General features: G+C 37.6%; 1 protein-coding gene and 1 pseudogene across 1 annotated transcript; both read right to left on the minus strand.

The window, feature by feature from the left end:
• Positions 1-22,649: 22,649 nt before the first annotated feature.
• On the minus strand, positions 22,650-54,114 carry LOC110655187 (wall-associated receptor kinase-like 22; annotated as a pseudogene).
• A 2,521-nt stretch (positions 54,115-56,635) lies between these two features.
• Positions 56,636-60,713, minus strand: LOC110655124 (wall-associated receptor kinase-like 8). The gene is made up of 3 exons (XM_021811347.2): positions 59,734-60,713; positions 58,825-58,935; positions 56,636-57,795 (listed from the first exon to the last, which is right to left on the minus strand). The coding sequence occupies exons 1-3, from the start codon at positions 60,569-60,571 to the stop codon at positions 56,636-56,638; spliced, it is 2,109 nt and encodes a 702-aa protein (XP_021667039.2). The 5' UTR covers positions 60,572-60,713.
• Between the last annotated feature and the right edge of the window lie 2,887 nt (positions 60,714-63,600).

Genomic DNA, 63,600 nt, shown 5'->3' on the forward strand with positions numbered 1-63,600 from the left:
TTTTGGAAATAAAAATCTTGTTTCTCAATTATTATCTTATTTGATTATTTTCTGATCTCCGATATATTTGTCCGATCTGGATTCTAACAAAATGACTCTTAACTGATCCTTTATTCAAAATATTCAACTTATTATGCCGACCTCTACTTAACCGATCTCCTTGGGATGTTCGAGAGACGTGTCAGAACAGCTGGCAGCTCACGTTAACCGATGCACTGCCTGGAATCTCGTGAGCATTAAATGCTCGGACTAGTATAAATAGGGGTGAGGGACTAGCCAGTTGTTCTCTCATTCCATTTTCAGTCTCTTGCTCACAACTTCGAAGTTCTCTCATTTTCTCCAGTTCTTCCGACGCCGATCAGACTCCGGTAAGGGCTTTGATCCTCTTTTTAGTTTAAATTCTTTGTTTCTTTTGAAAATGAGCGGTGCCGAAGGTCAGAGAGCGGCGAGCCCTCCTTCCATTCAGTTCTCGTGGTCATCGTCTGATGAAGGAGAAGCGATCGAATAGCGTTCAACAAGAACCTCCCGGGGCCTCGCTCCAACTCGGGGCGGTCATACCATCAAGGCTCGCACCTTCTTGGGGAGAGAGACTCTCCTATAGGCGAGCTACCGTCGGTTCTTGAGAATCCGATGCGCAATCGTTTAGCCAAGAATATAACATTCGGCTGATTAAATGCGAGCTAATCAAGTGCCACGGCGATCTTCGTGTCGATCACTCCTTTGAAGAGAATGACATGGTTATGGTGTCTGAGGAGCAGTTAAAGGCGGTCTGAGGTTCCCTCTAGGCGATTTCTATAAGGAGGTCCTAAAACTTCACGAGCATGCATTGTTCAAATTCACCCCAACTCGTGGCGGATCTTGGTAGCCTTAGAGGTCTATGCCGAGCTAAGGGAATCGGACCTACGGCTAAGGTGTTCGCCGAGCTGCACGGACTAACTCGTAGAAAGGATGGCGAACCTTGGTTCTTTCGGTGAAGCCTCATTGCGAGCTCTTTTCCGATCTGCCCTCATCCCTTAAGAATTGGAAGAACCGTTTCTTCATTACGAGGAGCAAAGATCAGAAATGCTTTGAGGACTTCCGTGTTGGTGGTACGGGGCCCTTGCTTAGAAGCACATTACCACGAGTCGGGAGGAAAGCTTAATAGTGATGGATCTGAAGAGTCGGGCCGCCACTCAAAAGTATTCTTGTTTGGATGCGGTGGCTAGAAATTTGCACCATTGGACCATTGGACTATTCAATTGCTCACCGGCCAAGACCGCGAACTTCCTCTCGACCTCGGCATTGGTATTTTCTATATCTCGGTTCTCACGACCTTAGCGATCTCACTAACCTTTTCTTTGTGCGGTATGGCGGGTGGTGAGGGTTCTAGGAAGCGGAAGAAGGAAGAGAGATCTCGGAAAGTAAAGGAGATGAAGCGTTCGAATGCTTGAACACCGGTCATGAGCACAGGAGATACAAAGAGACCCGCCTCAACCTTGGTCCGCGACCTCGAAGGCTGTCCGATCTCCTCCTAGAGCGGAAGAGCGACCTCCACCTCTCCCAATTGTTCCAAGCACGAGAAAGGGGGCCTACTCAAGCACGGGAGGACCTCTTCTCGTGGCGCTCAAATCTTGATCGACTCCTTGAAGAATAGCAGGATTTGTTAGGAGAACCTCGATTTTGCCAAAGTCACGGGGTCTACCATCTTCTTTCGGGAGGATCGGGACGGGCTATCCGGAATGGTCTCGATGATATCTTGACTCGATCCATGAGCACGAGCGTGGAGTGTGCAGTGAACCGGACCATGGTTCGGGAAAAGATTCGTCTGCAGGTAAGGAGATAGGGAAGAAGAATGATGAAGTGGCTTCCCTCCGATCCCAACTCTCATCCGCTCGGTAATATATATCTAAAGTCGAGGGACGGGCAAAGTTCCATGAAGACATGCTGGCCGAACAGAATCATATTTTGGCTGAGAGGGACCGTGCTCTTGGGAAGTCCGGGCACTTCACGCCAACGAAGCGCTCAGTCGCTCAACTTATAGAGGAACTCAAGGCGAAGGATGAGGAGCTTAAGGAGAAAGGCGAGGAGCTGAAGGAGAGAGACGGAGAGATGGTGGCGGGAATAGCCGGAGCCTATGTGAATGCTCACAAGGACCTCTTGGTTGAACTCCAGACGCGCTACCCTGAAGAGGACTTCTCCTGGATGGCCGACCTGGCTCCTGAGGCGAAGATGAGGACAGTGAGGAGGAAGCCGAGGGTGAGAGAGAGAGTGAGCAAAATGTAAATCAGTGGGGTGATCCCCGGTAGAATAACTGTACCAAAAAATGAAATGAAATGGAATGTCTCTTTTGTTCAATGAATGGATGTGATCGGAAAATCTCTGAATTGCCTAAGTATCTAAATGCAATTATTAATCTAAGTATAAGAGATCGGAAAGCACAATAAGCATGAGATCGGTGGGAAGAAATCTTGAGCAGGACTTGATTAAAATTGGAAATTTAAATTGAAAACTTAAGAACGGAACCCTCGTTAAACCGACCAAAACCTTAGCTCTTAATCTTAGAAAAGGAGATCGGCAATAAAGCTGGTAAGAAAAGATCTAATGCTAGTTCACTTCATTTATCAACAGAGATCGAGGATATACCCGGGTCGGAAATTCGACAGTGAGTTTGAGAGATCGGTAAATGATTTGAGAGAGATCGCGGGCTTTAACGAATGTTAGGACTTAGCATTGATTCAATTCCTTTTAAGGAGAGTTCGGAAATATGGTCATCTGGTAAAGAAAAATAAAGAGAAATCGGAAATGTCATTGGCTGGCCCAGGGAGACCTAGTGCTGGGGATCGGTTTCAAAGTCTTGTTGATTTTGGGGATCGGCCAAAATATGGTGTCGACACTAGTCATAGGACAACTAGCCCAATCTGAATCACAATAAACATTCAAGCTTAAATCATTGTTACTCAGCAAAAAAAATCCCTTTACCTGGAATTCCCTTCAAGTATCGAACTATCCTCATAGCTGCTTCCCAATGACTTTGTCTTGGCTTATGCATAAATTGACTAAGGATATGCACTGCATAAGTTAAGTCAAGTCTAGTAATAGTCAAGTATATGAGCTTTCCAACCAATCTTCTATACTTTGAAACATCAGATAACTTTTCTCCAGAATCCATACTAAGTCGATGCTATTGCTCCATAGGGAATGGACTTGACTTACATCCAAGCATCCCACATTCAGTTAGAATATCAAGTGCATATTTGGGTTAACAAAGAACTAAGCCATCAGGTGAATGAGCAACTTCAATTCCTAGAAAGTATTTGAGTTTTCCAAGATCCTTGATGTGAAAACATCTATCAAGGTATTTTTTGAATTCTTCACTTTGTCTTAAGTCATTCCTAGCAAGCACCAGGTCATCTACATAAACAAGCAACGCAAGAAGCAATTGGTTTTTATTATAAATGAAAAGTGAGTGTTCTGTAGGTGATTGCTCAAAACCATATTTTTTTAGTGCAGTGGACAACTTTGCAAACCAATTTCTTGATGCTTGTCTAAGGCCATAAAGTGACTTTCGTAAAAAACAAACCTTATTTGGTTGAGATGTGTGAAAACCGGGTGGTAGCTCCATTTACACCTCTTCATTTAAATCATTGTGTAAAAAAGCGTTGTTGACACCCGTTTGATGAATGCCCCATCATTTGGCTATCGCTATTGCAAGAAGACATCGAACAGTTGTCATTTTTGCCACTGGTGCAAATGTTTCAATAAAATCCTCCCCTTCAATCTGAGTGTAGCCCTTTGCTACCAAATGAGCTTTGTATCGCTCAATGTTCCCATCTGTCTTGTATTTAATTTTATACACCCACTTGCACCCCCCCCGCTTTCTTTTCGAGAGGCATAGTCTCAATAGTCCATGTATTATTCGATTCAAGAGCTGCAATCTCCTTCGCCATTGCATTTTTCCAATGAGGATCTCTTATAGCTTGTGAGTAAGTACTTGGCTCATCATTATGAGTGATGGCCGCCAAATATGCTCGATGTGAGTTAGAAAATCTACTGTAAGAGATATATTGTGATAAAGTGTGAGGATTACCTAAAGAAGTCAATTGAAACGAGGAATTTGGTGTTGGAGCATTTACTGATATAGCATGGCACACATAATCCTTAAGCTTCTCTAGCATTTTTCTTGCTCGTTTTGGCCTTGCATCCATCACAACTTGCTCTTGCAATTCATCTTCTTTCTCTTCATTTTCATTTGTCACTCCATGCTCTCCATGAGGTGCTATTTCTAATTCATGATCAATGACCCTATCTGATGTCATTGCCTCAGTCTCACCATGTTTCATTGTATTTTTCTCCAAATCAACCTCACTACGTGGTTCATTCATCTCAGATGTATGTTGCATGCTTTCCACTCTCGATGTACTCATCCTCTCTCTTGATTCCACGTGAGGAGTCTCATCAGTTATTATTGTGTCAAAAAAATATGGTGGTACTGAAGAACCAACAGCAACAGAGTCAATAGAGTCTGATGTTCCTTCCCTTTGCTATTGAGACTAACAAAAAGGACTGGTAATCTAAGATGGGGCAAAAGGAAAGATACCTTCACAAAAAGAAATATCACGAGCAACAAATTTTCGATGACTATGAAGATCATAAACTGTCCAGCCCTTCTGTCCAAAAGGATAACCCAAAAAAATGCATTTGGTGGCACGCTCATCAAACTTTTCTATAATCTTGGAATGATTGTGCACATAACATAATGAACCAAAAATTTGCAGGTTATCATATGACGGTGCCTTTCCAAATAACACTTCATAAGGACTCTTGCCACCATGAATCAATGTGGGCATTCTATTAATGAGATATCCAGCTGCTAAGACACATTCCCCCCAAAAATAAAGAGGTAGATGAGCATCAAAACGAAGAGCTCTTGCAATATTAAGAATGTGGCGATTCTTGCGTTCCACTTGCCCATTTTGTTGTGGCGTATTAACACAGTAAGTCTCATGAATAATACCATGATCAAGAAAATAAGACAACAAAGGTTTGAATTCAGTGCCTTGGTCAGTGCGAACATGTTGAATTCTAGCCCTAAACTGATTTTTAACCATAGCACAGAAATAGAAGAACAAACTTGAGGTTTCACTTTTTTCTTTCATAAGGAAAATCCAAATACTTTGACTGTAATCATCAATAATACTAAGAAAATAATGTGCCCCAGACAATGAAGGAACATGGTAACGTCCCCATAAATCACAATGAAGTAAAGCAAAAGGTTGTGCAGCTTTATTTTGACTAATGGAAAAAGGATTCCTTGATTGTTTTGCTCTATGGCAAATGTCACAACAATTAATATTATTTATCTGAGAATTATGAAAACTTGGTAAAAACTTCATACTGCTTAGTAGCCTTCTATGCCAAAGCATAGCATCACTTCCTGAAGATGTAATAAGAGCAGTGCCTGATTTGTGTGCCATGCCTTTCAGGTAGTACACTCCACTCTTTAATTCACCCGTGCCAATCAGCCTCTTCAAAATATGGTCCTGAATAAGACAAAAATGAGAGCTATAAGTCACCATACAATGCAAATCCTCTGTTAATTGACAAACATAAATAAGGTTGCAGGTAAATGTGGGTGCATAAAGCACATTATGTAAGATAAAATTAAGTGCCAAATGCACTGTTTCTGCTTGTTGAACTAGAATAATGTCTCCATTAGGCACTCTGATTTGTAGAGGAATCTTCAAGTGATCTAAATTTTCAATAACAGATGAATCAGAAGTCATGTGATGACTTGCTCCACTATCTAATATCCATGAGAGTTTTGTTCATGTAGAATATTACCAATCATTACATCCTGGGCCTGCTTTTCTTTAAACAAATCAAATAACTGATTGACAACTTCTTTTGTGAGAAGACTATTTCCCAAACTCTCCTTGCTTTTGTGAACATATTGATCAGTTGCAGAAAATGTTGTACCTTGAAACTCTTCTTCAGCCTTACCAACATTATCGGTAGGTGAAATAAGGTTTAGCTGAGCTGTATTTACCATGGCAGATCGCAAAGTCGATCCATGTCTGCCTCTGTTGCCTCTACTGGATCGCCTCCCTTGATGATCAATTGGGTATCCAATAATCTCCCAACAAGAAGTTTATCGTGACCTAGTTTACTGTAGTGAGAACAACTAGGCTTATTGACATAGCATGATCCACCAGCATGGAAAGCTGCTGCTTCAAATGGCTTTGCTTCAAGTGAAGCAATAATGGTGTTGTGCCTTTCTTCCCTTACTGCTTGTGCATAGATTCGATCAATATCTGTCATTGATTTTGAATTTAAAATCTGAGATCTCATTGTACCAAAACGATGATTGTCTAATCCCATAAGGAATTAATGTATCCTTTCTTCATTTAGCTGTTTGGAGAACTCATCAGCAGCCCCGCAAGTGCATTTGGGAATAGGGTTGTAGGAAGCAAGTTCATCCCACAACTCTTGCAATTTATTGAAGTAATCCGTCACACTAAGATTTCCTTGTTGCAACAAGCTAATCTCCCTTCTCAGTTGGTGAACATGAGGAGCATTAACCTGAGAATACCTTTGCTTAAGGATTTCCCACATATTCTTTGCTGTCTTAGTGTACATGATCGTCCCTTGAATTCTCTTTTCTAAGGGTGCCACAATCCATGCCATAACCATAGAATTGCATCTGTCCCAAGCATTAGCATCTGGGGAGGTCTTATCAGGTTTGGAGAGGCTTCCATCGATAAAAAACAAGTTTGTTTTTGGCTCTCAATGCAGTAATCATTGCACGAGACCAATTTTTGTAATTGAGGTCTCCTGTTAGGAGGAATGGGACAATAGGTATTCTAGGATTATAAGATGTGCTAAGGTTGTAGTGAGAAGTAGGATCGACAGTGGAGATAGTGGCCTTTGTTTCTGTCATCATTTTTCTTGAATTTGAGTGTGTGTTTGAGGTTTGGGTGTTTTTAGTAAACAGGCTCTGATACCATGTAATTTTGGTGAAGAACTTGATATATTTCATTAAATATGAGACATAATATATACAATACATTCAGGTATTTAATGGAAACAAATCAAGTATACAGCTATTTACACAAATCACTCCTAAAAACTTCACATAAATTACTCCTAAAATTACTTTTACTAATCTGAATGTATACAATAGCTGTACAAGGAAAGTATCAATGTAATGCATTCATGACACTAATAAAAATAATTTCCATAAAAGTGACAAAACTAGTACATCTAGTTGTAGTGAGATGATTTTGAAATAATAAAGTAAAAATAATTATTTTAAATTTTTAGTTTTAAATTTATCAGGAATACACGAGATTTGGATCAGATTCAAATTCATTTGTAATATCCCAACAATGTATTTAGTTTAAATCCAAATCTATATGGTCAAATCCCCAAATCCAAATATAGCATAAATGAATTGCAAATATTTGCATAGCTAATATAATTATAATTATAAGATGTTATTTAATTTACATTTGCCAAAAATATTTTATATCTCTAATTGAATTATGTACAAAATTATACACTTTTTATTCTCCAATAGGTATGGCAAATGTTTTCAAATCCAACCTGTCTCGAACTTGATCAATTTTCTCCGATCTCACACCGACCTCAAATTGTGTGGGGCAGGGACGACAATACCTTCTCCCTGCCCTAAATTTCCGTAACCTGTCTCGCATAGTAATATATTATTATTTTATTAAAAATAATTTATTTTTATATATTTATGCATTTAAATATTATAATTTTAATAAAAAAATATAAATATATTATTAAAATAATATATAAAACTTGTACTTTTAATTGTATTTTATTTTTTAATAAATAAATTTATATTATATACTAATAAATTAAAAAAAAAAAAGAAAATTTCCTGCTGGAAAACCCACATTGCTTCCCACGCTAGCAAGGAAGTCCCCACCCAACCTCTCGCAGTCTTATAGGGTAGGGACGAAAGGAGCAATCCCCGCCTTCGATCCGCCCCATTGCCATTCCTATTCTCCAATTGAATTTTATATAAGATATGTTTCAATTTATAAATGTCATATACTATCTAATTTCTAATTGAATTATAATGAGTAATTTTATATAGAATTAACATATATTATAGCACAATTTACTAATTATATGAAGTAAATATATGCATAACTAATATAATTATAAAATATGTTTCGATTAATAAATGTTGAGCCATATACTATCTAGTTGAATTAAATATAATTTATAATTCATTATTGCAATATATGCTTCAATTCATAAATGTCACATACTATTTAATTTGTAATTGAATTATAAGGACCAAATTTATAAAGAATTACCATATATCATAGTGTAATGTACTAATTATAAGAAGCAAATGCATACATAGCTAATATAATTATAATTAAGTATAATCTATAAGTCATTATTGCAATACATGCTTCTATTTGTAAATACTATAATATTTAATCTATAAATTATAAATATCAAATTTATATAGAATTAGCAATGCAATGTAGTAATTATATGAAATAAATATACATAACTAATATAATTATAAAATATTGTTGAATTCATATGTGCCAAAAAGATTTTTTATATATGCACTTACTATATGATTAACTATTTTATATCTCCAAATGAATTTTAAGAGGACTAAGAAGCAAAATTTAATTTTTATTAAAATTCTATTAATAAATTTATTCTCGATTTATATTAATTATAGACTTAATAATTTTAACTCTTAATATTATTGTTAATAAAATTTAATATATATTAGAATTCTAATAATAACTTTATTATTAAAAGTAAAATGTTATCAACTTATTCTAATTAGTAGTTATAATCTTAATAATAATTTGCATTAATTTTTAAAATTAATATTTTATTTTAGTAGCACTTCCTTGATTGTTCACTCTTTCATTGGGCTTATCCTAGTTCAGTGGCACATTCTTCCGTTTTCTTGGGCTTAGGCTTTGTGTTTCCTACCCAAAAAAGCTAGTATTAATTAATTAATTAATTAACATTACCATTTCTTTCTTTATCTTAATGTAAAAGAGAATAAGATATTAATTCAACACTAATAACCTTGGCGTTTAATAAAATTGTAAAACAATTATTGGATTAAACGTTGCTCTATAATCAAAATAAAATTTGAATATTGCCCCTCTTCACATTAAAGGGTATTTATGTCATTAAACAATACTTCTCCGTTCTATTTTAATAACTTTTAAAGTTTTTACGTAAAAGTTAAGGAAATAATTGAATAGCGTTATGAGCAGTGCTAAATAGCTCAAATTAAGCCAACTCAAATGCATTAATTATACTCTTAATTAATGAGGAGCAATGAGAAGAAATATTTTTATGACTAGTGTATCCTTATAGAAAAGCTTGATGGCTTGAAGATAGTTTTTGGTGCCATATGTTATGCATGCATTGATTACTAAATTGGTCTAATTGGTCAAATTAATTTACTTGAAAATTAAACCAATAATTCATTCGATTTGAGTGTTAAATTTAAATTTCACAGAATCTGATTAAATCAATACAAACCAATAAAAAAAATTTTAATTTCACATAATTGAATTAAATCAATGTGAATCAATTAAATAACTAACGAACTAAAAATTTAGCTGATTTAAAACAAATATTGCAATCGAACTAGTACACCTTAACAGAAAAAAAAAAATACAAAGAGGAGGCACCGGGATTCAATTTTGGCACCTCAAAAGATATTTTATAACTAATTATAGATTCGATACATACACACACATATATATATATTATTTACTTATTTTATAAATTATTTTTTTTATTAAATTATATTATATTAATATATAATAATTAATAATTATTAACCTTAAAAAAAATTTAGCTTCTCCCACTTATAATTTAAATAATTAATAATATCAGTAGTTTATTTTACTAATATGTTAAATTAAATTATTAAATTATTGTTCTATTTTATTGTTTTTTAAATAGCAAAAAGTATATAAATTTTTCTAATTATTGTGTTATATAATTTTAATATTTTTATTTTATTAATACGAATAAATTTTATTATTATAAATTTTTTTTACAAAATTAAATAATATTATTTTAAATTTTATTTATTTTCTAAAAAATATTTAAAACTTAACTAAATTTATTTTAATAATTATTTATAAAATGTATAAAATTATTAATTATAATATAAACATTATTATTAATCATATAATATTTATTTATTAATATAACTTGATTGAATTTTAAACTTTTAACTCTTTATCTTTATCAGTTTAATGATTGGATCGAGTTTAAAAACCTTTTTCAACACATGCTACAAATTAGTTTATAAATCATATCACCTTTACAATATATACCATTTAAATATATATAATATTAATATATAAGGGTATAATAATATTTATTATTTAAGTATAATTTTAATATAAAACTTTGAAATTATAAATCATATTCACAAACACAATTAGATTATGCTTAATGCTACGCCATATGTAATTGTATTGCTATTGCTCTTAATCTATTTCTTCATTCGTAATTCTTATATATCAATTAAGGCATCTTATCTCTCTCCTCTTAGACTTTATAGTATAAATTTCAAATTAAATTCTATTTATTTAAAATATAATATATAAAAATTTATAAATATTATTATAAAAAAATATATTTTATATTTAATTAGTTATTTATATAAACTAATTTAAGTAACGTATATCTAACATACAAAACTTAAACTTATTTTGAACACTCAATATACTAAGCATTATTGGTGGAGGAAGAGGAAGAGAAATAGGATTCTGCAAATAAGGAAATGAAAGATATGGTCAAATGAGTTCAATATGAGTTAATATTAAGATTTTCAAATCTGATTCAATCATTGAATCAATAAAAAAGAGAGTTAAGGGTTTACAATTCAACTACTGTAACACCCCTGATTTTTTATATATTATTATTGGGCTTCGTGTAGGTATCCTCAATTCGCGGAAATTCGACAGTTGTCCGGATCTGTGAATTTCCGGCCAGACAGATCAGCTACCGGAAAAGTCTCCGAATTGGATCGAGGTTTTGGCTACCCCACCATTGTCAGGCATCCCGAGCGCATTCCCGAAGTCGGAATCGGCAAAGGTAAACCCGAACCTTGCTTTTTCGTAATTTTCTAGTGCTTAAATAGGATTAAAAATCCATAAAATATTCGTGGTAGCTTAGAAAATTACGATTCTTTTTGCAATAGCTTAGTAATATTTCTAAGGACCACGGGGCAGAGTTTTATAATTTTTAGAGCTTATTTGAGCAGTTTTTGCAAAAATGATCAATTATAAGGACTAAATTGAAATTTTACATATTGTGATGAATGATTGATTTGATGGGCCCAGGAGGGGCTGTGTGATGTGATTGAGTTGTGGATATATAGATTGTGGATATAGAAGTGTGTTTTGAGCCCTTTGCAAAGTTGGGTAGGTCCTAGGTATAGGGAGACTGCCGGATTTTCGCACGACTTAGGACTTATTTGTTTTTTTCTTGATTTGTATTGGGTAATTTGTATTAAATAATTGTAATATAATTGTCGTGTGAGCGAGATGCCTTCTTCCTCCGCCCGCCACAGTGATTGCCACAAGTCCGTGAGTAGAATATTAATTTTAATCGTAATTCGATATTATTATATGTTCAAGCATGCCCATGCATCACTTATATGCATATATTTATGTAGTTAAACTCTAGGCACGATTTATGTTGCATTCATAACTGTTGATGTGCCATGGATGTTGTTGTGGTAATTTGGAGCAATGTGCGTGCGTTGGCGTGCGTGTGATGTGGTGTGGACTATGGATAGGACGGGGTAGTCACGGCTTGAGTAATTCGCTGGGACCCTCGATTTGGTTATTAAGTGGAAGTCCGAGCTTGAGTAATTCGCTGGCATCAGGTTGGATATAAGAGAGCTGTATAGGGATCACCCCATATGTTATGATTGATACTACAGGGTGTGTGAGTGCTCCAAATTACCTTTTTGATGTTATGATGTGAAAATGTTGTTGATGTTGCATTTCACTATACAGGGTGCATTAGTTTTAGATAGTTATAGAGATTATGGTTAAAATTGATATTTTACTCTCTGAGTCGAACGCTCACTCCTGTTCAAAAATTTTTACAGGCCACAGGAGGATATTTTATTCTGGGTTAACCTGCTTTTCTACTTCGCAGGTTGTTTATCAATATTTGTGTAATTTTATTTACTCCTAGAATTTCCGCATGTGTTAGAAGTATTTATTGATTATGGTCTGTAATATTATTATCATGTTGGACCTGTAAATGTATAATGATATGCATGTTTGATGGATTGGATGAGGGAGCTGAGCTCCCATTTATTATTATGAGGATATGAGTATGTGGAGGGTGAGTTGAGCTCTCCAATTGAGTATTTATTGTGTTTACAGGTCGGATGAGTCGAAAACTCCCCGTTGGAAAGTCCATTTTATGGCCGGACTCTGTCCATTTGTTTTCTTGATACTGGGCCCAAATGGGCCTTAGAGTTGGGTTAATGAACAGTTAGGCTTACTACGGGCCTCAGGGGCTTTAGGCTGGCCCAGGTCCTAGTGCCGGTCCGGCCCATAGGTTGGGTCGTGACAAATGTGGTATCAGAGCTTAGGCTCCAGATTCATAGGGAAAAATTATCTAAGTGTTGGGAAGAGTCTACTAGGAGTCACATGCGGAGTATAGGATTCTGTTTCGTCTTTTTCTGTAATTCTTTGTTTCTAGATTCTACGTTATACCTCGGGAAATATAAGATTACCTCAGTTAGTGTCTTGATTTTCGTGGAGTACACGGAAATGTGAAATAGAGTTAGTAGACATGTGAGATCTATCATGAGGATACGTACTCCAAGAAATGTTATATTTTTGTCAGTATGGGTTTAAATGGTGTGCCCATTTCGTGTAAGGCACGAGTACATAAAAGTGAGTCTTAAAAGTACAGTTGCCCTAGATAAGGATGAGGATACCACTACTGGCAGTCATCAGTAGATGACCCAGTCAGAATAAGTTTGTGATAATAGAAGATTCAGGAGAGATAAGAAATTAGGAGACCTAGTCTGTCAGGACGTATCGTAGTAACTATACAATGTTCTCGATGTCTGCTCTGTAAGCTGCAGATTACAGTACCGACATGAGATTATTGTGTAGAGTTGCGTACTTCCCTGTAGTGCTTATGATGAGGATGTTTGCAGTACTGCTTTGGTATAGTAATACCATAACGGAGTTCTATATCTGCAGAGGAGTTGGGAACTCCTAGTTAGGGGTCTAGAGTTAGAATATTGAGAGGTCACAGTGGGGTGATAACTAGAGTCAATGACTCAGTTACCCTAGCATGAGCTAGAGTTACAATAAGAATTGCCATCAGACCAGAGGTTTCGGATTAGTTGCAAAGTAAATGTGACACCTATAGAGTGAGATTATCTAGTATTCAGTATGGAATTTTGGATGGTTTTTGCAGTATGACAAACATTTGGTTAGAACTTAGTGAGAATAGTATACCTTGTGTGTATCAGTATGAAATAAAGTACAACCCTACTACCTAGGGAAAGTCGGAACTATGAATTGATGATTCACAGAGCTATAATATGATAGGAGAGTCATTAATTTGACATGGTTTTGGGCAAGGTGGTAAATGTAGTATTTTGTTGCAAGTTAGTTAGGGTATAGTCCTATCTTTTCAGAAGGGATCGAAAGTTATTACTAATAATGGTGACCAACAAAATAGTGCCCCAGATGGGACTGTAGAGTGTGGTAGAGAGAAGTTGGCTCAGGTATCCTGCGGAGGATGCAAGTTCTATTATAGGAATCATATATAATCAGATCACGATGGATGTAAATCCTTTGAATTGGATGACGGGTTTGGGTGCCCGGAACCTTAAGTTTTGGCTAATTGAGTAAACATGGATAATAATAATAATAACAAATAAATAAAATTACTACAGAATCAGTTCTCGAGGTGGTAAGGGTATTATGTAAGCTAAAGGATAAGAATAGAGATCATACAATAAAAGTATGACTGTAATTTGCTGAGTTCCTTTCTAATTTCAAATTATTCAAAACAATAGTATAATCTAATTATAATAGTGTTAAGAGTAATAAATTAGCGAAGATAAATCACAGAAGGCCAATGGATAAAGAAAGTGCAGAATGAAAGTTTGGGCAATTGATTGCAGATGCAATATAATCTAAATGCTAGTGGAAGTACTAGCTAGAGTGGTCAAAGGACCAAATCTGAGTAGCACAGACATATGATAACGCGATAGAGACTCTGAAAGATATAGTTAGCAAGTACAGCTATTATGTTAGGAAGAAGAATGGAACCAGGGATAGAATAGTCAAGTTCTATTTTGGGTAAGACAAAGGAAATAAATGAAAGGACAACCTAAAGAGCGCATAATAAAAGGAACAAAGTTAAGATATAGGATAGGCTAAGTGTTATTCTTGGCAAGGAGAATGACAAGGATGGAAAACCCAAAATGGGACCACATTAGTGAGAAAAGTGATGGAGGTATGGAATACAATAATAATGAGTAAATGTTAGAAGGTGTGTGATGGTATTGCGGACTACCTAAATAGGTAGAGAAAGAGAAGTTAGTAAGCAGTAAGTTGAATAAAAGTCAGTCTAAGGGATCAAATAGGTATGATGAGAGGAAAAGAATGATAGATAATGACACATAGGTTTTAGGTTAGACTTTTGAGATAGTGAGAAGGTAGTTAGAGGTTCATTATGAATGTCAGGCAAACATTTTTAGTGTGATCAAGTAATCACTTTGTAGTGAAGCAATAACGCAGGACAATAGTAGAGGTAGAACGAAAAGTGACAAGTCTGGATGGTTATAAATCACTAGAAAGTTCAAGGATCAAATTAATGACCCTAGATAAGGGTGGAATTAGTGTTGGAAGAATTTATTAGTGAGAGAAATCTTTCAGGAATCAACAAAAGTTAAGGGCACAATAAAAACGATGATAGATATGAATCATAGGTTGAGTATAAGTAAAGTTAATAAATTATAAAATATTATGTTAGGAAGGAAAATGGTACCAGAAAGGGTTCATACAGATTATACCTTATAGGTAGAGCATAATTGTGGTAGGAGATGATGAAATTTGGAGAGAAAGACCAAGAAACTTAGGTGAAACGTTATAATATGACAATCGGGTGTAGTTGAATATAAGAGGATATTTTCTTTCTTTTCAAGTTTAGCTTGTGCTTTTGGTTCTAGAAGGTTATATAAGGAACAGAACCGAGTCAAGGAGACCTAGTTATTGAGAGTTTAGTAGGCACAAATTCATACATAATTTCTCGATATGAGAATGATAGTAAGTGCATACCTAGTATTAAGTATGAAAGGACGAATGAGTAATGACAGGAGTTAAATTGAGTTAGCTACTAAGGCTTGCAAATGCTTTTAAACTATGAGTGGAGGAAGTACTATTTATGGTTGAGATTCAATAGATGAAATTGTTCTGATGGGTAATTTGAGGTTGAAGTTTAGAAAGCTATAGGCAGATATATGATTATATTAAGGAGAATGAACACGTGAAGTATCTTGTTTGGAATTAAGGCATGACACATATTTCCTACAGTAGTGTTAGTTCAGATGGAACTTATAGTTTATGGGGCTCATATTCATCCAGATAAGCAATTTCCTACTAAGGTAGGGAATGATAATGTTTTGATAGTTAAGTTGGAAAAAGGGTACAAAAAAAAATTCTCTATGGGTAATTATAAGTGTTACATAAGGTGAAGAATGTGGTAGGAGTAAATCATAGGGTTAGAATTCTCAAGTAATGAAACTAGTAATCAAGATAAGACTAAGAAATAAAAAGAAAGTTAAAGTTGATGATGGGATAGACATCTTTGAAGGAAAAGGTGTAAGGATGAGATAGGACTAAAATTAAGGAATAAGTACAAAGAGTTGAAAAGATACCAACAATACCAAAAATAGGAAAAGGGAAGTTGATAAGATCCAAAGGATGTGAAGAGAGCTCGATAGAGTCGCTTATAATGATGAGGATAAGGAGTGTCTAACCATCGCCTCGTGTTAACACTACCTATGAGCGGTGAAGGATACACCGTGTCGTGGACGCCTTGAGTTGGCCTAGCGTGTGTTTTGAAGCGGAATGGAAAAGTAGTGGCTTATGCTTCAATGCAGCTGAAGAGGCAAGAGCAGACCTATCCCACCAATGATTTGGAAATGGCTACCGTAGTCTTTGCACTAAAAACTGGAGACACTACTGTATGGTGAAGTGTGCGAGATATACACCGACTATAAGAGTTTAAAGTACATCTTCCAACAGAGGGATTCAAACTTGAGACAGAGGAGATGGATGGAGCTTCTGGAAGACTATGATTGCCCCATCCAGTACCACCCTGGGAAGGCTAATATAGTAGCAGATGCTTTAAGCAGAAAATCTTCCGCGCTTGGCATTTCAGCAGAGAAGAGACTGTTGATTCAGGAGGTACATGAGTTGATGGATCAAGGTTTAATCCTAGATCTTTCAGATGAGGGGGTATTGTTGGCTCATTTTTCAGTGAGGCCAGATTTGCGGGACAGAGTTAGAGTTTCCCAGCACAGAGACCAACAATTGATGAAGATCATAGAAAGAGTACAGCAAGGTGAAGGTGGTGAGTTCGGATTTGCCAATGATGGCGCCCTAGTGCAAGGTTCTAGGATATGTGTGCCCGATGTGGACAACCTCAGGAATGAAATCATGCGAGAGGCACACTACACACTGTACAGTGTCCACCCAGATTCCACCAAGATGTACCATGATGTGAAAGATAGCTATTGGTGGAATGGCATGAAGAGAGACATAGCAGACTTTGTGTCCAAGTGCTTGACTTGTCAGAAGGTGAAGTTTGAACACCAGAGACCGTCAGGGAAGCTGCAAGAGTTCCCTATCCCAGAATGGAAGTGGGAAATGATCACTATGGATTTTGTGACTGGGTTGCCTCGTACCATGCGAGGATATGATTTGATATGGGTAATTGTAGACCGCTTGACCAAATCAGCTCACTTCTTGCCTGTGAAGACTACATATTCTGTGGCACAGTACGCCCGACTCTACATTCAAGAAATAGTCAGATTGCATGGAGTTCCAGCTTCCATAATATCTGACAGAGGGCCCCAGTTCACTTCTCGGTTTTGGAGAAAGTTGCAGGAGGCACTTGGCACCCAGTTGACCTTTAGTACGGCTTTCCACCCTCGCATGCAGACGGATGCTGAAGGACAATCCAAACATCGGAAGACATGCTTCGCATGAGTGTCTTGGATTTTGGAGGTCAATGGGATGAGCAATTAGCTTTGGTGGAGTTTGCCTACAACAACAAGCATTACTCCAAAGATAGGGATGGCACCCTATGAGGCATTATATGGAAGAAAGTGTAGGTCTCCTCTGTGTTGGACGGAAATGGGGGAAGCGAAGGTGCATGATGTAGACCTAGTGCAGTACACTTCAGAGATAGTTCCTTTAATCAGGGAAGGACTGAAAACAGCTTTCAGTAGGCAGAAGAGTTATGCAGACCCCAGACGGAGGGATGTGGAGTTTGCAGTGGGCGACTATGTATTCCTGAAGATTTCTCCAATGAAGGGAGTCATGAGATTTGGAAAGAAGGGCAAGTTGGCACCTCGGTATATTGGACCTTTTGAGGTTACTGATAGAGTTGGAGCAGTTGCCTACCGGTTGGAGCTACCACCCAACCTTTCTCACGTTCATCCCGTGTTTCACATCTCTATGCTCAGGAAATACATTCCCGATTCTTCTCATGTACTACAGTCAGATGTAATAGAACTAAAGGAGAACTTGACATTTGAGGAGCAACCTGTAGCCATAGTGGACTACCAAGTGAGACAGCTAAGATCAAAACAGATCCCTATGGTTAAGGTTTTGTGGAGCAGCCAGTCAGTGGAAGAGTGCACCTGGGAGTCAGAACGGGACATGCGTAGCAAGTACCCTTATCTGTTCAATGTGTAATCATGTACTTTATTCTGCATTGTGTAAAATTCGAGGACGAATTTTCTGTAAGGGGGGAAGAATGTAACACCCCTGATTTTTTATATATTATTATTGGGCTTCGTGTAGGTATCCTCAATTCGCGGAAATTCGACAGTTGTCCTGGATCGTGAATTTTCGCCGCATGCACCAGCTACCGGAAAAGTCTCCGAATTGGATCTAGGTTTTGGCTACCCCACCATTGTTAGGCATCCCGAGCGCGTTCCCGAAGTCAGAATAGGCAAAGGTAAACCCGAACCTTGCTTTTTCGTAATTTTCTAGTGCTTAAATAGGATTAAAAATCCATAAAATATTCGTGGTAGCTTAGAAAATTACGATTCTTTATCCAATAACTTAGTAATATTTCTAAGGATCACAAGGTAGTTTTATAATTTTTAGAGCTTATTTGAGCGCTTTTTGCAAAAATGATCAATGATAATGACAAAATTAAAATAATACATATTGTGATGGATGATTGATTTGATGGGCGGGAGGGGCTGTGTGATGTGATTGAGTTGTGGATATATGGATTGTGGATATAGAAGTGTGTTTTGAGCCCTTTGCAGGTTGGGTAGGTCCTAGGTATAGGGAGACTCACGGATTTTCGGCACGACTTAGGACGTATTGGGTTTTTTCTTGATTTGTATTGGGTCATTTGTATTAAATAATTGTAATATAATTGTCAGGTGAGCCGGGACAGCCTTCTTCCTCCGCCCAGCCGCCACAGTGATTGCCGTCAAGTCTGTGAGTAGAATATTAATTTTAATCGTAATTTCGATATTATTATATGTTCAAGCATGCCCATGCATCACTTATATGCATATATTTATGTAGTTAAACTTTAGGCACGATTTATGTTGCATTCATAACTGTTGATGTGCCATGGATGTTGTTGTGGTAATTTGGAGCAATGTGCGTGCGTTGGCGTGCGTGTGATGTGGTGTGGACTATGGATAGGACGGGGTAGTCACGGCTTGAGTAATTCGCTGGGACCCGATCCTTCGAGGGGTAGTCACGGCTTGAGTAATTCGCTGGGACCCTCGATTTGGTTATTAAGTGGAAGTCCGAGCTTGAGTAATTACCGGCATCAGTTGGATATAAGAGAGTCAGATAGGGGATCACTCCCATATGTTATGATTGATACTACAGGGTGTGTGAGTGCTCCAAATTACCTTTTTGATGTTATGATGTGAAAATGTTGTTGATGTTGCATTTCACTCTACAGGGTGCATTAGTTTTAGATAGTTATAGAGATTATGGTTAAAATTGATATTTTACTCTCTGAGTCGAACGCTCACTCCTGTTCAAAAATTTTTACAGGCCACAGGAGGATATTTTATTCTGGGTTAACCTGCTTTTCTACTTCGCAGGTTGTTTATCAATATTTGTGTAATTTTATTTACTTCTAGAATTTCCGCATGTGTTAGAAGTATTTATTGATTATGGTCTGTAATATTATTATCATGTTGGACCTGTAAATGTATAATGATATGCATGTTTGATGGATTGGATGAGGGAGCTGAGCTCCCATTTATTATTATGAGGATATGAGTATGTGGAGGGTGAGCTGAGCTCCCCAATTGAGTATTTATTGTGTTTACAGGTCGGGTGAGTCGAAAACTCCCCGTTAGAAAGTCCATTTTATGGCCGGACTCTGTCCGTTTGTTTTCTTGATACTGGGCCCAAATGGGCCTTAGAGTTGGGTTAATGAACAGTTAGGCTTACTACGGGCCTCGGGGGCTTTAGGCTGGCCCAGGTCCTAGTGCCGGTCCGGCCCATAGGTTGAGTCGTGACAACTACGGTCAAATCAGAATTTAATCAATATACTATTAAATAAATATTCATATATAAATTAATAATATTTTAAAAACAATAATAATATATTATTATAATTGATAGATTGGTATATTTTACAAATAATTATTATCTTTTAATAAAAAAAATATTTAGAGTAAAAATTAAAATAATCACTTTAATATCAATGAATATAAATTTTAATATATTAAATTTTTATACATTAAAAAATTGAATCAGAAACTAATTAAATAATTTAAAATAGCATTAAAATAAATTATCTATACCATAAATATCAAAAGACACATATTGACTAAGTGAAAATGTTCTTTTATTTTCCCCCATAAGTCAAGGGTTCTGACACCTACTTAAAAAAAAGCTTTTTTTTTTTTCAAAATTAAAAAGACTCATTATTTTTAATCAGACCAAATCGACTAGTGGTCCAAATTTTGATTAATCTAGCTCAACTAGTCTGTTTTGTGGATATTGAAATTAATCAAGATTTTCAAACCCAACCTAATAATTAAAACGATGAAAGTAAAGGGTTAAAAATTTAAGAATTAACCAGAGTTGAATCAGAGTTTAATTGGTACATTAGTAAATAAATATTATAAAATTAATAATAATATGAAAAATTAATAATTCAAGTTAATGTATTAATATATCATATTATTAACATTATTAATTATTTAAATAATAAATGGATAAAATTAAGAATTTTCAATTTTCTTTGTAATAGTTATAGGTTAATATTTTTAATTATTTTAAATTAATATAAATAATTTAAATAATGAAAAAATTTTTATCTTATAAATAAAATGAAACTAAAATATTAAAAACGAGCATAAAATGCATTTACTATATATTAGTAATTGGTTGGTAATGCAAACATTTTTAGAAAACAACATTAATATTAATATTAGAGAAGAAATAAAATAAAATAAAGAAAATATAAAAAGTCTAAATCATAAAAATTAAAATACAATTAAAAAATAATTTATTAAATTTGAAAGTTAGTATGATATATGCATATATGTATATGTAAAAGATTAACTAAATGTTATGGTAGTTTAGGTGATTCCTTCCCACGGTAGAGGTGGCAGGATCAAACCCACTAAATTCCTCCCATTTTGCAAAGAGTTTTCACTTATTAATTAAATTAAATCGAATTAAATTTTAATTTTTAATTAAATCGGTTTGATTGACTGGTTCAATTTTATTTTAAAATAATAAAATTAATTATTTGTTAAAATTAAATGGAAAAAGATGATGAAAGTTAAATTTCAAAAAGTAAATAGTTAAATGATTTATAAAGTTCAAAAGAAGGTTTAAATCGCTCACAAATCATTTAAATAGTTAATAAGGTTAAAAGTGTAAAAGAATGTAGAGTATTTAATATACTTTTTATTAAAATTATTTTTTTAACCCATTTGAGTTAGCTTAATTTGAGCTGAAGATCATTATTGTAGTTTTATTTTTATAAAAAAAAATATTGATTAAAGCACTCTTACAGTCTCATTAGAATGTAGAAAGGTATTCAGAAGAGATAAAAATAATAATAGATAAGAGTAGAGTTAAAAAAAAATAATTAATATTTTCTTAATTTTTTAAAATAATAAACAAAGTGGATAATTTTTTTTTAAATTATCTATTACATGGGACGGAAGGTGCAGTATTTATTATTAATTTTTTATTAATATGATTAAAACCTCCCTATTGATTGGATTAACTTGACCCGATAAGCATTTTTGTTTTTTTTTCTAAATAGTTGTGTTTAAAATAATTGCGAATGAATTTTTAAAATAACTAGAATAATTAGCATATATTGATGTGCACAAATTTCCAAGTAAATATTTATTTTGATCGAAAAAATGAGCAACTCCTTTTTACATGGGAATTAATTGAATAGCTGCACATAAAAAAAATAATTTTTTTATTGAGAATTTTTAGTAAATATTTATTTTTGTTATTCAACAGTTTTAATTACTTAATAAAAAATTAAAAAATTATTCTTCTTTAATGTTGAGTTTTCATTTTTTTTCTGCTAATTTGTGGACAATATTAATATTCCAAAATTTTTAAAAGTTACTATTATTTTTATTTCAAAATTAATTACAGTGTCCTTTTCTATTATGGGAATTTTTAAAATTATTTTTAAAAAATTTTTGACACTGTAGTTATTTGTGTATCAAATCAATTTATAAAAAATTTTTAGACTTTTACAATTATTATTGTAATTTTAATTTTCATATTTAATTTTTCACTAATTTATAAAATAGATAAAAAATATTTTTTAGCATATTCTCATTAATAAAATAATTATAAATATTCATAACAGTGAAATTAAAAATGAATTTTTATTATTATTTTAATTTTCAATAAAAATAAATATATCTATACAAAAATGTTACTAATAAAATTTAATAAAATAATTATAGGAGTATTGTTTTATTAGATTTTTTAATTGTTTGTCAAAATTTTTAACTTTTTTAAAATTATTGCTAAACTATAAACATCTCTTTTACCTAAGAGAAAGCCATCCAACGGCTGAAAGTGAAAAAGAGTTGAGAATAGAGAGGAGAAAGTGAAACAGAGATGTTTGTAAATATGTCAGAAGGTTAGGAAATTATCCACACGTTTACAAGGCTAATAGGTATGTGTTGATATGTCTGTTAAAAAATATGGCCTTTGTGGGATCACGCAAGCTCACTCATTTGATCCAAATTGCTGCAATTAATCAAGAGTTGGACCACTGGATTAGTCTCAGTTTCATTCTTGAAGGCTCAATCTTTAGTTTCATCCTTGAGGACAAGATGTTCTCTTACAAAGCGGTAATTGTTATGACACCCTTGTCGAATACTCGTCCGAAGGACTATGAGAACTTGACATTGTCGAAGTAGATGAAGCATCCGAAGGGTTCTGTTCAATTTCATTAGCAGTATTTTGATGAATACTCATCGTGTTTTTTTGAGGTAATCGAATCCCTTCCAACTCTATCGACACTTCTTTCATAGTGGGTCGTAGCTTGCCTTTCAAGTTCAAGCATCTTTTTGCAAGGTTAGCAACTGCAGTAACTTCTTCTGTGTCACATTGGTCCACAATTCGTGGATCAAGTATATCAAAGAGTTTGTCGTCTTCCATTGAAAGAATGAAATGTGCAGCTAATCCAACACCTTCTTCGACTCTTTCTGATGAAATTGGTTTTTGTCCAGTCAAGAGCTCAACGAGGACTACTCCAAAGCTATAGACATCACTCTTTTCAGTAAGCAAGCTTGATTGAAAGTACTCTGGATCTACATATCCAAAAGTGCCCTTACATGGATGGTTAGGTGAGATTTATCGATCTGGATGGACCTTGAAACTCCAGAATCTGATACTTTTGCTCTATACTTCTCATCCAACAGCATGTTTGTGGACTTAATATCTCGGTGATAAATTGGTATGGATGCAACTGAGTGCAAGTAGTAAAGTGCTCCTGCAACTTCTATAGCAATTTGTAAGCGTATTTCCCACATTAACTGAAGCTCCGCATTTTGGTGATGGAGATATTGATAAAGCGTGCCATTAGGGATGAATTCATAGATAAGAATAGGAACCTCTGTCTCGGAGCAACACCCAAGTAGTTTTACCACATTCCTATGATTAATTTGAGACAGAATAACTATCTCATTAATGAATTCTTGGAGTTTTGCTTCATCTACTTTCATAGACTTTTTAACGGCAACAATTCTTCCACCTGCCAACATTCCTTTATAAATAGTTCCTTGGCCACCTTGACCAAGAATTCTAGTCACATTAAAGTGATCAGTTGCCTTTTCCAATTCCTTAGAACTGAATATTTTGGTCTTTCCAACATTGGCTTGACGTGAACAACGTTGTTGGCTCAACAATAAACCACCGTTCTGCTTGAAAATTTTTCTTTTACGCCTGATCTTTTTCCTCATAATAAATTTATATAACCACCGTCAACCAATTAGGAGAATCAATGCTCCAAAGCCCACACTAATGCATGTTTAACAAAAGAGGACCTTTAACATATATAGTTGTCATAGGATGCTTGTTAGATAATTATTTGTGGGCCAAATACATATTTAAACCCCTATATTATTTAGTATTAACCAACTGAACATCAGAATTAAAATCATAATTTACTGAACACCTAAACTTAAAAAATCATAACAATTTAGGCATGTCATCAATAACTGATAAAAAAAAAAAAAGTAAAAAATGGTCCAACTTATTGTTGACTACACTCTAAATTTTATTGATTGTGCTCTAAATCTTCATTGATAACAATCATTTTATTGAGAGTAAATTTGTCATTTTATGAAAACTTATAGTCTGCAAAATTTAGAGTACAGTCAGCAATAAGTGAGACTAGTTCTACCTTTTTTTGACGAGTCATCAATAACATGACTAATTTATGTTTAATTTTATGATTTTTATATGTTAGGTGTTCAATAGGTTATAGTTTTAGTTCAGGTTGATAAGAGACAAAATCCCTTGACTCGGCTGATAATAATTTCTCAAATTCGGAGCTAATGGTGGCAAATACAATCCATAATTTTGGAAAAACCAGTCCCCCTAGTTTTGACAAGTCGATCACCAACAGCTAAAAATGACAGCAAATGACGGCTCCACTAACATAAAAGATAGCAGCTCCTAATTATAGTTTTTGTATTAACAGTCATTAGATATTCACTCTTGTGTGTGTGTGTATATATATATATATATATATATATATATATATAAATATAATCCTCTTCTTCAAAAATATACAAGTCAATTGCATTTTATCAAAAATAATCATTATCGGTGGCTCTTCTATGTGGATAGGAATTTCTAGAATTGGGAAAGATGTTAGGGAGAACGTTATGTGGACCATTGGTAATGGGAGAGTAGCTAAATTCTGAACTGATAAATGGCTTCTCCAAGGTGTTGTGCTGTATGATTTGGCAGTTAGCGAAATGCCTATCCATTTGCTTGAAGGTAAAGTCTGTGAGTATGTGAAAAAGGTGGGTTAGTGGAATATGTGAACGAGGTGGGTTAGTGGAATTGGCCTGCTTTTGAAAGCTTCCTTTCGGAGGAAGTGTTAAATATGTTAGCAATCATGCTCCCTCCCTCAGATTTGGAAGAAAATGATTCTGTGTTTTGGAGTTTGACTAGGAATGGTAGGTTTACTGTTAAGAGTGCTTATGAAATGAATTCAGGGGATGGGATCAATTCGAATTTGGATTGGAGAATGGTTTGAGAGAGGAAAGGGCCCCAAAGAATTCATGCTTTTTTGTGGTTGGCTTTGCACAGTTGTCTTCTCACAAATGCTGAACGTCACAGAAGGCATTTAGTTGACTCTTCTTGGTGTTCTATTTGTAAGTGTGGAGAAAAGTCTTTGTTGCATGCTCTCTATGATTGAATTGTTGCAAAGGGTGTGTGGGTGGACTTAATTAAAGGGGCGGGAGGTAGGTTGAATTTCTTTAATATCAGTAATTCTGTTGATTGACTGTGTGAAAACCTTAAGGATTATTTTGTTAATTGTTATGGTATGTCTTGGTGTTTTATTTTTGGAGTTGCTTGTTGGTCCATCTGGAAGATTAGGAATGCGTCTGTTTTTTGTGATTCTTTTTACAGTGGCCATAGCTTGGCTAGTCAAGTGCTTGCTTCGGTAAAATCTTATAAGGAGGCTTTTGAGTGTTTGCCGCGAAGTGATATTTATTTGTCTAAGAGAAGAATTAGTTGGGTTAGGTGTGAGGCTGCCAAACTAGGATGGGTTTCTTTGAATACTGATGGTGTTGTGTCTGGAGTGGATGGATTGGCTAGTGATGGGGGAGTTATTCGAGACTTAAATGGTCAGTGGATTGCTGGTTTTGTTGCGAATTTTAGGAAAGCTTCTGTGGAAGTAGCAGAATTTAAGGCTTTGTTGGAAGGCCTGAGATTGGCAAGATCATTGGGCTTGAAAAATGTGTTTTTGCAAAGTGATAATTGTTCAGTGGTTAAGAGTATTAATCGGGTGCATGTTGACTCTAGTGTTTCTCTTTCAATGTTATTGGCTGTGAAGAAGCTTATCAGTTTTGATTGAGAAATTATTGTGAAAAGTATTTTTCAGAGAGGCTAATCAGGTTGCAGATCAACTTGCTCATTTTGCTGGATCTTTCCAATTGGGAGTGCATGTTATGCATGATCGTCCTGAATCTTTTGCTCTTTGGCTGATGCATGATTCTATCGGGGTTGCTTACCCTAGATTAGGTGCTGGGTAGTTTGTCAGATTGTTGGTTTAGTCTTTCCTTTTTTTTTCTTTTTTGTTAATCTCAAATGTATTTAGCCATTATTTGTGTGTTGTAAAGCTCACTCTATAATCCATTATCTAGTTTTGAAGGATAATATACATCAAATATCAGCTTTTATAAAGCAACACATTTGAAAGAAAAAGGCTTACCTAAAATAAGAATCGAAGTCGAAGATCTATCAGCCACACACTTATAAGAGCCGCATGTATTTATAGATCCTTCGGACTTCAGAATCCTCGCATTCATTTATATCTGGCCAAAAACCAATAAAGAAAAAGAAAGTATGTCACAAACGAATTGTAATAAATTTTTAAAAGGGGAATTTCTTGAACACAGAATTTTCTCTTTTTAAAATAGAGGGAAAAAAAGAAGTCCAAAACTTTTTACTGACAATGGAAGATGTAATTTTACCCTGGCATCCGTCTGGTAGATAAGGGCTGCCGATGAAGCCTTTACGGCACAACAAGATTGTGATATTCGTGTACGGGAAATCCCATTTTTGAAAGTCTACGATAGCATCATGGTAGGTGGATTCCTCATCAATTACAAGCGTTCCCAAGGCTGTTGCATTGATTTTCCAATCCAAATGCACTGGAACATATTCGAATTCATAAAAAGTGTTAGAAGAAAGAATACAAGTAATGAAGGAAAGGATTGTGTATTTAACTATGTCTTATTTACAGAGATATTACATCTATTTATACATGAGAATATGAGCTAATTTAGACAAGAATAATAATTGCTGTAATTATGCTACACAAATCTCCTATAATCATGCTAATTGCTGTAATTATGCTAACACCCCCCCCCCCCCTCAAACTCAAGGTGGTAGCACAGGTGCCAACTTGAGTTTGCTTAAGAGATCCTGAAAGCGAGCGGGAGGATGCGTTTTGGTGAATATATCAGCGATTTGGCTGACAGAGGAGACAGGAATCAAACATATGGTGCCATGAGCAACATGATGACGTACAAAATTGTCGTAAGGTATTTTGCGGTCGCCTGGACGAACACTCACCGAAGTGGGAAAGAGTGAGGAGTCGCCACTTTAATTTTGAGAGAAATTAAAGGAAACCATTTGTAAGAAAGGGATAAATTAATAGAAACCACTTCGAAAATAGAGATTCTAGGTTCGGGGTCCATATACGGGCGGGGAAGGTGTTAGGCACCCCGCCTCGTCCCTCTATGAGGGTAAACAGATTTAACATTATGCTCTTCATAAATTAAAATCGAAAGTTAGGGGGGTTAGAATGAAGATGTTAATCCCTTTGATAAAAGGGAATATTTAATTTTTCACTGTTTCGGGTTACCCAAATACATAAGTACATGAGACGACCCTTAGTGAGTTGGTGTTGAGCAGCGGTTTTGGTTTAGGGGATTACTTTGCATATGGTGTTATTTTAGTTTGGATTTGAGAGAATTCGGGTAAAAACCTCTCCCGATCTCTAGGGGTAATCTGTTTAAAGTTTGAGTAAGGAATCTCGGATAAGAACTCTCCTCCGATCTCCACATATTTATTAAAATTTTGATTGAGAATCAGATAAGATCTCTCCTCCGATCTCTTTAAGTTTGTAATTCTAGAGTTTTAATGAAGGATCTCGGATAAGAACTCTCCTCCGATCTCCACGTGTTTATTAAAATTTTGATTGAGAATCGGATAAGAACTCTCCTCCGATCTCTTTAAATTTGTAATTTCAGAGTTTTAATGAAGGCTCTCAGATAAGAACTCTCCTCCGATCTCCACATATTTATTAAAATTTTGATTGAGAATCAGATAAGAACTCTCCTCCGATCTCTTTAAGCATTTATTAAGATTTTTTATTGAGAATCGGACTCCTGTTTTTGTTTGAATGAGGATCAAGTAAGAACTCTCCCCCGATCTCTTAAAATTTAATTACAATTACATATCATAAGAACCTTAGACTAAGGGTTCTGGCATCCGAAGATGCCAGGGACCCGAACGAGGCTTTCTCTTAGCCCATTGGTACCTTATAACTAAGGAAGGGATGCCAGACTGAATCTTTTCCGATCTCCTTTGTGATCGCCTTACCAGTACTTTTGGCAGGCGATGTCCGATCTCTTTCGTCTACTGGTCTGGGATCCGATCTTACCTCGATCCCCCACCATGCCAGGCTATCTCCTGAGCTTGTTTAGTGGTTCGACTCCATAACTTTTCCTCCGATTTATTATCCAACTTTTATTATTTTAAAGAAACTCTCGTATTAAGATACGGCTATCAACCTTAATTAAACTACCTATACGTTACCAGTAACCAGAACACCTATATTTGAAAGATAATAAGGCTAAGAACAAATAAATAACATGAACTGATGAAATAAAGGTAAACTCAAGAGAATAACTATCTACGAGGGGCTCTTTAACATAACATAAATTTAACGAGAATTACGAGCACGAAAACAAGGAAAATAAAAAGTGAGCACTTGATGAAGCAACGGTCTAAACACATACCTGTAGGGGATTGAATCTGTTGAGCTAACTATGGAGTCACAAATATTATAGAGCTGTGAGCTAATAGTCTGGGGACTAATGCTTGCCTTGAAATAACAAATACCAAGTTGGAATGCAGTCAAGCCAAAGTGACAGTGACCGGGTTGGAATGAGATTGAGTTTGGAAAATGAAAGGTTGATATTAAGATAGTGAAGACAAAACAGAAAATGAAAAATGGTATTACAGAGTAATGAACTAACTGAAAATGAAGAGTTTTAGTATCCAACACTCCTTCAATGGAAATACTTTAGAAAACTGGTTTATGAAGTTTTTCTATTTTGAAAGCTTAAAAATAGCAGAGTAGCAAGACTGAATCAAGTTTCAGAGCCTTTCCACTATAATCACCACTTTTTTTTCGTTCTCCTTTTGAACAGTTTTCATGCAGGCATTTATAGGGAACGGGTGCTCCCAATGAAGGGTCAGGATTTCCCTTGAGGGAGATGGAAGGTTTGGATTTTAAAGGACATGATCTAATGCCTGAGAATTGAAGAGAATCAAAATGAATGGCTGAGATCCTATTCAAAATATTTGTCCTTTCTCTTTTCTAATCCAACGACTCAAAATCTTCTTATCAAGGGAGATCTGAGGGCCGGGAATAAAAGGCGCCGATCTTGTCGTCTTCTCTTTGATCCAAGGGCTCTGGGCTTGTCCTTACAAGTAAGATCAACGGTGGAGATCGAGATGTACAGGACTGTCATGACATATCCCGCACTGCCAATGTGGGCGTTACGCAAATGAGGCGTGCGGTGGAGATTTGATCTCGTCTGCAACGCTTTAACTACCTCGGCTCTGATTATGACAACAGTTATTGGAAGTTGTCTTATCCTCTCTTTGCTTTCCGATCTCCCATTCCTTTCGATCTTTGTAACACGATCCTTTTCCGATCTCTCATGCCGGGCCCCTCTCCCGATCTCTCCCATTCCTGATCTCTCCCATTCTAGAGCCTTCTCCTCTATCCGGGTTGATTCAGTCAAAGCATTTATTCCTTCGGTTACCGAGGCATCCGCTTCGATTTCCGCTAGTAATAAATGCTCAGACCCTCTCTATATATATGCCTTTCAACGGGGCCTCCTTCCGCATTTCATTTTCTCCTCTTTTCGCTTCTCACTTCTCCTGTTCTAGCTGCTCCGGCAACAATCCCGGCCATGGCGGCTGCTTTTAATCTTTTTCCGGCTGTTCACTTTGTTCAACGACTGAAAATTTACGACCCCGGTGATCAGAAAATCACGATAATCACCTCTGATGATAGTGAGAGAACCGGACTAATTTACCGATCCAGATCGAAAATATCGATCATGTCGATCTCGAGCCGGTCCACCGATATAATCAGCGAACCGATTTCGGGCGAGAAGACTTCTAATTTCCCCTTCAAGATCGGTGACCGCCCTTTAAAGTTCATTTGGCTCCTCACCATATCGGGCGTCCCGACTGCAGCTCGGTTCCAATCGATAACATTGACGATGACCTCTCCTATCACCATGAGAGTCATAGTCACCCCATCTGAGCTGTACATCTATCCGATGTCGATGGCTGGTTTCCCGATCAAACACATCTTTTGATTCAGCCACGAGACTAGGCTTTGACATAGGTCTTTACTAGGTAGGATGTACTGCCAATCTCTAGAGATCGCCCAAATGATGTAATCTGACCTTTAAAGTTCTTAATGATGTAATCCAATCTCTTGAGATAGCCCAAATGATGTAATCTAACCTTTAAAGTTCTTAATGATGTAATCCGATCTCTTGAGATCGCCCAAATGATGTAATCTGACCTTTTGGAAATTAAATGAAATTTTATTTTAACAATTATCATTTTATTATTTCATTAATTATTTTCGATCTCTAATGTGCATATCCGATCTGATTTCTAACTGAATAGCCCTTAGCCGATTTGTAATTTGGAACATCTACCTTAATCCGTCGATCTCTAACTAGCCGATCTCCCCTTATTTATTTATGGAGTTTCTGGAACGTTCTTGCGATGTGTCAGAAAAGCTGGCGAATTCCTCTAACCGATGCGCCGCTTAGGACACTGTGAGCATTGAATGCTTAGACGGGTATAAATAGGGGAAGGGTTAGCCAGTTGCTCCCTTATGTCATTTTCAGCATCTCGCGAGCGATTCTAAAATTCTCTCGTTTCTTCAAGTTCTTTCGACACCGATCATACTCCGGTAAGGATTTTGATCTTTCTTTTAGTTAAACTTCTTCCATTTCTTTGAAAATGAGCGGGGCCGAGGGTCAGAGAGCGACGAGCCCCCCTTCAGTCCATGTCTCGTGGTCGTCTGATGAAGTTGAAGTGGTCGGACCAGTTGGGCGATCTGAACCTCCCATGACTTCTGCTTTAGTTCGTGGTCAAGCAGCTCAATCAAGACAGACATCTTCCTCTGGTGGAGAAAATCTCCCTGTGGATGAGTTGCCATCGGTTCTCAAAGAAACCGATCTGCAATCCATTAGTCAAGAACACAACCTTTGAACCGATTCCTTTGAGCTTATCAGATGCCATGGCGATCTCAGAGCCGATCACTCTTTCGAGGAAAATGACGTGATCATGGTGTACGAAGAGCAATTAAAAGCCGGGCTTCGGTTTCCCCTTGACGACTTCTTCAGAGACGTCCTGAAATTTCACCATGTTTCGATCGCCCAAGTACATCCAAACTCATGGCGGATCCTGGTAGCCTTCAGAGACCTCTGCCGAGCTAAGGGACTCGATCCTACAGCGAAGGTGTTCGCTGAGCTGCATAGACTCACTCGTCGAAAGGACGATGAGTACTGGTTCTTTCAGGCGAACGCATCAGTGGGCTCTTTATCGTCCGCCTCCTCATCAAGAACCGGAAAATTACTTCTTCATGTTGAGGAGCAAGATTCTGAACGGTTTCTAAGGTTTCCCCTGAAGCTGGCAATATCTGGTCCCGCCACTTCCGAAGCATATTGCCCTGAGCAGGGATGAGGGCGCCGTGGTAATGGAATTAAAGGATCAGGTGGCTACTCAGAAGTTCTCCTGCTTAGATGCGGTGATGGCCGAACTGTATCATTGGATGATGCGGCTGGTTACCGGCGAAGAGCGCAGGCTGTAGCTCTCTGACCTCGGCCCCTGTATTTTCTACATCTCTGATCTCTAAGCCTTAGCGAACTCACTGACTTTTTCTTTATGCAGGTATGGCAGGCAGCGAGGCTTCCAAAGAGAGTCGAAAGCATAAGAGGGAGGTCTCCAAGAAAGTGCGGGAGATGAAGCGCGCCGAGGCATCACAAACGCCAAGGCATGATTCAGGAGAGGTGCCGAGAAGCTCGTCCCGACCCTCGGGACAGCCGGTCCCTGAGATAGAAGTAGTCCGATCTCCTCTTCGATAAGAAGAACCGCCACCTCCACCGGTTGCTTCAAGTGCGGAAGGGGGTCCTTCCCAACCTCCTACGAGGACCCTTTCCCGTGGCGCCCAGGTCCTCATTCATTTCTTGGAGAAGAACCGATCTGTTCAGGAGAATCCAGGCTTGGCAAAGGTTCTGGGAGCTTCCATATGCCTCCAGGAGGATCGGCACAGGCTGACCCAGGGCAACCTCGATGATCTCCTGGCCCAGACTATGAGCTTGAGTGTGGAGAGCTTGGTGAACCAGCATATCATCAGGGAAAAGGCTCATCATTTGAGGCAGGAGATCCAGAAGGCGGGCTAGGAGGCAGCTTCCGCCCGAGCCCAACTTTCATCCGCTCGGGACTATATAGCTAAAATTGAGGGGCGGATGAAATTTTATAAGGATAAACTGGCCGAGCAGGCTCATGCTCTTGAAGAAGCTCAGCGCCCAGCCGCTGACGCCGCCGCCATCAAGAACTCAGAGCGAAAGAAGAAGAGGCGGTGCTTACGTGAACGCCCACGGGGACCTTTTGGCCGAACTCAGGAGGAGTTATCCAGAGGAGGACTTCTCCTGGATGGTGGACCTGGCTCCTCAAGACGAAGAAGAGAGTGAAGAGGAAGCTGAGGGAGATAGAGAGGGTGAGCGAAATGTAGAACAGGCTAGGGGTGATCCTCCAGCCGAATGACGTGTAACTTTTATTTTAAGATGAAATGAAATCCCTTTTGTTCAATTTCTTGATGAGATCGGAAAGTGTCCAAATTGTATGAGTGCTTGATTGTTTGAACAAATTAGAACATCAAACTTAAAAGTGACTATTAATCTAAGTATAAGAGGTCGGAAAAACATTATAAGCATAAGATCGGCCTAAGCCGAGAACGAACACCGAACGAAACTTTTAAGTCATTAAAATTGAAAACTTAACTTGAACACTTAAGTTCGAAAAGACCATTGAGTCGAACTGCAACCTTAACTTTATTAAACGATTTTCCACAATGTTTACAAAGGGAGATCGGAAATATGATTGACTGGCAAGGAGACTTGATAATTGGCTTGAGAGATCGGTACTGAGGTTGAACGACCTGGAGACTTGACATTGATTCGATTCCTCCGGTGAGAGATCAAAAATGAGATTGGATGGTGTGGAGACTTGATATTAATGTGATCTCCTTTGTTGGGAGATCGAAAATGTGATTGAATGGCGTGGGGGCCTGATATTGGTGTGACCTTCTTTGTTGAGAGATAGGAAAACATCTGACCAGATGCGGGATCGGTTTATTCCCTAATCAGGTTACTTGTAACCGAGGAATGTCAGTTGAGGGTCGATTTTCAAAGTTCATTGACTTCAGTGATCGGCCAAAATATGGTGTCGACAAAAATGACAATCAATTTCGATGTGTTTGGTACGCTCATGAAATATATCATTATGAGAAATCTGTATGGCACTTATATTATCGCAATGAAGTATTGTGGCAGAAGAATGAGTGATACCCAAATCAGTTAATAACCACCGTAACCAAAGTAATTCAGATGTAGCATCAGCAAGAGCACGATATTCAGATTCTGTGCTAGAACGTGCAACAACAGTTTGCTTTTTGCTATGCCAGGAGATAAGAGAATTACCCAAGAAGAAACAATAACGATTGTAGAGCGGCGATGCGCCGATCACCAAATTAATCAAGATCGAGTCGCGGATAATACTAGGGAGGAGGTAGCGGAAAAGTGCAAACCATGAAAAAGAGTGCCTTTGATATAACGAAGGATTCGAAGTACTGCAAAGAAATGAGTTGAGCGAGGAGCAGACATAAACCGGTGACGGATGAACAAAGATATGAAATATCAGTCGAGTAATCGTGAGATAAACAAGACTCCGACAAGTCACGATATAAAGTAGGATCATCAAGAGGAGTGCCATCAAGAGGTATAAGTTTGCAATTGAGCTCCAATGGGGTTGATATTGTTTTGCTATCAGTGATGCCTACTCGAGAAAGCAAGTCGGATGCATACTTGGCTTGAGATAGATAATAGCCATCAGAATTTTGAGAAACTTCAAGACCCAAAAAATAGCTGAGAGAACCCAAGTCTTTCGTTTCAAAATGTTGATTGAGATAATGTTGTAACTCTGAAATACCAGATGAATCATCTCCTGTTATTATCATATCATCAACATAAAGCAACAGAAGAACAATACCACTGTCAGTTCGGCGAGTGAATAATGTAAAATCATGTGGACTAGAGAGAAAACTAAGTTGACTAAGAGTGGAACTGAATTTGGCAAACCAGGCCTTGGGAGCTTGTTTTAATCCATATAAGGCTCGCCGAAGTTTGCAAACCTTATGAGGAGAATGATAAACAGGAGGAGGATTGTTGACACCATATTTTGGCCAATCCCCAGAATCAATAAACTTTGAAACCGATCCCCAGCACTAAGTCTCCCTTTGCTAGCCAACCACATTTCCGATCTCTTTTTGCCAGATAACCACATTTCCGATCTCTCCTCACTAGAAATTGAATTAATGCTAAGTCCTCATATCAGTTAAAGCCTTACTGGTCTCTCAAATCACTCACCGACCTCTCAAACCAATTGGTAAATCTCCTGACCAGTCAATTCAATTCCCGACCTCTCTTGTCAAACGAAATTGAACCAACACCAGATCTTTTTTGTCACCAGTTTTATTCGTCGATCTCCCTTTTAAGAAGTTTAGTAATAATCAAGTTAAGGTTCCAATCCGGTTTAATGATGATCTCGATCTTAAGTGTTTAAGCCGAATTTCCAATTTTAATCAGGTCCCGTTTGGCGTTGGTTCCCTACCGATCTCATGCTTATTGTGTTTTCCGATCTCTCACACTTAGGTTAATAATCACTTTTGGTTGTTTCAATATACTCAGACAATCAAGTGCTTAAGTAATTTAGAGATTTTCCGATCATATCTATTCACTGAACAAAAGGGAATTTCATTTCACATTAAATTTGTACAAGTCATTCGGCTGGAGGTTCACCCCCAGCCTGATCTACATTTTGCTCACTTCCTCTCTCGCCCTCAGCCTCTTGCTCGCTTTCCTCTTCATCTTGGGGAGCCAGGTCGACCATCCAGGAGAAGTCCTCCTCGGGATAACGCTTCTTGAGCTCGGCCAAGAGATCCCTGTGAGCACTCACATAAGCACCGGCCTCCCGTGTCATCGCCTCTTCTTCTTTTGCTCTGAGCTCCTCAGTAAGGCGAGCAACTTCATCGGCTCGGAGCGCCTGAACTTCTTCAAGAGCATGATCTCGCTCGGCCAGAACTTGAGCCTGTTCGGCCAGCTTATCCTCATAAAACTTCATTCGCCCCTCAATCTGAGATATGTAGTTCTGAGCGGATGACAATTGGGATCGGAGGGAAGCCGCTTCATGACCCATCCTCTCAACCTCTTTACCCAGGCGATGAGCCTTCTCCCGGACGATGTGCTGGTTCACCAAACACTCCACATTCAGGCTCATAGATCGGGTCAGGATGTCGTCAAGGTTGTCCGGGGACAGCCTGTCCCGATCCTCCCGAAGGCAGATGGTGGACCCCAATACTTTAGCAAAACCTGGGTTCTCCCGAACAGTTCGGTTCTTCTCCAACGAGTGGATCAAAACTTGAGCGCCTTGAGAAAGGGGCCTTACAGGAGGTTGGGAAGGACCCCCTTTCGCACTCGAAACAACTGGAGGAGGTGGAGGCGGCTTCTCCTGGTGAGGGGGAGATCGGACCACTTCTACGACCGGCGGTTCCGAAGGTTGAGACGAGCCCCCTTGGATTTCCCCGGGCTCGTGCCTGGGTGTCTGCATTTCCTTAGCTCGCTTCATCTCCTGTACTTTCCGGGAGATCTCTCTCTTCCGCTTTCGGCTCTCCTTGGAGGCTTCACCGCTTGCCATACCTGCACAAAGAAGAGGTCAGTGAGATCGCATAGGTCCAAAGATCTGAGATATAGAAAATACCGATGCCGAGGTCAGAGAGCTGAAGCCCGTGATCTTGGCCAGTGACCAGCTGCATAGTCCAATGGTGCAGCTCGGCCGTCACTGCATCCAAACAAGAGAACTTCTCTCTGGACGCCTGTTCCTTCAACTCCATCACCATTGCACCCTCTTCCCTATTTAAGGTGATATGCTTCGTAAGCAACGGACCCTGATGCAGCTAGCTCCGAGGGAAGCCCTCAAAACCATTCGAAACTTTGCTCCTCATAATGAAGAAGCGGTTCTTCCAATTCTTCAGGGAGGAAGGTAGGTCGGTAAAAAGCCCACAATGGGGTTTTCGCCTGGAAGAACCAATACTCATCGTCCTTTCGACGAGTTAGCCTGCAGATTCAAATAACACCTTAGCCGTAGGTCTGAGTTCTTAGCTCGGCATAGGCCTCGGAATGCTACTAAGATCCGCCACGAGTTCGGGTGAACTTGGGCGATGCACACTTGGTGATATTTTAAAACTTCCTTGAAGAAGTCGTCTAAAGGGAACCGTAGACCAGCTTTTAATTGTTCTTCGTAGACCATGATCATATCGTCCCCCTCAAAGAAGTGATCGGCACGAAGATCACCGTGACACCTAATCAACTCGTAGGAATCAGGCCGAATGTTATACTCCTGGCTGAACGACTGCAGATCGATTTCTTGAAGGACCGATGGCAACTCGTCCATGGGAAGATTTTCCCTCCCTGAAGAAGGTACATGCCTTGATGATGCTGCTTGCCCCCGAGCTAGAACGGAGACCCTAGGAGGTTCAGGTCGCGCGCTTGGCCCAACCACCTCTACTTCATCAGACGACCACGAGAACTGAATGGAAGGAGGGCTCGTCGCTCTCTGACCCTCGGCACTGCTCATTTTCAAAGGAAATAAAGAATTTAAACTAAAGGAAGGATCAAAACCCTTACCGGAGCTTGATCGGTGTCGAAAGAACTTGAGAAAACGAGAGAATTTTGAAGTTGTTCGCGAGAGACTGAAAATGACATAAGGGAGCAACTGGCTAACCCCACCCCTATTTATACTCGTCCGAGCATTTAATGCTCACGATGTTCCAGGCAACGCATTGGTTAGCGAGACTCGCCAGCTGTTCTGACACGTCTCACGAATATTCCAAAAAATTCCATAAGGAGAGACCGGCTAGTTAGGGATCGGCTAATTAAGGCAAATGTTTGGAAGTACGGATCAGTTAAGGGTTGTTCAGTTAGGAACCAGATCAGATAAACACATCAGAGATCGGAAAATAATCAATGCAATAATAATAAAATGACAGTTGTCAAAATAAATTTTATTTCCGAAAAGATCTGATTACATCATTTGGGCGATCTCTAGAGATCGGATTACATTAAAGGTCTAACTACATCATTTGGGCGATCTCTAGAGATCGGATTACATTAAAGGTCTAACTACATCATTTGGGCGATCTCTAGAGATCGGATTACATTGACAATCTGATTACATCATAAGAGCGATCTTTGGAGATCGGTGGAACATCCCACCTAAAAGGCCTATGTCAAAGCCTAGTCTCGTGGCTGAGTCAAAAGATGTGTTTGACCAGGAGACCGGCTGTTGACATCTGATAGATGTACAGCTTAGATAGGGGGACTATGACTCTCGTGAGAATGAGAGAGGTCGTCATCAAAGTTACCGCTCGAAACCGAGCCGCTGTCGAAACACCCAGTGTGGTGAGGAGCCAGATGAACGCCAAGGAGCAGTCACCGGTGTTAAGGGGAATATTAGCAGTCTTCTCTCCCGAAATCAGTTCGCCATTTGTATCAGTCGAATGATTCGAGATCAATGAGATCGAGGTCCTCGATCCAGGTTGGTAAGTTAGTCCGGTTCTCCCACTGTCATCGAATGAGGTTATCATAATTCTCCGATCACTGGGATCGTAAATTTTCAGTCGGAGAATAAAGAGGTCCATCGAAAAAGGATCAAAAGCCACAATCATGGCCGGAACTACTACCGGAATAGCTAGAACAGGAAAGTAAGAAAAAAAGAGGAAAATCAAATGAGGAAGGTTTTTCCTGTCAGGGGTATATATAGAGAAAAATCCGAGCATTTATTGCTAAGCAGAAAACGAAGCGGTCGCTTCGGGAATTGGGGGGAATTAATGCTTTGACTCAACTGAATTGGATGAAAGGACTGGAGTAGGAGAGATCGGAAAAGAAGAGTCCGGTATGAGAGATCGGAAAAGCAACATGTTGAAAAGACCAAAAAGGAGGAGAGAGCGGAAAACAAAGAGAATAAGACGCCTACCACGATCGTCATGATCAAAGCCGAGGTAGTTAAAGCGTTGCAGATGAAATCTCAATCGCACGCCCCAGAATCGCCCGCATTACTGACATATGCCAGGACATGTCATGACAGTGCTGTACATCCTAATCCCCACCATTGATTTGACTTGTAAGGACGAGCCCGGAACCCTTGGATTAAAGAAGAAGACGACAAGACCAGCGCCTTTCACTCCTAGCCATTGGATCGCCCCGGACAAGAGAATTTGTGACCGTTAGATTAGAAGAGGAAAAGTACAAATATTCTGAAAGAGATCTCGGCCGTCCATTCTGATTCTCTTTAATTCATGAGCCTCAGATCATGTTCTTTGAAATCCTGACCCTCCATCTCCCTCAAAATAGATCTTGACCCTTCAGGGGAAGCACCTGGTTCCTATAAATACCTGCATGAAAAACTGTTCAAGGGACGGGAAAAAAGGCAGTGACTATAGTGGAAGAACTCTGAAACTTAATTCAGTTCGTTACTCTGCTATTTTTTTTTTTTAAGCTTTCATAAGAAAAACTTTTGAAACCAGTTTTCTAGAGTGTTTTCTTGCAAAGGGATTCTTGGATACTGAAACTCTCTATTTTCAGTTCGTTCATTATCCTGTGGTGCTCTCATTTTCAGCTCTTTGTTTTCTTTATTTCCACTCCCATTGTTCAGGCTCAACCTCATTTAAACTCGGTTATCATTTCGACCCGATGGCATTTTAGCAAAGCATCTTTCGTTTCAAGGCGAACCTTAACCTTCCGGTTATCAATCTGCAGTCCTATTACGTTTTGGTCATTCCATACTTAGTTTAGTAGATTCGGCTCCCTACAGGTGAGTGCTCATATTGCCATTTCATTAATTGCTCGTTCTTATTTTACGTATTTCCTTTGTTCTTTTATGTACGTAGCTTTCTCTAAGTTTATATTGCGCTAAAGAATACGAAGAAGGTTACTCTCGGGTTTACTTCTTTGTTGATCAGTCCATCCTTTTTGTTAATCTTCGTTATTTTTGAATATAAGTCTTCTAGTCTCGAGTAGCGTATAAAAGGTCGGATAAAATGTAGGTAATCGTATCTTAAGGGTCTCTTTAAAAGTAGTGAAAGGTCTGAGTAATAAGTCAGGAAAATAGTTAGGCCGAATCACTGTAATAACACAAAAGACAATCGGGTAAGACGTCACAAGGCAGGACAAAACCGAACCTTAGATAAATAGATGGGATAAACCGGGTATCAGAGGGTACTGGTAAGGCGACCACGTAAGAAGGTCGGGAAACCCAGTTTAGTTTCCCGGTCTAGTCACAAGGTGCCAATGAGTCAAAAGAAGCCTTATTCCGATCCCCGTCATCTTCGAATGCCAAAACCCTTAGTCTTAGGTTCTTACGAGGTATAATTGAAACTAAACTTCGTAAGGTCGTAAAAATCCTTATCCGACTCCCATTAAAGCAAAAAGAGATCGGAGGAGAGTTCTTATCCGGTTCTCACCCAAAAACTTTAACAAACATTAAAAGAGATCGGAGGAGAGTTCTTATCCGGTTCTCAACCAAAATTTTAATAAATACTCAAAAAAGATTGGAGGAGAATTCTTATCCGGTTCTCAACCAAAATTTTAACAAATATTCAAAAGAGATCGGAGGAGAGTTCTTATCCGGTTCTCAATCTAAAACTTTAATAAATATTCAAAAGAGATCGGAGAAGAGTTCTTATCCAATCCCCAAAATTGAATTCTAATAAAATAGCCCTTCAAACAAAACTAACATACAACCGTAACTCACCAAGGTTGTCTCATTTACTTATGTATCTGGGTAATCCGAATTAGTGAAAAATCAAATATTCCTTTTGTCAAAAGGATTAACATTTCCATTCAAGCCCTCCTAACTACCAATTCTAATTTATAAAGAACGTGAAGTTAAATCTGCTTGCCCTTATTGAGGGACGAGGTGGGGTGCCTAACACCTTCCCCACCCGTTTACGGACCCCGAACCTAGAATCTCTGTTTTGAAGTGGTTTCATTTTAATTTATTTTCACAAGTGGTTTTCTTTAATTTCCCTCAAAATTAAAGTGGCGACTCCTCGCTCTTTCCCACTTCGGTGAGGGTTCGTTCAGGCGACCGCAAAATACATTGCGACAAGGATGCATATAAACCTCTTCTATTAAATCACCATGAAGAAAAGCATTTTTGACATCTATCTAGAAAAGTTTCCATTTACTGTCACGACCCAACTCTAAGGCCCATTTGGGTCCAATTTCAAGAATTCAACCGGACAGAGTCCGGCCATAAAATGGACCTTTTAACTGGGAGTTTTTGATTCACCCGACCTGTAAATACAATATATAATCAATTGGGGAGCTCAGCTCACCCTCCACATACTCATAATAACATAAAGTCAAATGGGAGCTCAGCTCCCTCATCCAGTCCAACATACATGCATATAATAAGTTTACAGGTCCAACATAGCAAATTATATTACAGACCTAAATCAAATAAATATTTCTAACACATGCGGAAATTCTAGGAGTTAATAGAATTATACAAATATTAATAAACGACCTGCGAAGAAGAAAAGCAGGTTAACCACAACAAATATCCTCCTGTAGCCTGGAAAAATAATGAACAGGAGTAAGCGTTCAACTTAGAGAGTAAAATATTAATTTTAACAAATATCAATTTTAACCATAATCTCTATAGCTATCTAAAGCCAATGCACCCTGTGAAGTGAAATCCAACATCGTCAATATTTTCACATCATAACATCAAAAAGGCAATTTGGAGCACTCACACACCCGATAATGTCAAACAATACATATATGGGAGCTGATCCCCTATACAACCCTCTTAATCCAACCTGTGCCAGCGAAGAACTCAAGTCGGACTTTCGCTTAATAAACCAAATCGGGGTCCCAGCGAAGAACTCAAGCCGTGTCTACCTCGAAGGACTGAGTCCCAGCAAAGATCTCAAGCCGTGTCTACCCGTTCTGTCCATAGCCAACACCATACCACACGCACGCCAACTCACGCACACTGCTCCAAATTACCATAATAACATCCATGGCAGTTTAACAATTATGAATGCAACATAAAATGTGCCTAGAGTTTAACTACATAGATACATATTTATAAGTGATGCATGGGCATGTTTGAATATATAATAATATCGAAATTATAATTAAAATTAATATTTTACTCACAGACTCAACCGAAGTCACTGTGGCGGTTGGGCGGAGGAGGAAGGCTGTCCCGGCTCACCTGACAATTTTATTACAATCATTTAATACAATTGACTCAATACAAACCAAGAAAAGACCAAATACATCCTAAGTCGTGCCGAAAATCCCGCAGAGTCTCCCCTATTCCTAGGACCTACCCAACCTGCAAAAAGGCTTAAAACACACTTCTATATCCACAAACCATATATCCACAAGTCAATCACATCACACAGCCCCTCCTGGGTCCATCCAAACAGTCATCAATCACAATATGTAAAATTATAGTTTAGTCCTTATAATTGACCCTTTTTGCAAAAACTACCCAAATAAGCTCTAAAAATTCTAAAACTTTTTCCCGCGGTCCTTAGCATTATTACTAAGCTAGTACAAAAGGAATCATAATTTTCTGAGCTACCACGAATATTTTATGGATTTTTAATCCTATTCAAGCACTAAAAAATTAAGAAAAGTGAGGTTCGGGTTTACCTATGCCAATTCTGATCTCGGAAATGCGCTCGGGACGTCTGACAATGGTGGGGTAGCCAAAATCTAGATCTAATTCCAAGACCTTTTCGGTAGTTGGTCTGTCTGGCCAGAAATTCACAGACCCAGGTAACCGTTGAATTTCCATGAATTGAAGGTACCTACACGAAGCCCATAACACGGGGGTTAGTATATAATTTTTACGAAATTTTCTAAGCTCATTTAATGTTCGGAAAAACACTATGAAGTTTCTTGGGACCCATCGAAAAACGATGTCAAAAAATTTTAAAATTTATATTGCCGCGAAGCTCTCTACGAGTGGAGCGCTCTGGTACTCTCGGTTTTCTCGTGGGGTTCACGGTTTGCGAGAAATCTAGCCCAAAAATTGAAATGGGCTAAAACTTCCCGGACAAAAATTAGACAAATCGCTCGATGAATTTTGGTGTTGGTGTCTATGGAAAGTTCTCGAGGTGTAGATGGTGTTTGACACAAGACCCGGCTCAATCGGTACGATCGGCCGATTTCGCCGTAAAGTCAAAACGGCGCAGACCGCGGCCGCACCTCTTTGTGCGCTGCTGCCCCCGAAGGCCGGCCGACGGTGGGGGGAGGCTGGGCGGCGAGCCGTCGAGGTGGGGAGGCTGGGGAGGCGGCGGCGCGGCCTGGGGAGGAGGGAGGAGAGAGAAAACAAGAGAGAGAGGAAGAGAGGTCGGGACGCGCGGGGAAGGGAAGAAGAAGAAAAGAAAAAGCTGGTCCGATTCGACTGGTCCGATCTGGTCTGGTTCAATTAGGTCGGTTCGATTCAGGATACAAAATTTTGAATTTTTACACTGCCTTGAGATAGAAAATGAGGCCCAAAAATTCCAAAAAAATTCTAGAAAACTTAGAAAAATTCGTAGGGTCCAAATATATTTTTAGTTTTACCACGTGGTCTTTAAATTAAATTTTAAAAATCATCAAAGTTTTATATTTTTGGAAAATCGAACCCGATTTCTAAAACCCAAAAAATCTCAAATAATTTTCCAAAATTTAATTAAAATAAAATATCAATATTACTCATAAAATAATAAATTTAAAAATTTGGGGTGTTACATTCTTCCCCCCTTACAGAAAATTCGTCCTCGAATTTTATACAAGGCAGAATAAAGTACAGAATTACACATTGAATAGATAAGGGTACTTGCTACGCATGTCCCTCTCTGACTCCCAGGTGCACTCTTCCACTGACTGACTCCTCCACAAAACCTTAACCATAAGGATTTGTTTTGATCTTAGCTGCCTCACTTAGTAGTTCACTATGGCTACAGGTTGCTCCTCAAACGTAAAGTTTTCTTTCAGCTCTACTACATCCAGCTGTAGCACATGAGAAGGATCAGGTATGTATTTCCTGAGCATGGAGATGTGGAATACAGGATGAACGTGGGAAAGGTTGGGTGATAGCTCCAACCGGTAGGCAACTGCTCCAACTCTATCAGTAATCTCAAAAGGTCCAATATACCGAGTTGCCAACTTGCCCTTCTTTCTAAATCTCATGACTCCCTTCATCGGAGAAACCTTCAGGAATACGTAGTCGCCTACTGCAAACTCTACATCCCTCCATCTAGGATCTGCATAACTCTTCTGCCTGCTGAAAGCTGTTTTCAATCGTTCCTTAATTAAAGGAACTATCTCTGAAGTGTACTGCACTAGGTCTACATCATGTACCTTTGTTTCTCCCATTTCCGTCTAACATAGAGGAGACCTACACTTTCTTCCATATAGTGCCTTATAGGGTGCCATCCCTATGCTGGAATGATAACTGTTGTTGTAGGCAAACTCCACCAAAGGTAGCTGATCATCCCATTGACCTCCAAAATCCAAAACATGCGGAGCATGTCTTCCAGTGTTTGGATTGTCCTTTCGGATTGTCCGTCTGTCTGAGGGTGGAAAGTGGTACTAAAGTTCAACTGCGTGCCAAGTGCCTCCTGCAACTTTCTCCAAAATTGAGAAGTGAACTGGGGCCCTCTGTCAGATATTATGGAAGTAGGAACTCCATGCAATCTGACGATTTCTCGAATATAGAGTCGGGCGTACTGTGCAACAGAATATGTGATCTTCACAAGCAAGAAATGAGCTGATTTAGTCAGACGGTCTACAATCACCCATATCGAATCATATCCCCGCGTAATACAAGGCAACTCAGTCACAAAATCCATAGTAATCATTTCCCACTTCCATTCTGGGATAGGGAGCTCTTGCAACTTCCCTGACAGCCTCTGGTGTTCAAACTTCACCTTATGACAGGTCAAGCACTTGGACACGAAGTCTGCTATGTCTCTCTTCATGCCATTCCACCAATAGCTATCTTTCACATCATGGTACATCTTGGTGGAGCCTGGGTGGATATTGTACAGTGTATAGTGTGCCTCTCGCATGATTTCATTTCTGAGATTGTCCATGTCGGGCACACATATCCTGGAACCTTGCATAAGGGCGCCATCATTGGCAAATCCAAACTCACCACCTTCACCCTGCTGTACTCTTTCTATGATCTTCATTAGTTGTTGGTCTCTGTACTGGGAAACTCTGACTCTGTCTTTCAAGTCTGGCCTCACTGAAAAATGAGCCAGCAATACCCCTTCATCTGAAAGATATAAGATTAGACCTTGATCCATCAACTCATGTACTTTTTGAATCAACGGTCTCTTCTCTGCTGATATGTGCGACAAGCTGCCAGAAAATTTTCTGCTCAAAGCATCTGCCATTACGTTGGCCTTCCCAGGGTGGTACTGGATGGTATAATCATAGTCCTTCAGAAGCTCCATCCATCTCCTTTGTCTCAAGTTTAGATCCCTCTGTTGGAAGATGTACTTTAAACTCTTGTGGTCGGTGTATATCTCGCACACTTCACCATACAGGTAGTGTCTCCAGATCTTTAGTGCAAAGACTACAGCTGCCATTTCCAAATCATGGGTGAGGTAGTTCTGCTCATGCCTCTTCAGCTACCTTGAAACATAAGCCACTACTTTTCCATTCTGCATCAAAACACACCCTAAGCCAACTCTGGAGGCGTTACAGTACACGGTATATCCTTCACCGCTCATCAATAGTGTCAACACAGGGGCGGTGGTTAGACACTCCTTAAGCTTCTGGAAACTCTCCTCACAATCATCTGTCCAAATGAATAGAACATTCTTTCGAGTTAACTTAGTTAGGGGAGCTGCTATCCTGGAAAAATCCTGCACAAAACGCCTATAGTAGCCATCTAGGCCCAGAAAACTCCGCACCTCAGTGACTATTATAGGCCTAAGCCAATCAGTTACAGCCTCAATTTTCTTGGGATCCACTTGAATGCCCTCATTAGAAACCACGTGTCCCAAGAATGAGATGCTTCCTAGCTAAAATTCACATTTTGAAAATTTGGCATATAGTTGGTGCTCCCTCAAAGTCTGCAACACCATCCTCAAGTGCCACACGTGTTCTTCCTCGGTCCGAGAGTATACCAAAATGTCATCTATGAATACGATGACAAAACGGTCCAGGAATGGCCTGAACACCCTGTTCATCAGTCCATGAAGGTCTTTGGTGCATTAGTGAGTCCAAAAGACATCACCAAGAACTCATAATGACCATATCTTGTCCTGAATGCTGTTTTGGACACATCCTCATTCCTGATTCTCAACTGATGGTAGCCTGCTCGCAGGTTTATCTTGGAAAAGAATCTAGCTCCTTGGAGCTGATCAAACAGATCATTGATCCGAGGAAGTGGATACTTGTTCTTCAGAGTCACCCTGTTTAGCTGTCTATAGTCAATGCACAACCTCAATGACCCATCTTTCTTCCTCACAAATAGAACAGGAGTGCCCCAAGGTGAAGTGCTCGGACGTATGAAACCCTTATCCAAAAGCTCCAGTAGTTGCTCCTTTAACTCTTTCAATTCTGCTAGTGCCATCCTGTAAGGCAGCATTGATATGGGGTTTGTACCCGGCACAACATCAATGCAAAACTCTATTTCCCTTCCTGGTGGCAACCCTGGAACCTCCTCAGGGAAGACATCCATGAATTCTCTGACAACAGAAACATTTTTCATGTTGACACCTTCTATAGATGTATCTCTCACCAATGCCAAATACCCTTGACATCCACGCCTCAACATTTTTCTAGCACTAATTGCTGACACCAAATTATATGGAGCCACGCTCCTGTCACCATCAAAGCTAAACTCTTCCACACTAGGTATGTGGAAATACACCTTTTTGTTCCTGCAGTCTAAAGTGGCATAATGAGTTGCCAATCAATCCATTCCCAAAATTACATCAAAATCCATTACTGGTAGAGGAACCAAGTGTGCTGGGAGGATTCTTCCATCCATTACTACTGGGCTGCCCGGAAAAACCATATCTACATCTATGTTGTCACTAAGCGGGTTAGCTATAGACAAAGGGCATTCTAAAGTTGTAGGGTTCCTATCCAATCTCATGGCAAACACTGGGGAGACAAATGAGTGTGTAGCACCCGGATCTATTAAAACACGAGCCTCATAGGAACAGACTAGAAGAATACTGGCCACAACTGCATTGGAAGCCTGAGCATCCTGGTGGATCAGGGTGAAAACTCGAGCTTGACACCTACCCTGGGTGGCAGAACCCTGATACTGACTTTTACCTCCTGATCTGCCTTCAAATCCACGTCCTCCTTGTCCTCGGCATTGGCCATCGAATCGATCGCCGCCATGCCGAAGCACCGTGATACAAATCGACGAGGAACATTTACAACAGAACCCTGTGATCCCATCTGTGGCTCGCTGAACACGGGGCATTCCCTAGCAAAGTGACCTGGTTGGCCACGCCTGAAGCATACTCCTGAACCCATCAGACAAGGTCCTGGATGTCCTCTTCCACACTGTGCGCAAGGTGCCAAGGAGGATCCTGAACCAGACCCAGAACTGCTGTATCCCGAATTGTGACCACTACTGGATCCGTACCCTGGTCTAAATCCTCGAGATTTGTGTCTAAAGCCACTCCTCTTATTCCTGCTTCTTCCTCTATAATTACTCTGGCCTCCACTATCCGGAGCACCCATGTGAGGAACACCTGAAGAACCCTCTGCTCTATTTTTCTTTGCTTTTTCGCTGTCATCTCTGGTGTAGCCAATCTCAATCTGTCAGGCTTGATCAACTACCACATCAAAAGACTGATCAGATATCATGGCCAGATTTGCATACCTCCTGTCAAGCCCCTTCAGGAACCTCTTCACCTTCATAGTTTCTGTAGCTACTGCTACAGGGGCATATCTGCTCAATTCTAGAAATTCTGTAGCATATTCATCTACAGACCTGCCATTCTGCCTTAAGGCCTCAAAGGCCCACTGCTTTTGATCTCTGAAACTTTTTGGTACAAACCGGTTGATAAACAGTTCCACAAACTGGGTCCATGACAAACCCTCCATCCGAGGTAATATGTAGTCATTCATCCATTGTCTAGGCATAGACCCCATGACATGCTGCACACATTCTATAAGTCTCCTATCAGTCAACTGCAACTCTGTTCCTGCCTGTCTGCAGGAATTCAAAAATCGATAGGCATCATCTGACACATCATAAGTAACAGGCACCAACTTCTTGAAATTGATTATCTATTTGTAAGGTTCCCCTCTTAGTGCAGTGGACGGCTGCTGCTGTGGGGGGTGAATCATATACTGTGCCATCATATCAATGGTTCTCTGCAAACCGGCTAGAGTAGCTGCCATTGGGTCCATGGGACCCTGTGCCATAAAAGACTGATCCTGAACTGGTGGTGGCTACTCCTTTACTTGAGCAGTTCTGGGCCTCCTACCCCGCCTCCTCGGGGCAAGCGCCTCATCCTGTTTCGACACCTCGTCAGGCACATCTGGTTCTAGTGCAGTAGCAGCTCTCTTGCTTCTACGCATTTTCCTGAAATTCAGTAGCATTAGCCCACAAAATTTTAAAACTGCATATTACACAGCTCTATAGACTCATATTTACACACAATTATATGAAGCAGAAACTAGAAGTAAAGATGACAATGCAAGATAAATGTGGACCCTATATTCTGCATGTGACTCCTATTAGACTCTTCCCAACACTTTAGACAAATATTCCCTATGAATTTGGAGCCTAAGCTCTGATACCATATTTGTCACGACCCAACTCTAAGGCCCATTTGGGCCCAATTTCAAGAATTCAACCGGACAGAGTCCAGCCATAAAATGGACCTTTTAACGGGGAGTTTTTGACTCACTCGACTTGTAAACACAATATATAATCAATTGGGGAGCTCAGCTCACCCTCCACATACTCATAATAACATAAAGTCAAATGGGAGCTCAGCTCCCTCATCCAGTCCAACATACATACATATAATAAGTTTACAGGTCCAACATGGCAAATTATATTACAGACCCAAATCAAATAAATATTTCTAACACATGCGAAAATTCTAGGAGTTAATAGAATTATACAAATATTAATAAACGACCTGCGAAGAAGAAAACCAGGTTAACCACAACAAATATCCTCCTGTAGCCTGGAAAAATAATGAACAGGAGTGAGCGTTCAACTTAGAGAGTAAAATATCAATTTTAACCATAATCTCTATAGCTATCTAAAGCTAATGCACCCTCTGAAGTGAAATGCAACATCGTCAATATTTTCACATCATAACATCAAAAAGGCAATTTAGAGCACTTACACACCCGATAATGTCAAACAATACATATATGGGAGCTGATCCCCTATACAGCCCTCTTAATCCAACCTGTGCCAGCGAAGAACTCAAGCCAGATTTTCGCTTAATAAATCAAATCGGGGTCCCAGCGAAGAACTCAAGCCGTGTCTACCCCGAAAAACTGAGTCCCAGCGAAGATCTCAAGCTGTGTCTACCCGTCCTGTCCATAGCCAACACCATACCACACGCACGCCAACTCACGCACACTGCTCCAAATTACCACAACAACATCCATGGCAGTTTAACAATTATGAATGCAACATAAAATGTGCCTAGAGTTTAACTACATAGATACATATTTATAAGTGGTGCATGGGCATGCTTGAACATATAATAATATCGAAATTACAATTAAAATTAATATTTTACTCACAGACTCAACTAAAGTCACTGTGACGGCTGGGCGGAGGAGGAAGGCTGTCTTGGCTCACCTGACAATTTTATTACAATCATTTAATACAATTGACTCAATACAAACCAAGAAAAGACCAAATACGTCCTAAGTCGTGCCAAAAATCCAGCAGAGTCTCCCCTATACCTAGGACCTACCCAACCTGCAAAAAGGCTTAAAACACACTTCTATATCCACAAACCATATATCCACAACTCAATCACATCACACAGCCCCTCCTGGGCCCATCCAAACAGTCATCAATCACAATATATAAAATTACAGTTTAGTCCTTATAATTGACTCTTTTTGCAAAAACTACCCAAATAAGCTCTAAAAATTCTAAAACTTTGCCCCGTGGTCCTTAGCATCATTACTAAGCTAGTGCAAAAGGAATCATAATTTTCTGAGCTATCACGAATATTTTATGGATTTTTAATCCCATTCAAGCACTAGAAAATTAAGAAAAAGTGAGGTTCGGGTTTACCTATGCAGATTCCGATCTCGGAAATGCGCTCGGGACGTCTGACAATGGTGAGGTAGCCAAAATCTTGATCCAATTCTAAGACCTTTTCGGTAGCCAGTCTGTCTGGCTAAAAATTCATAAACCGTCGAATTTTCGCTAATTGAAGGTGCCTACACGAAGCCCACAACACGGGGGTTAGTATATAATTTTTACAGAATTTTCTAAGCTCATTTAATGCTCAAAAAAATACTACGAAGTTTCGTGGGACCCACCGAAAAACAATGTCAGAAAATTTTGAAATTTATATTGCCGCGAAGCTCTCGACGAGTGGAGTGCTTTGGTACTCTCAGTTTTCTCGTGGGGTTCACGGTTTGCGAGAAATCTAGCCCAAAAATCTAAATAGGCTAAAATTTTCTGGACAAAAATTGGACCAACCGCTCGATGGATTTTGGTGTTCTTGGTACCTATGAAAAGCTTTCGAGGTGTAGATGTTGTTTGACACAAGATCCGGCCCAATCGGTGGCTGGATCGGCCGGATTTCGGCCGGGAAGCCAAAATGGCGCGCTGCGCGTCGCGCCTCTTTGGGCGTCATTTTTGGCCGCCTAGAAGGCCGGTAGGAGGTGGGGGAAGGCTGAAGCGGTGCGCCGGCGAGGTGGGGAGGCGGCGGCGCAACCTGGAGAGGAGGGAGGAGAGAGAAAACGGGAGAGAGAGGAAGAGAGGTCGGGACGCGCGGGGAAGGGAAGAAGAAGAAAAGAAAAGGCCGGTCTGATTCGATCGGTCCGATCCGGTCCGGTTCGATTCGGTTGGTTCAATTCAGGATACTAAATTTTGAATTTTTACTCTATCTTGGACCGAAACGAGGCCCAAAAATTTCAAAAAAATTCTAAAAAACTTAGAAAAATTCGTAGGGTCTAAATATATTTTTAGTTTTGCCACGTGGTCTTTAAATTAATTTTTAAAAATCATCAAAGTTTTATATTTTTGGAAAATCGAACCCGATTTCTAAAACCCGAAAAATCTCAAATAATTTCCCAAAATTTAATTAAAATAAAATATCAATATTATTTACAAAATAATAAATTTAAAAATTTGGGGTGTTACATTTACGAACTGCAGCAATAGCTAAGAGACAGCGAATAGATGTTAATCGGGCCACTGGAGCAAAAGTTTCTTCATAGTCGATACCATACTCTTGAGTGTACCCTTTGGCTACTAAGCGAGCTTTGTAGCGTTCAATAGTTCCATCAGAATGGGTCTTGATTTTGTATTGCAACCAATAGGGGTCTTGTTTGGTGGAAGATCAACTAAATCCCAAGTATGAGTTTTCTCTAAAGCCTGAAGTTCGTCAGTCATAGCTTGCTGCCAAAGAGGGTCAGTACTTGCCTCACGATAAGAACAAGGCTCATGAAGGGTTGCAATAGTAGAGTAACAGTGAAAATCAGAAAGATAATGAGGAGTTTCTCTTACACGGGTAGAACGACGAAGAGTAGTGCTAGGAGGAGAAGCAAGCGCAGGTACTGGATCAACAACTGGTGCAGATTCAACAGGGGCAGGTGTAGTTGGGCTAATATTGAGCACATCACAATCACCTAGATCAGGACTTGGAAACAGCTCTTTGGAGGAGTCAGTGAAAAATAGAGAGTCAGTATTGACAGAGTGATGAAATTTGGAAAGAGAAGAGAACATAGTATTGTCCCAAAAGGTAACATGACGAGAGATGTGTACTTATTAGAAACAGGATCCCAACAATGATACCCTTTGTGTTCAATGCCATAACCAAGAAAACAACATAGACGAGCACGGGGTTCTAATTTGGTATGTTCATGAGGTTGTAAAAGAACAAAAGAAACACATCCAAAAGGTTTAAGGATGGAATAGTCAGGAGGTTGTCCAAACAACTTTTCAAAAGGAGATAAATTATGAAGAACCAAGGTAGGAAGACAGTTAATAATATAAACAGCATGAAGAGCTGCTTCTCCCCAAAATTTTTCTGGACATGAGGCAGAAAGAAGAAGAGTACGTACAGAATCAAGAATATGGCGATGCTTGCGTTCGGCTCGCCCATTCTGTTGAGAGGTGTGAGGACAAGAACGTTGAACAACGGTGCCTTGTTGACTAAGAAACTGAAGTAAAGAAGAATCCCGATATTCCATGGCATTGTCTGTTCGGAGAATTTTAATGTCACAAGAGAACTGAGTTTTAATCATTTTTGCAAATGTGATGTAAATTTGTGATAACTCAGATCGATGTTTCAAAAAATATATCCAAGTAAACCGAGAATAATCATCAATAAATATCACAAAATAACGAAAACCATTTATTGAAGAAATAGGAGAAGGACCCCAAATGTCAGAATGAATTAAACCAAAAGGAGTGTCTGAAGTAGTATTATTATGAGAAAAAGATAATGCAGGTTGTTTTGCAAGCTGACAATTTAAACAATTAAATGACTCAAACTTAGTAGATCCTAATAATCCATGAGAAATTAAAGGTTGAATTTTACTGGCAGAAGCATGACCAAGATGAAGATGCCATTGGTGAATGGAGGAATTAGGGATTGTAGCTGCAGACACAAATCTCTGAGGAAGATGTAAAGATGCAAGCTCAAATAATCGACCCACTCTGCAACCCTCCCCAAGAATCTGTCCCGTTTGTGGATCCTATACCTGGACACCATGGAGAGAAAAAATAATATTTAGTCCTTTTTCACACAACTGACCAACAAAAATAAGATTGAGTACCAAATTAGGGATATAATAGGTGTTAGGGAGATGAAGATTTGAGGTAGACACATGACCAGTATGTGTGATATTCATTTTAGTACCATTTGCAGTATGGATTGGTGGTAAGGAAGATATAGGTTTTGCAGAAGATAAGAATTTAAGATTAGTGGTCATATGATTGCAACATGCAGAGTCAAAAAGCCAATAAGAATTATCCGAAGTGGCAGACATGGCAGCAGGAGAATTAGAAGAGATAACCTGTTTGAATAGTGCCTCAAGATCACTCATGGTGATGGTAGTAGAACCCTCAGTAGCAGCAACAGCAATGACAGAGGAAGATCCAGGCTGTGAGACATTATTGAATTTAGAATGCCCTCCTTTTGGTCATGGAGGGCGTGTGGGACAATGTTCAAGAATATGACCGTAACCATGACAATATATGCATTCTATAGTAGGACAATATGCAAAAGCATGACCAATTTGATTACAATTCTTACAGAGTTGATTGCCAGATTTCTGATTTGAGGATCGAGTAGTTGCAAGAGCAGTTTCAAATTGAGGAGTTTTATCCAAATTGAGATGAGTCTCTTCAAAAATAATCTCTTGAATAGCATTATCCAATGATGGGAGTGGATTTCGATGTAGCAGGGACGCTCGAACGGCCTCATATTTTGATCGAAGAGCCATTAGAACTTGAATGAGATGAAGATGATCTTCACTGATTTTGGCCTGAGATATTTGATTCCAAATGGGTTGGACTTGGGCAAGAAAATCATTCACAGATTGACCTGCTTCTTGTTTCAGATTATAAAGAGTAGTCCACAACTGATAATAGAGGGCAAGTCCAGTGGTCTGATATCGATTAGCCAAAAAATCCCAGATTTCTTTTGCAGAGTCATAATTAGCAAATTGGATGTGGATGGACGAGACAGAGGTATTGCGACCTATCAAAAAACTTTTCATTCCTTGAACCCAAAGATTATAGTTGGAACCAGTCAGAACTATTGCAATAGGTTTTGAAATATCATATTTCTCCATTGATAACAAGATGAGGAGAAAAAAAAATGGTATGATAACAGGAATGAAAGAATGAACCAGAACAGGTTGTAGAGAGAGAAGAGAAACCCCAGAAACTAGAAATAAAAGCTTTACGGCTCTGATAACATGTTAGAAGAAAGAATACAAGTAATGAAGGAAATGATTGTGTATTTATCTGTGTCTTGTTTACAGAGATATTACATCTATTTATATATAAGAATATGAGCTAATTTAGACAAGAATAATAATTGTTGTAATTATGCTACACAAATCTCTTATAATCACGCTAATTGACACAAATCTCTTATAACCATGCTAATTGCTGTAATTATGCTAACAAAAAGGATTTGTTATTTTAGCGAACCATTTTTGTTCCACTATGAAGGCTGTCTTGCAGTATTGCCCTTTTTCAAATATCGGTTGAAATTCCTGCAGAAAATAGGGAATTCTGGTTTGGCAGCACCTGTAGCCAAGGCGGATTGTTGGCAAAGGTTTCCAAGCCATGCAGGGTATTTCGCATCCCACAATTTCTAGCTCAATGGAGCTCAAAACAGCACGAACGTTGCATCCCCTAACTGTGAATTTATTGTGACCAGAAAAGGTGAAAGATATCCAATTTAGATTCATAGCTTGTCTGGCATCAGGACAGCTACAATTTTTGTAGAATACGGGACCCTTAACTAATAAGCTGCTATATGCATAGTCTATATTTAGCACCTCCATGTTGATACTGCTTAGGAATGGTCTACTAGAATTGGAAGTTTTAATGCAATCAACACAAACCATGTTTCCATGGAACGATCAGCTCGAAAACCAAATGGGTGTTGAATTTCAACGTCTCCACATCTGGCTTCACAGCCCCACCGTGCTGGAGCTGTTGTTGCAGCTATTACTGCTAATTCCAACATTCCCAGCACCAAGATAGTGAGTAGAGATGCTAGTTGCAAAAACATTCTTGTTCCCATGCAGTTGGGGTTGTCACTTGGTTCATCAAAGCCAAACAAACTCTGTTTTATAGATTCTGGATTTTGGAACCAATAACAAAACTCGAAATTTTTAATCTCTCCTTCTGGGGATTATCACCGGCCCTTCGAAATAATTAAGGCATACCTTGCTTTCTCCACGAGCAGAGATTAAATATCAATCAATGTACAATATATTTTTTGAAATGGAGAATACGTTTGGTAGTTTATTCTTTGCACGTCCGCTTCGCCAGTCGGCTGAATTACTATTCACTAGAGATGTCCTTGGTGTAGGGTTTTATTGTCCCTATGTTAATTCTGCATCCCTTTGTGGCTCATCTTAATTCATATTTTGTTTATTAAAAAATTAATATAAAAATTAATATTTACTTGCCATATATGACCGGAGATATCAACTCTGTCCAATGGTGTACCAACTTGTTAGTATACATATATTTTTTCCTTTTGCTAAAGGTAAATTTCATTGGAGAATAAATCTCGGTACAAGGCTCAAGTCTCATATTATGAAATTCAAATTAACAAACCCAACTACTCAAAGCCCAAAGAAGAAACAGAGACAAGAGCCCACGCAACAAAAACCTTAGAGCTTTTTTTTTTTTTTTTAATTGCAAACCCTAGAGATTAACGGTGGTTATACGACACGTAATATTCATGACCCCACAAGCGAAGGATGTTGTGCATCAGAGTGCTGCCTACAACGCCGAGCTAAGCCAATAGCCAACTGGACTACATCAATCAACTAGGGGAGCAAAAATGGGGGAGCCCTGTTCTACCAATACTCATGCATAGATCATAAAGCCTATCTGAGGCCAAGAGGAAGCCCTCGCTTCTAAGAAGTCGTCCTAAGAACCTCAAGATGGTTGAATCAGGGATCTATCTTCAATGACTGTAGTGGGAGGTATGAGCTCATAGCTTCCCATTCTCTTAGTGGGATAGAAACCATCAGCTAATGCTAGCAAGTTGCTAAAGGAGTCATCCTAGTTACCCCTTAGTCGAACCCCATAGAGCCAAAACAAGTACCTAGCATAGATTTCTTCAAAGGTTCTTTCACCAAAAGCTAAGACCTGCAAAATAACTCCTAAAAAAGCTATATATATACACTCAACTCTAGAGTTGAAGAGGGAAACCCACTCTTGGGGCAGAGAATGAATTTTTCCTACTCAAAGAGGCAGAAAAGGTCTAAAAAAGGCAGAGCTTTTTGTTGAAAAACTGGGACTTTTTCCAAATGGTTGTAGCAAAAAAAAAAAAAAAAAAACACAAGAAGAGGGTGAATTTCAACTTAATTATTAAAGGGGTGAAATTTTATCGGCTAATTTATGGATGGGATGCTACTTTGAGTAGCGTTCCACTATAATAATTAAAAGTAATCTTATAATTTAGTTCCTATAATTTTAAAACTAAGTAATTTAGTTTCTAACATCTTAATAAACCTATAAATTAATTCTTACTATTAGAATTTCAATTAAGTTAATGTTAATTTTAACAAAAATTATCAAAATATCATTAACTCTATTTTCAATTTTTAAATAATTTAATTCTTGAAATTTTATTTATTAATAATTTAGCCTTGAAATTTGTAAAAATTTTAAATTGAAATTATAATTATTAAAAATATGAATTAATTACTTTAAGATACTTAAAAATTTTGAATAATTACAAAATTATCCATATATTTTGCAAATTAATCCCTAAATATTATAACTATTTGCAAATAAAACCTTATAAATTTGTATATAAATAAAATAAAATATGAATCTGGAAGCAAATTGTTAATAAAATAAAACATCATGAAGTAAATTGTTTTTTATTGAGAATAGAGTTAAAGGTGTTTTGATCATTTTTACTAAATTTAATAAAAAATTAATAGTAATTTTAACAGTAAGAACTAACTTATAAGTTTATTAAAATATCAATGACTAAATTGATTGATATTAAAATTATAGGGATTAAGTTGTACGTTTAAACAAACTTCAGGATTTATAAATTTATACATTACTTTATTATATTTTATTATTATATATTATATAATATTATTATATTATTATTATATTTTATTTTTAATTTTTTTTATTGTAGACATTACTTATAGTAGCATCCTATTAATTTTTTTTTTAATTTTTTATGGTCCGCTGCTTATAGCGTCCCTTTTTGTCCAACTTATAAAATGCTAATACAATTAGTGTTCAAGCTCTAAATCTCAATAAAATTTCATCCCTTTAATTAGTAATTAAATTTCACCTCTAAATTTATTGTATTTTTAATATAAAAAATTAACTTATAATTTTAATCAAATTTTGAGAGCATTCTGTAATTTATTCCATATATATATATTGAAAAATTTGCATTACATCTAAATGGAAAAAAAAAAAGGCATTCCATAAGATGATATATTGCAGTTTGCAGTGCTAATTCACCAAGGTTTTGCTAGAAGTCAATGCTTAGATTTCTATATAGACAAATCAGTACCACTATCAGAATTTGAGAATGTTGTAAAAGGGAAGGCATCCCAGAGATTGGATTCAAATTCATCACTTTTTCTTAGAATACTCAAGTGATCTTTTTGTGGAAATTTAAGCCCCTCCAATTCCACTGTCACCTCTTTCATCGTAGGTCGTTGCTTTCCATTTAAGTTCAAGCATCTTTTTGCAAGGCTAGCAACGACCATCACTTCTTCTCTATCACATTGGTCCACAATTCGAGGATCAAGTATGTCAAAGAGTTTGCCTTCTTCCACAGAAATAATGAAATGTGTGACTAAACCAATGCCACTTCTTAAACTTGCTGAAGAAAGTGGTTCTTGTCCGGTTAAGAGCTCAACAAGAACTACTCCAAAACTATAAACATCACTTTTTTCTGTAAAATGATTCGACTGAAAATACTCTGGATCTAAATATCCAAAAGTGCCTTGTACGCGGGTGGTGAGATGAGTGTGATCAATCGGAATGGACCTCGAAGTTCCAAAATCTGATACTTTTGCTCTATACTTTTCATCCAAAAGAATGTTTGTAGACTTAATATCTCGATGGTAAATTGGTATAGATGCAGCTGAATGCAAGTAGGAAAGTGCTCCAGCAACTTCTATAGCTATCTGCAATCTCATTTTCCAAGATAATTGGAACTCCTCATTTTGGTGATGCAGATAGTGAAAAAGGGTTCCATTAGGGATGAATTCGTAGACAAGTAAAGGAACATCAGTCTCCAAGCAACATCCAAGAAGCTTTACAACATTCCTGTGGTTAATTTGTGAAAGAATGACAACCTCATTAATGAATTCTTGAATTCTTGATTGGTCTACTTTCTCAGACTTTTTAACTGCAACAATTCTTCCATCTACCAACATTCCTTTGTAAACAGTTCCTTGGCCACCCTGACCAAGAATTCTATTCACATTGAAGCGATCGGTTGCCTTTTCTAGTTCCTTTGAACTGAAGATTTTCGTCTTCTCAACATTGGCTTCACTTGAACATACTTGCTGCCTTAACAATAAGCCACCATTCCTCTTGAAGAATTTTTTCTTACGTTGGATGCTTTTTCGTTTTTTGATGAATTTAGATAACCACCATGAAGTAAAAAGAAGGCTTAATACAACAAAGCCCATGCTGCTACCTGTTTAAAAATGGCCGAGCAATATGTTTGTTAGTACCTCTATATATATTTTTGAATGAAAAAATTATGCGGGCTAAATGTTCAATTTCACCTTCTTTATTTATTGGGATGTTCAATTTTTTTTTTTTAATTAGTTCTAATTGGGACGTTCAATTTAGTAAATTTTCAACTTCTTGTTCAAATTAATTCAAAATTTTCAATTTAAGCTCAATTTAATCTAAAAATTAAAATTTTTTAATTAAATTTTTTGATGTCATAATTTATACAAAAAATAAGAAGTCTAATTTTTTTTATTTTTTAGCTAAAAATTTTAATTTCTTGATTTAGCTCAAAAATCAAGAAGCTCAATTTTTTTATATTTGAGTTAAACTGAACTAAATTAAATTTCTGAATTAATTTAGATAAAAAATTAGAAATAAATTAAATTAAACATCCTTAATAAATACAAAGATGAAGATAAGTATTAAGTCAAATTGTGCTATACTTCAATGTATCTTCCCTCATATAAAATTTAGGCTAAAGGCCTTTGTGAATCATTGAAAAATAAGCTAATAGTCACTTAAACTTTGATCAAATCACATGGGTTGCTTAGACGTTAAACTTTTTTAAAATAGCCACTTAAGCTCAAAAACTTTTAAAAATAATTCAAAACTTAGCACCATTAAGTCTCCATTAAAGAACTGAAAAATAATAAATATTTTAAGTCCTTAAGAAGTAATTCAATAGTTATTCAAGCTCCATTGAACAAATAAATTTAATTTTTAATATTTTAATAATTAAGTTTATAAAATATTGTTAAAAATAACAATATTTTATAAAATCTATAAAATAAATAAAAAATATTAAAAATTTATAAATAATAAGTTTAAATTTATTAAAAATATAAAAAAATCCTTTACTTTAATAAAATATAGAAAAAAAAATTCAGGTTTTTCTATCTTTTCTTATCAACCAAATACTTTAAAATATAACAAGTCGACAGATTTCAAATTAAAAAAAAATAATAATTTTAGGGAGAAAAAGACTGACCTAAAATGATAATCCATGATTTTTGGGCTTCGCATCTGTATGAACCATTCGTATTTATGCACTTTCCACTGCACCGACTTCGCACTTCCAAATCCAAGCATTCATCAACGTCTGCGATAATAACCCAAGTTAATTTATCAATATCATAATTTAAATCTTCAATTAGGAAGTGTCTACTTAGCATGTTATAATTATTTTGTATGTATAAAGGTTGAAAAATTATATAGAAAAGCCATTATTCCATATCAGTCTTTAATATGGAATGACAATTCAATAGTAGTTATACGCATGTGCAAATGTAGTTATTATTTTTTTTATATACGAATGTGCAAATGTAGTTATTATTTTTTTTTATTAAAAAAAAGAACTTTAAGGTGGTTATAAATTTTTGAGACCCACCAATTTATATATATAGATTCACTAATGCATATATATTTATTTATTATTATTAAATTGTCATTTAATATAGGATATTTTTCATAAAATAATTACTTTACTGTATAATTATTCATAAAAGTTTGAGAAAATTTTGAAATCAGGTAGAAGAGAGAAATTCTCAAATCAAGATAAAAGGGGACGGAAAGACAAATTTAAGGTATAAATCAACAAAGGTTTGGCCTGATTTAGGTAAAAGTTTTCTATAAATCCAGTTGAGATTTTTTGTTTGGTAGAAAAAAAATTAGATAAGAGAAGGCTTTCCTAGCTCAGATTAAGAGATACTACCAACCTCTTTGAGAGATTATAAGGGAGGCTCATAAGACTTGAACTCTCAATTTAAGGAGAGCACTCAATGAATCTTACAAAAACCCCTTGTGTTCCCTTTTATAAACTCCGCCAAGAATATAGAGAGAAAAAAAATGTTAACCTTGGATAAAAGTTTGAAAAAAAAAAAAAAAAATGTTAACGTACCTTGGCAACCATCGGGTAGATACGGATTGCCAGCATAACCTTTCCGGCACATCAACATACTGTTGTTGGGATACGGGAAATCAAATCCATTGTAGTACCTAAAAGCCCAGTTTGTGGTTTTCTTATTTATTCCAAGCGATTCCAAGGCTGTTGCATTGATCTTCCAATCCACCAGCATTGGAACATATTCCATCTCTTGCACCTTATAGGGATCTTTTATGTTAGACTTGAACCAAATATTTTCCACTATGAAGGCTAGCTTGCATCCCCTTTTGCCTTTCCTGACATTCACGTTCTCAAATCTCGGGTTAAATACCTGGAGATAATAAGGGATTGCGGTCTGGCAGCATTTGTTGCCAGAGCATGGAGGGTTTTTTCCCTGAGGTTTAAGCTTTTTGTCGCAGGTCGGCTGGCAACCAACAATGTCTGGATCAGCATAAGTCAGCAAAACACGGTTTTTGCAGCCCACAACGGTAAATCTGTTGTAGTTAGAGATGGTGAAAGGAGTCCGTCTCAAATCCACGACTCGGCCAGAGTTATGCACCGTACAATTGATGGAAATTACTGGGCTTTTAACTCGCAGGCGGCTTCTTTCATATAAAAAGTCTACCACCTCCAGGTTGATGCTGCTTATGAAAGCTCTCCGATTATTGGCAGTTCCATTGCAAACAATCACAAACCAATCGTTCATGGAACAATTGGGTCCAATACCAAATGGGTACTGGATATCAATGTCGCCACATTGAGATTCACAGCTCTTCATTGGTAAACCCGATAATTCTGATGACATTATTTGCAACAGCAAGAAAATGAGCGCAGATGCCAATTGCAGACCCATTCTGCTTCTACTTCAGTTGAAAGTACAAAGCTATATAGACAAATTATGTAGTACATATAGAAGATTAGTTGCCGGCCTTAAAGAATTATTGCTGCTTTTATATTATATGATCTGTCTCTTCTTTGTAGAGCATTATCTTTTGATTTTTTTTTTCTTTTTATTGGAATTTTTGTTGTTTTGCAGAGAATTATTGCAGGTGGAAGGAATATACTGTAGCACTAGAGGTAATGAATCGTGCAGTATATCTGTTTTAATTTTTTGATAATTAATGAACGAGTCAAAATCCAAGAACTCGTCATGCACAATTGTATATTTGGCCGGCACAGACCCTGGACTTGTTTGTTTGTATATAACAATTCTTAATCACCAGGTTTTGCCAAAAACCAATGGTTCAATGTCTATAGCACTATCAGAACTTGAGAATGTGGAAATAGTAAGGTTGGATTCAATGTCCTCACTATTTCTTGCAATCCTCAAATCTTTTCTGGATAATCGGAGTCCTTCCAACGCTATTGTCACTTCTTCCATCGTAGGTCGTTGCTTTCCATTTAAGTTTAAACATCTTTTTGCAAGATTGGCAACTACTTCAACATCTTCTTTAAGACAATCGTCCACAATTCGAGGGTCAAGTATCTCAAAGAGTTTACCATCTTCCATAGAAATAATGAAATGTGCAGCTAAACCAATGCCACCTCGTAACTTTGCTGAAGAAATCGGTTCTCGTCCAGTGAGTAGCTCGATGAGGACTACTCCGAAACTATAAACATCACTCTTCTCTGTAAATTTGTTTGAATGGAAATATTCAGGATCTAAGTATCCAAAAGTACCATGTACACGAGTTCAAGATGAGTTTGATCAATGGCAATGGACCTTGAAGTTCCGAAATCTGATACTTTTGCTCTATACTTCTCATCCAAGAGAATGTTGGTGGACTTACTATCTGGGTGATAAATAGGTATAGATGCAGATGAGTGCTCCAGCAACTTCTATAGCTTTTTGTAACCTCATTTTCCTTGATAGTTGGAGCGCCTGATTTTGATGATGGAGATGCTGGGAAAGTGTTCCGTTGGGAATGAATTCATAGACAAGCAATGGAACCTCAGTCTCCAAGCAACACCCAAGAAGCTTTACAACATTCCTGTGGCTAATTTGAGAAAGAATGATAACCTCATTAATGAATTCTTCAACTTTTGATTCATCTATTTTCTTTTATTTTTTAACTGCAACAATTCTTCCATCTACTAGCATTCCTTTGTAAACTGTTCCCTGACCACCTTGACCTAGAATTCTATTCCCATTGAAGTGATCTGTTGCCTTTTCCAATTCCTTTGAACTGAATATTTTGCTGTTGTCCACTTTGGCTTGATTTGAACATAGTTGCTGGTGTAATAACAAACCCCCATTCCGTATGAAGAATTTTTTCCGGCGCCGGATGCTTTTGCTTTTCTTGATGAATTTGGACAACCACCATGAAGTAATGAGTAGGCCTAATAATCCAAAGCCCATGCTAATGCCTGCTTCAAAATGGAAATTATGTTCATAAAATAAATAAATAAATAAGGCAAATATGTTCGTAAGCCGATCGACACTCTTAACACTCAACGCTAATTCTTGCATGGCGAAGAAGTTTTTCGAAAAACTCATCTAGAGTTTGTTTATTATAAATTTAAAATATAAATATATAAATTTTATTTATTATATATATATATATATATATATTTATTTATTTATTGGACTAATATTTCATATAGAATATATTATATATAATAACCGTTTCACTGTAATTACTTCAAATATAAAAGAATTTGCGGAGAGACTTGCCTAAGATAACAATCCAAGAGTTGCGGCCTTCACATTTGTATGATCCTCGTGTATTTACGCAAGTTCCACTGCATTTGCTTACGACTTTAGGATTCTTGCATTCATCAACATCTGCAAACAAAATCCCAAACATATGTATAAATATTTTTTCATATACAATTTTTTAAGGAAAAAGCACCTGCCATAGTTTCAATATTTAACCATTTTCAATAAATTCAAATATGAAAATATTACTCTAATAATATAATTATTTCATTAACTTTAATTTGTATCACTAACACTTCATTTAGAATAAGTTTTTGGATTTAGGGTATGGTTATTTAATGTAATTAAGACATATAGACTTATTTAGGAGAGAAATTCTATAGGAAAGGCAAGATTTTTGGGGGCTTTTGGAGGTTTTTAAAAATTTTATTATCTTTACCTTCTCATATTTTTGATCCAAACAATATAAGATTAGTAAATCATAATTTATCTTATCTTCATCCCAAACAACCAACGTAATATTAAAGTAATCTACCTTACTTTTCATAATTTTACCTTACCCAACTTCAAAAAAAACCTTTTCTTTTTACCCTCCTCCCAACTGAAGTGTTAAGTGTTTGTACCACTTGAAATTTTCTTTTCTCAACCAACACATAAATAAATATTTTAATCACTTTTTTCTCAATTATCTTTGAATTAATTTCTAATTTTTACTTAAATTTGAGTTGGGAAAACTTAGATTACCTAAGACATGATTAAAGGCTAAATATGAGTATGTCATTTTCATAATCATAATATCAAAAAATAACAATATGATTAAAGAAAGGAAAATCGTAATTAATTTACCTTTGCATATGTTAGGATAATTACAGCAATTAGCATGATTATAGGAGATTTGTGTAGCATAATTACAGCAATTATTATTCTTGTCTAAATTAGCTCATATTTTCATGTATAAATAGATGTAATATCTCTATAAATAAGACAAAGACAAATACACAATCCTTTCCTTCATTACTTATATTCTTTCTTCTAACATGGTATCAGAGCCGTAAAGCTTTTATTTCTAGTTTTTAGGGTCTCTCTTCTCTCTACAACCTGTTCTGGTTCATTCTTTCATTCCTGTTATTATACCATTTTTTTTTTCTCCTCATCTTGTTATCAATGGAGAAATCTGATATTTCAAAACCTATTGCAACAGCTTCCGATTTGGTTCCAACTAT

This window comes from Hevea brasiliensis, unplaced genomic scaffold (genome assembly GCF_030052815.1).
Source record: "Hevea brasiliensis isolate MT/VB/25A 57/8 unplaced genomic scaffold, ASM3005281v1 Scaf1, whole genome shotgun sequence".
Classification (NCBI taxonomy): Eukaryota; Viridiplantae; Streptophyta; class Magnoliopsida; order Malpighiales; family Euphorbiaceae; genus Hevea; species Hevea brasiliensis.

Excerpts from the sequence above, each read along its gene's own strand:
- LOC110655124 (XM_021811347.2), bottom strand. The coding sequence starts at position 60,571 with ATGGGTCTGCAATTGGCATCTGCGCTCATTTTCTTGCTGTTGCAAATA. Across the intron at positions 58,936-59,733 it reads TCTACCCGATGGTTGCCAAG|ACGTTGATGAATGCTTGGAT; the intron begins GTACGTTAACAT and ends TTATTATCGCAG. Across the intron at positions 57,796-58,824 it reads ATCATGGATTATCATTTTAG|GTAGCAGCATGGGCTTTGTT; the intron begins GTCAGTCTTTTT and ends ATTTTTAAACAG.